The 62,191-nt window shown below is 45.2% G+C and overlaps 1 protein-coding gene across 2 annotated transcripts; it reads left to right on the top strand.

Moving 5' to 3' along the window:
• The first annotated feature begins 1,837 nt into the window (after nt 1–1,837).
• Nucleotides 1,838–54,653, top strand: DUOX2 (dual oxidase 2). Of its 2 annotated transcripts, XM_082198264.1 has the most exons (33): nt 1,838–1,932; nt 4,386–4,469; nt 5,846–6,010; nt 9,244–9,431; nt 10,733–10,931; nt 11,923–12,089; nt 14,132–14,195; nt 15,471–15,567; nt 17,641–17,731; nt 18,386–18,488; nt 20,430–20,587; nt 21,956–22,122; nt 24,511–24,629; nt 25,626–25,763; nt 27,063–27,179; nt 28,061–28,263; nt 29,201–29,386; nt 31,810–32,035; nt 32,887–32,980; nt 33,948–34,123; nt 34,923–34,992; nt 37,090–37,185; nt 40,662–40,840; nt 41,465–41,695; nt 43,528–43,627; nt 45,125–45,174; nt 45,768–45,895; nt 46,363–46,516; nt 47,273–47,505; nt 48,273–48,431; nt 49,217–49,372; nt 51,220–51,348; nt 54,133–54,653. In XM_082198264.1, the coding sequence occupies exons 1-33, from the start codon at nt 1,854–1,856 to the stop codon at nt 54,253–54,255; spliced, it is 4,629 nt and encodes a 1,542-aa protein (XP_082054390.1). In that variant the 5' UTR covers nt 1,838–1,853; the 3' UTR covers nt 54,256–54,653. The 2 variants fall into 2 exon arrangements, with proteins under 2 accessions (XP_082054390.1, XP_082054391.1); XM_082198265.1 differs by lacking the exons at nt 1,838–1,932; nt 4,386–4,469; nt 5,846–6,010 and adding an exon at nt 6,088–7,218.
• Nucleotides 54,654–62,191: the final 7,538 nt, after the last annotated feature.

The following is a 62,191-nucleotide window of genomic DNA, read 5'->3' as shown; positions in this document are numbered from 1 at the left end:
CTTCCCACCGGAGTGGTACCTATTTATCTACTTGCACTTTGACATGCTTTTGAACTGCTAGGTTGGCAGGAGCAGGGACCGAGCAACGGGAGCTCACCCCGTTGTGGGGATTCGAACCGCCGACTTTCTGATCTGCAAGCCCTAGGCTCTGTGGTTTAACCCACTTAGTAGCTACTCCAATATAGGCACTCTCATGCCCATATAATAATAAAGTGACGCACTGTCTCATTTCTCTGGCACACACCCTGCCTCATTTTGATAACTTCTTAAAGAGGACTTTTGAAAGTTGCACGAGCTCTCAAGCTGAAATAGCATTCAACCATGATACCACTCCAGCTGAAGTGTTCATGTAGCTCTTTGAATTTTTTTAAAATGGGGGACGAAAAGCAAATCTTGTAAATAACAAAACACAAAACTTGTGGTGTTCTGTTTTTGTAATAAAAACAAACCATACTGGCTACATCTCCTTTCTTCTATGGCAGCTCTATTCTAAAACTCTTGAATTGCTCTGCCTCCCCCAGCCCCCCTTTTTTTAACAGTCTGTGAAGAGAAGGATCAGACTACTTCTAGACATATCATCTCCCCCTCCCCCAAGTGGAACTCTAAAGCATTCTCAAAAACTTTGTGGGCACAAATTTATGATTGCAGATAATTGCACCCGCAAGAAGTGTTAGGCTCACCACACTGTGTGATGGCAGTCACATCTGCTCTCATTCGTATTCATGGTTAATTATAGGAGGAAACCTCCTGTGTATAATTATTTGTAGAGGCATACTTGCATTGGCTGCATTAGATATTGGCTTCGGATCCTTTCAAAAGAGATCTTAAATTTGCATCGTTTCTGCTGCATAGGAGGTATGGGAAAGATGCAAATTTTCCAGGTACGTTTAAGAGTATCCGCACTCTATCTTTGCTACTTTCTTCTAAAACTCATAGATGGTGCTCTTTTTAATAACACAATTAAAAATGGTTAGCACTTGAACATGTGTAATATGTACTGAGTGTGAAAAAATACATCAGACCATGTGCTTTGCATGAGTAAGAACCCAGGTTTAAGGTAACTAGCCCTTATGGTTGCAGGAAGTAAAAGTGGAATTGCATGGTTAGTGTTTGTCAAAGGGAGCAGTGGTCCAAGTCCAAGTGTGGGGCTTATCTTTCCACCCCCATAGCATTCGGCTTCCGTTGCCCATCTTGAATGACCCGTGCTTCCTTTCTTCCCAACAATTATTGCCAAAATATTCCAAATTCTTCAACAAGTACTGATGGTTCCACCCAAATAAATGTGCAAATTAGAAGTTTTATAGAATTTTTCTGAATTTAAACCAGCAAAAGGAATTGGTTTCCTTCTGATGGGCAGATTTTAGGTATTTGCAATGTATCTGCATTGCAGGAGACCAGTGCAAAAATCAGTCTGAAAAGAAAAGGGCTTAGTTGAAATGTCTAGATCTAAAATTAATATCTCTTTCTCTGGCATCGTTTGTTTCCAGAGGGAAGCACCGCTCACTTTGTGGGTGGGCAATACTACCAAGCCATCCCCTGATGAGGTTCCACCTGAGTCATTTTATATGTTTATATGTTGCATTTATATCCCACTTTTTTTTATAAGGAACTAAAGGTTTTCCCTCTCCTTGTTTAGTCCCCACAACAGCCCTGTGAGGTAGGTTAGCCTAGAGGCAGGGCTCCCAATGAGCTTCAGGGCTAAGTGGGAATTTGAACCCTGGTCTCCAAGGTCCTAGTCCAACGCTTTAACCGCTGCACCACAAAATGGAAATATGTGTTTTCAGGCTTCCCAGGACTGTAAGATGCAACTACTTTTTTTTTTGTGTCTTTCAGGGAAAAAGTCCCGCAAAGAAATGTGGACTGATCTCATGACGGGAACTAAAACTTTTATTTTGCTTTGGTTTGTCCTGGCAAGTTTATGGCACTCGACTGGTAAGTCTGTCCAACTTTTCCCTGTCCAGTTAACAATTGGTTTTCCTAAAATGGATTTCCTCTTAGAGCTGTTACTTGACTGATAAAAACTTTTTTTGTTTGAGGCAAGCCTACCCAGACGTGCAATTTTATTATGTCTATTTTGTTTCAGAAATTTGTCTCTATTGTGAGGCATTTCATGTCTACTTCTTTTTAATGTTTGATTTTATCTATATTTTCTTAAGTGTATTTCACATTGTTTTATGGAAACTGTTTAGGGTTTTTTGTTGATTTCACAGGGTATAACTCTTGTTAGAGTAACGCGGGTGGCGCTGTGGTCTAAACCACTGAGCCTAGGGCTTGCCGATCGGAAGGTCGGCGGTTCGAATCCCCATGACGGGGTGAGCTCCTGTTGCTGGGTCCCTGCTCCTGCCCACCTAGCAGTTTGAAAGCACATTAAAGTTCAAGTAGATAAATAGGTACCGCTCTGGAGGAAAGGTAAACAGTGTTTCCATGTGTTGCTCTGGTTTCGCCAGTAGTGGCTTAGTCATGCTGGCCACATGACTCAGAAAAACTGACTGTGGACAAATGCCTGCTCCCTCGGCCAGTAAAGCGAGATGAGCGCCAGAACCCCAGAGTCGTTCACGACAACTTAACTATCAGGGGTCTTTTAGCTTTACCTTTTTACTAACTCTTGTTAGGATGGTATTGTGAGTCTTGTGGTTCCATGTAGACTTTGCTGCAGACTAGATCCAAACGGCGATCTTGTTTTTGGTGCTTTCTCAAACAGACAGTGTGGCCAAGTCTTCCATTTTCTTGGTCATTAACAGGTGCCCATAGCTATCAAATGATTTCCATTCCACTGGAATATAAGATGTGCACTTAAGAGTCATGGCTTCCCCCAAAGAATCCTGGGAAATGGAGCATGTCAGGTATGCCCAAAGTTGTAAGGAGATCATTAACAAAGTACAGTTCCCAGAATTCTTGGGAAGTCATGATTCTAACCCCATGAGAAAAGCTTACAACATTTTGGGCTTTTCAGTTTAGAGAGGAATGGCAAGTTAGAAGTGGCATGATAGAAGTCTATAAAATTAAGCATGGTGAAGAGGGAGGCGATAGATAAGTTTTACTCCCTCTTTCATCATATGAGAATCCATGTGATATCCAGTGAAGCAGAATGCTGGAAGGCTCAGGAGAGGCAAAAGAAAGGACTTCTTCACATGGCATAATATAGTTAAGCTATGGCATTGACTCCCACAATTGGCAATGATGGTCACCAACTTGGGCAGCCTAGGCCAGTTCATGGAGGAGAAGGCTATGTTCTAGAATGCTTCTGAAAACCAGCTGCTGGAAACCACAGGAGGAGATGGTGCCATGTCCCATGGACATCTGGTTAGTCACTGTGAGAACCGGATGCTGACCACATGGACCACCAAACTAATTCAGCAGCCTATAGTAGCATAAAAGTAGTTTAAATGTATGGTGAGCTTAGTTAAGCCATACATATAGTTCCTCTTCTTTTTAAAAAAAAATATTTAGTTTTTCAGGTTTTAAAAATGTAGTTATCACACAACCAACATAAAAAGAGAATTCCAAAGAATCTCCTGGACTTCCCCCTTTGTGGGTCCTTATATTAACTTTTTCCTCCTGCATCTTGTCTATTAATCCAAATCTTTTAAATCTCCATCATACCCAAAATTCAACATTAGACTACAAGTGTCATTTCAATCCTACTAATAATTTTAATTGTTTACAATGTTTTGTAAGGTAACTTATATATTCTCCCCATTCCTTATTAAAATTTTGGTCTTCCTGATTTCTTATTCTATTTTTGCCAATTCGGCATAGTCCATCAACTTAATCTGCCATTCTTCTGTGGTAGGGACAATGTCTTCTTTCCATCTGTGGGCTAGTAACATCCGAGCAGCAGTGGTATAACATAAATAGCAGCAGTGGTGTACATAAATAGTATTTTCTGATCCGTTGGAATTTTGGCACCTAGAATTCCTTCGGTTTTTTTTAGAAAAGGTTATTTTGAACATATTTTTCAGTTCATTATATGTCATCTCCCAGAATTCTTGTACTATCTCACATGTCCACCACACATGATAAAAGTTGCCTTCTTTTTCCTTACATTTCCAGCATGTATTTGACCTGGTTTTGTACATTTCAGCTGGTTTACTAGGACTTAAATACCAATGATACATCATTTTCTTTCAATGTATAACATGCTGTAAACTTCAAATCCCAGTTCCATAGCTTCTCCCATGGTTATCATACATATCTTTGAACCAGAAGGGGCTGTTACCGAGTCCTGCCAGGTATGCCCACCATGAAGACACATTGCCAGTTCATCACATACGAAAATTTGAGCATCTTCCAACATGCCGACACCCTAATCGGCCCTGATTTTTCATGAAAAACCATCTCTGCTTCCAATAACTTCATTTCCTTCATGTGTGGTTTACTCTCAGGCGCCCAAAAGAATATCCACTGGGAAATTCAGCGTTACGACGGCTGGTACAACAACCTCATGTACCACAGGCACAACTCAGCAGGTGAGAGCGTCCCTGAGGTTTTCAGGCCTCCAATGCTGTTGCAAATGCCATTTCTGATGCCAAGCATTGGGTCCATGTGTACGGGGAATATTGGCAAATTCTGCGAAATGGTGTGCCAGTTCACACATCTTTCTGCAAATGAATGGAAAATCAGGCAGGCAATTGGCATTCAATTTTTCACCCCCCCCCCCGTCCTAAATTCACACTTGTTCCCCACCACACTTATTGATGATGTTTCCACCACACTCCTGTTGAAATAAATGGTGTGGAATAGCCACATGGCAATAACAGAATTAATCATATCATTAAATTTGGCTACAGCAAACAGCGAGTCAAACAGCGTTGTTTTGGGTGGACTGGAAACAGCCCTGCATGCAATGGGTTGAGGTGGGATATATAAGAGCCCAGGCGATCCCTGGGTTAGGGTTCACAATGCTGCCTTAAAGAGCAGGGAAGTTGTGTTCCTCCACCTTGTGCATTTCACAACTTTTTTCCTCCCAGCTGTTCACAGCAGCACATATGCGCATCAGACCTTGGGGAGCCTGCTTCCACAGCAGGCTCACCACTGCATCCAAGCATGTCTTAAAGGAGCAGAGGTCCTTAAAGGTCCAACCGCCCATCTCCTTCCTTGTTTCTCAGGACATACTTTGCACAGCACCTAAGACACACCCTAGGGACGCGGGTGGCTCTGTGTGTTAAACCACAGAGCCTAAGGCTTGCCGATTGATCAGAAGGTCGGCGGTTCAAATCCCACAACGGGGTGAGCTCCTGTTGCTCAGTCCCTGCTCCTGCCAACCTAGCAGTTCAAAAGCACATCAAAGTGCAAGTAGATAAATAGGTAAGGTAAATGGCGTTTCCATGCGCTGCTCTGGTTCGCCAGAAGCGGCTTAGTCATGCTGGCCACATGACCTCAATAGGGTGTGTTGAATTTTTCAGCTTTTAGCTTCCAAAAATGACGGGTGCTAAAAGGGTATAACATCACTTGGGGAATTCAAAAGATATTTTGGTCAAATTAATATAATTTAGTTATGCTTGGTAAGTAAAATGTCTGTAAATTCCATAGAAATAATTAGAAATGCTTTGCCCCAAGTACTTGCAGTTATATTATAATTATTTATTATTAATAATATTATTTAGCATTACTGACGTTTTCGTAAGGTAAAATTAAAATTCTTCAGTTTTCTGAAAGCACTGTATGAGCTTCTTCATCTAACGTAGACTTACCAAGCTAAATGTTCTCCAGTCACAAAGATAATTGCAGATTCCTCACCCTCAGAGACATATTTTTAAGACTCCTTCACTGAAGAAATTTACAAAAATTAAGTCTTGCCCACGGCTGGCTACCTCAAGCTGACATGCTGATTTCTCACCACTAGGATCGTGGTTGTCGCGGCTCCTTCCTGCGAGCTATGCGGACGGCGTGTACCAGGCCCCCCAGGAACCAAATGTCCCCAGTGCACGGAGACTCAGCCATGTGGTGGCACGAGGGGACTCTGGATCACCCTCTCAGAAGAACAGAACTGTGCTGGGCGTCTTCTTTGGTAAGCTGAGAACTCTTGAGTGATGGCCTCCATCAGCATCCATGCCACTGGGCTGCGTCTGAGGGAGGGGTGAGGCAGCAAGGCCCCCTCCATGTGTCCAATGACCCTTTGGCTCCTCCCTGATATCGTAGAATCCTAAAATTGTACAGTTGGAAGGGACTCTTCCAATCGAGTGCAACTCGCCCTACAATGGCCTTGGTCCTGTATACCTGAAGGAGCGTCTCCACCCCCATCGTTCAGAGGTCCAGCTCTGAGGGCCTTCTGGTGGTTCCCTCCCTGCGAGAAGTGAGGTTACAGGGAACCAGGCAGAGGGCCTTCTTGGTAGTGGCACCCGCCCTGTGGAACGCCCTCCCATCAGATGTCAAGGAAATAAGCAACTATCCTACTTTTAAAGGACATCTGAAGGCAGCCCTGTTTAGGGAAGTTTTTAATGTTTAATGCTGTGTTGTGTTTTTAATATTCGATTGGGAGCAGCCTAGAGTAGCTGGGAAACACAACTAGATGGGCAGGGTATAAATAATAAATTATTATTATATAATGCAGGAATACACAGCTGTCCCATACGGGGATCGAACCTGCAACCCTAACCCCTCCCAGTGTTGCTGCTTTCATGACCATTGATGATGTAGAGGCTTCCAAGAGCAGGTTCCTGAGTTTGTGTGTGTCTTCTTTCTTCCTCCTCCTCTTGTGTCATGTTTCTTAAGATTCTAAACAGCAATCATAAAACTCAAACTGCCGGGATGGTATAAGATGCAGCAAATAAACGTTTTGGCCCCTTCAGCAAATCTCCAGCAAACGTCTCACAAAGGAATCGGCATCATTACAGGGAACAGGACTGATTTATCTGGTTTGGCCCCTCTCCAACATAGAGCACCTGTCACAATCATGGGAAAAACAAAATGGATTCCTGATTTCACAACTGCCTGCAAATTCCTTTGCCTCCACTCTGGCAGTGTCTGCTCCAGACATTTACCAACCTGATGCCCTCTAGATGTTTTGGACTATAACTCCCATCCGCCCCATGCAGCATAGTGGCTGGAGCTGATGGGAGATGTAGTTCAAAGCACCTGGAAGGCATCTAGTTGGGAAAGGCTGGCCTACTCTGCTTTTCACAGCACTGACATTTTGGAGAAACGAGGCTCTTGAGATAGTCAAGGCCCACTTTCTACCACAAATCAGGTCTCAAATCAATGCCTGTAACTAATGGAGTAATGTGCCTAATTCTTTCAATTACGGGATTTGAGGAGGTTCTGGTCACAGAATTATAGTATTGGGGGTAAGGGATTTGCCAAGGTTTCCAGGCCTTGTGACAGCAACGCAGAGACTGTAATTCAAACCACAGTGTGCCCCTTTTTCTCTTCCTCTGGCTCAAACCCTTAGATCATAGGATTACCTCCAAGAGGATTACTAGGCTCTTGCATGACTGGTTTTATGTCTTATTTTAGCAATGGTCATGTTTGCCCCTCCTTGCGGATTTCTGCTCCAAACCTCAGAATTCTTTGGTCACTTAAACCTACTTCCCCCTGGGTTAGCTTTTGCCAGTGTGATCCGGGCATGTTTGGGAGCCTGGCTGTTGCTAGGCATTTCTGCTGAAGGCTGAGTAATGCTTGGAGCTTAATCCCTTGGAATATGTTCAAACAAGACTGTGGATTTCTCAGAAGCCATGATGAGAGAGTAGGACGAAGAGGAAATGGGTTCTTTGGCACTTCTGAGCCCCTTAGAAAGCATTCTTTCCGGCAAACCCCTAAGTTGTAGACTTCCAACTCCTCAGAGGGGTGTTGTTTCCTTCCTTTATGTAGTTCCTGTCATGCGCTGAAGAGAAACACCTATATATCTGGACTTTTGACATTTCTGACATATATATCACAGGACCCACCCTATTCTTTTGACTAATTTGTTTTAAACCAATTTTAATATTGTATTTTTAAATTGCTGTCACTTCACCTATTGTGAAAGGTGGATAAGAAACCTAGTTTGTAATAATAACATTAGTAATAATTAATAATAATTTAACATGTTCTTACCACATTTGAACACATTTCTTATAAGCATCTCTTTTGGTTTTCCTTTGTCAAATTTGTTATATTATTATTATTGTAGTGGTAGTGGTAGTAGTCGTTGTTGCTGCCGCCGGCAGTTATTTCCTTCATAATTGGCACTGGCTGAGAGCTCTTTCCAGGGTTTGTAGTACTTTCTGCCTGCTCCCATTTGGGGGAAATTGCCAAGCCTTAAAAACTGGGCTTAAAAGAGACTCAAAAAGTTTATGCACACATTATTCAACCTCACTGAAATTGATCCACAGAATAGTATCCCTTGTTACTATTGGATAGTCTATGGAATCATTGTCTGAGGAGAAGAGGCAATGAGATATGATGGCATGTGGCTGGATTACACTCTGTGAGCAGGGCTGGCTCAAGACTTTTTGCTGCCTGAGGCAAGAAGGACAAGATGATGATGATTTTATTATTATTTATACCTCACACATCTGGCTGGATTTCCACAGCCACTCTGGGTTGTTTACAGCACATAAAAAATTGTAAAACATTAGACATTAAATTTTTCCCAATACAGGGTTGACTCCAGGTGTCTTCTAGAAGTCAGATAGTTGTTTATTTCCTTGACATCTGATGGGAGGGCGTTCCACAAGGCGGGCGCCACTACCGAGAAGGCCCTCTGCCTGGTTCCCTTTAACCTCACTTCTTGCAGGGAGGGAACCGCCAAAAGGCCCTCGGCGCTGGACCTCAGTGTCCAGGCTGAATGATGGGGGTGGAGATGCTCCTTCAGATATACAGGACTGAGGCCGTTTAGGGCTTTAAAGGTCAGCACCAACACTTTGAATTGTGTTCGGAAACGTACTGGGAACCAACGTAGGTCTTTCAGGAACATACTTTCCATCCAAATATGCATCCTAAAATATATTTTGATACTTTTTGAGGTCAGTAGGGGAGAACTACATTGGCCCATTTGGGGAACTGCACACTCTGGTGGGTAACTGAAGTTCTGGTCTGCAGCTTAGTCTGAGAGGTGCAGATCAGGTCAGCGTGCATTGAAACCGGCAAATACTGAAGCTTCTCTAGATGCAACACTCTTAAGAGAAGTCGCAGCAGGTTTTTTGTGGAGTGTGGTTTCAGGCCCTGTGAGTTTGCGGAATTGAATTTCGTAGGTGTCATGGTTCACTAGATGTCCTGTTTCATCCACCCTCTGCTAGTTCTGTCCCTTTTGGTGTCTGCCAGGTTTCCATGTGCTCTCGGAGATTCTGGAAGCCGACAAGCCCGGCTGCCCTGCCGAGTTCCTAAACATACAGATCCCTGAAGGAGATCCTGTGTTTGACCCTGCTGGCTCAGGTGATGTTGTCCTGCCATTCCAGCGAATGCAGTGGGCTCCAGGTACAGGACAAAGCCCCAACAGGCCCCGGGAGCAGGTAAAATCCAGCTGGCTGCAAATCAGTGTTTATCCCTTTGCACGTGTTTGCATAGTACATTTCGCAGGGGAAAAGGGCAAATACAGGGCGTGTATCAGAGGATTCATATAGTGGCAGCATTGCTGGGAGAGCAGTCAGATTCAGTCTCTAAGGGTGGTGTCTAGATGCAGAATGGAATGCTCTGCAATGGTTTGCTCAGTTTTCTGCCCGGGACGTTTTAAAACTAAAACAGTGTGCCTTTGAAAAGGAAAATGTACTAAAATGAATAAACAGAATGGGCAAATTAGGGGATGGGTTTAAGGTGTCCGTCTTTGCAGAGAGCAGTCCTCTGTTTGAAAGGCTATCAGCAGTGAGGAAGGATGGGGGAGAAATTAAATTTAGTACCATTTAAAGGTGAACCTGCCTGCCTTTCCTAAACTACATGAGAACTGAAATTCCAGCCATCCTTCAAAATTTGCCCTCATCCGAATTTTGCAGCTCCCCAGCTAAATAATGTGTTCAGAAATCCTTGTATGGGGGCGATGGTTGATTGGCAACCATCTGTCTTGAGAGACAATGAAGGGCACCTCCAGGGGGTGAAGTCAAACCGCTGTGTTAGCAGCACCTCCCCGGGACACAAGGCTGAGCAGTGTGTGTGGAGATTCTGCGCTGCCCAGACGCAACCCCACCCCCTCTTGGTCTCACTGATGTAGTTCAAAGGAAAGCAAAGAGACACATGGGGGGGGGGTAAAGTGTGAATAAAAATGCATAGACTAGTGAGAACACCATGCACAAATGCATTATATCAGGGTAAGTTGCTCTCCAAAAATATGTATGTCAGGCAAAATTGCATGAAAACGCTTATATTAGGAGAAATTCACTCTAAATTGCTGGTGTGTGTTCACAAGGACCAACACAAATTGATATGGAAATTTGGAATACGGAACATAAGATTGGAGCCAGGGATCTTCTGCATGCAAAGCTGATGTCCACCACTGAGCTGTGACCTTTCCCCCGTTTGCTTAAATTACCTTATTTAAAATTTTATTAAGCAGTCCATCAAAAAAACATAGGTTGCATTTGATGATCTTTCATCCCCTTTTGACTCCATTGACTCATTGCCTATGGAATAACCTGGCAGTATATCTATAGTACAGTCATTCTGGCAAGAGTATGATAAGCTAAATCTTCTGTCCGTTCACCACCCTGCACAAAGCTGCTTTCTTCATTGCCTCTGCGGTACAGAATGCTTAATGGCCCCCCAAAATTTAGAAGGAACTAACCCACCTGCTTCCACCCCCTCTCCCCCACTCTTTCACCAGCTAAATGGGGTGACAGGATGGCTTGATGGGAGTGCCATCTATGGCTCATCCCATTCCTGGAGTGATTCTCTGAGAAGTTTCTCACGAGGGAAGCTGCTCTCCGGAGAAGATGGTTTCCCAAGGCAGACAAAGGCAAACAGCTTAATGTGGAAGGCTCTGGATCCGTCCACAGGACAAAGTGGACCACAGGGACTCTATGGTAAGGAAGGTTGGTGGCGCCTGGTGCTCCTTTGGGACTGGTAGGGTGGAAGGCCAGGAGGACAACAGTAGGGGGCGCCAGAGGCAATGAGAACAGATGGAGGTTGGTGGTCCAGAGCCCCGTTTGCTCTAATGAGTAATTTTGGATACAGTCTGAAGTTGAGAGCCTGTGAGAAAACAGAAATAGGGAGGGGAGAGGGTTCATCTCTTCAGGCCCTCAGCCACAGGATAAAAGAAAGTTCTGGCACCTCTCGGGTGGGAGCAGTTGCCATTATAAGAGAACAAGGGAGGCGTTCATGGTGAGTTCTGGCACCTCTTTTTCTAGAACAATAGCACTTATTATATTATTATTTGTACCCTGCCCATCTGACTGGTTTGCCCCAGCCACTCTGGGTGGCTTCCAGCATATATAAAAACACAATAAAACATTAAACATTAAAACCTCCCTATAAGGGTTCCAGAAGGTCAATAGCAAAGAGCCCCAGTGCACAGACAGGTAGAAAATGTTGCACAGCTCTTAGGGTCCTGTATCTTTTAAATGGGCATTGGCGAATCACTAGTTTGAAAGTGCCAGCATGGCAAATTCTGAAGGTCAAAACGGCACATCGCCTGCATAGGCAAATGTATATACCGTAAGTGATGTCTGATAGCACATTTGCTTGTTTTTTTAGGAACCAGTTTGAGAAGGGTCAATTAATAGCATACTAGTGGCAAGAGAGGGGCTTGATCTTTCCTCCTCCAAGTCCTCCCCTTCCCCCATTTGAAATATACGTCTGTGACAACAAATGATATATGATATAAACCATTTGAAAGAAGGCTGGGTCATAAAATGTCCGTGTCTGATGTTTGTTTGACATCATTCCTATATTTACTATGAGATGGTACGCTCCTCTCATGAGGTCATATCAGCAAATCTGTACCTGTTCTTAGGATCTGGAAGTTTAGAATTGGCTCTTTTCTCTCTCTACCCCCCACCCAATCCCTTCTTCTAGACTTTGGAAATGCCAAAGGTAATGCAGACCTGTTCCTGCAAGCAATGGGCATCGTCTGGTTCCGCTACCACAACGTCCTGGCAGCAAAGCTTGCCCAACAGCACCCTGATTGGTCTGATGAAGATGTGTTTCAGCACGTGCGCAAGCGGGTTATTGCCACTTACCAGGTGAGCGAGGCATGGAAGAAAGACTGTGTGTGGCCGGGGAGCGGGGGGAGGCATCCAGCAAACCTCTCTGGGCACATAAACCCCTGGACTGTGTTTTGTTTCCTCATTGTCTCTAAGCAAGGGACCATAGCTCAGTGGCAGAGCATGTGTTTAATAATAATAATAATAATAATAATAATAATAATAATAATAATTTTTTATTTATACCCTGCCCTTCCCAGTTCAAAAACCGGGCTCAGGGTGGCTAGCAACAAATTTAAAACACTTAATTGTAAAAGCAGCATAAAATACGGTATAAAAACATGAATAGCAATAAAATTCAAAGTTCAGAAACCAATTTAGGGGAAATCCATCTAATAAGCATTAGATAGTCACCAGGGCTAGCTGGCTGAATTAGTCCTACTTGGGCCAGTCAGGAGGCCAGGGGAGAATTAGCTGTGGGGTCTCAGAGCGGGTGATCTTCATAAAAAGGGGAGGGGGAGGGAAGAGAAGGGAAATAAAAGATGAGCTTTTTCAATCTTGCCCTAGAGAGAGAAGCCAATTACGGTAGACAAAACTGGGCTCAGCAGAGAACTAGAAAAAATTGGCGTATGGCAGCTTCCTAAGTAGAGAGATGTTGTGGGAAATGGTATAATATAATAGTTTATCATGGCAGCCTCCCAATCTCTAAGGAAAATACAAAAATGCAGGCAGTTGTGCTGGTCCATTTTATGATATATGGACCACCAGCTGCTAGTCATAGAATTGGAAGCTGGTCTCGGTCTCGGACATAATTCATGCTCATACGTCACAAGCAATAGCAAAACTTGGAAACCTTGTTATCACCTCATTCATTTGGCCAGAGCAAAGAGGGCCTCTCCATTACTTTGATGCTCTGGCAGATGAAGAAATGACTCCAGGTTTGGTGGTGGTGGTGGGGAGAAACAAAACTCTTAGAGCTGAGATCCCATACATTCTCCTCTCTCAACACCTCTGCCTATTAAGCTTTATGGAAGAGTCCACACCTCAGTGGTAGCTCTTATGATTTTCATGCGGAAGGTCTTTCTAGTCCATGACATCTCCAAGTTCCTGTTTTTTCTAAAGAAAGAATGATGCCAGACCATTGGTACAGCTAACTCAGTTTTGTTCACCCTGAACCCTACCTGGAGGTGCCTGGAATTGAACCCGATACCTTCTGCATGCAAAGCCTGACCCTTCCCGAAGATCTAGGACCCATATACCAGGAAAGATCTCTGCCTGCTATTGGAAGCCTATTTTAACATCAAGTGATCTAAATAAATAAGGCTTGAACAGACCAGGGCTGGGTAGATACCGTATTTTTCCGTGTATAAGACGACCCCCTATTTTTTTTAACCCAAAATTAAGAAATTAAGTTGTTTAGCTTTTTTGGAGGGTGGAGGAGGTCACTTCCGCCAATCACTCACCCAACTGCCCTCCACTGCCAATCGCTTGCCACTGCTGCTCGCACACCACGCCGCAGCCGCCAATTGTCTGCCCGCTCGCCGCCACCAACAGCCCACCCGCCCACTTGCCGTAGCTGCCAATCACCTGCCTGCCTCACCACAGCCGCCAATTGCCTGCCCCATTGCCACAGCCACAGCCAATCACCAGCAGGCCTTGCAGCAGCCACCAATCACCTGCCCAATTGCCACTGCCCATCTCCTGCTTGCTGCTGCCATTAATCGCATGTCCTCCCTATGCATCCACTATCCATGTATAAGACGACACCCAATTTTTGCCTATTTTTTAAAAGCAAAAAGCATCATCTTATACACGGGAAAATAAAGTAACCAGTCAGTGGATTGTGGTCCATTAGGGCAAATGGGGTACTGTCCCATCAATCTCACCCAATCCCCATCTTCTATTTACAACCAATCAGGGGGTGGCTCTTCCTGCCATTGGCTCTGGCTCCACCTGCTGTTGGTCTTCCTGTCTTCTGCCCTACCTCTCCCAATGGGCACCAGCTACTGCAGCAGGTAGTCTGACTGGGTGTGGAGCAACTTCCTGTGTATCACAGCTGCCTCTTCCTCCTTTTCCCCTAGAACATTGTGCTCTATGAATGGCTGCCAGCCTTCGTTGGGAATGGCCCCACTGAACCTTACACAGGTGAGAAGGAATCATGGCGTGTGCAAGTGGGTACCATTCAATGGGTGCCAGTGGACTGAGCTGATTTTGTTCTGCTGTTAGTGTGCGGGGTTTTGGGCATGCATATGCGTTTAAATAAATACAAATGCACTAGAGGTTTACCTGAGCCTCTCCCGTTATTTAAAACCACAATTCCTTTCATTTTTCACCTTTACTCAAACTTTGGCTGTTGTTTTGAACCACCACTTTCCCCTTGGAGACCTTGGTAGCAAAGAGCTGACAAGTCAAACCAAATCCAATCCAATCAATCAATCAATCAATAAGCAAGCATGTTAATAAACACCTTCTCTTTCTTTTTCATGTTACACATTTCCATTTTAAAATTAATAATACATCCCCTTTTGTGTGGGGTGCAGTTTAGAATAATAGGGTATGTACATTAATGAATAAATATCGTGGAAAGGAATTGTAATATCAGGAATAATAAAAGGTATAAGAAGGGCTTGCTTGCATGTACAAAATAGGTAAAAAGGTAAAGGACCCCTTAATGCTTAAGTCCAGTCAAAGGCTACTATAGGGTTGCGGCGCTCATCTTGCTTTCAGGTTGAGGGATGCACCATTTGTCCACAGACAGCTTTCCAGTCATGTGGCCAGCATGACTAAACTGCTTCTGGCACAATGAAACACTGTGACGGAAACCAGAGCACATGGAAATGCCGCTTATCTTCCCGCTACAGCGGTACCTATTTATCTACTTGCACTAGTGTGCTTTCGAACTGCTAGGTTGGCGGGAGCTGGGACAGAGCAACAGGAGCTCACCCTGTCACAGGGATTTGAACCGCTGATCGGCAAGCCCAAGAGGCTCAGTGGTTTAGGCCACAATAATCCAGTGACAAATAATATCTTTGTAATTAGCGAGAGAATCTGAAGCTACAATCCTATGCATTCTAACCTAGGACTTGGGAGTGCATCTCACTGAACTTACTGGGGCTTTACTTCTGAGAAGACTGAGAGTGGTTAGAAGACCACCTCACAGAGCTACAGTTCTTAGAGGGGAAGTCATGAGTATTTAAAGTGGTAGAACAGTGTCTTAAATCTATAGTGCAGGCGGGGCCTGAATTGTATTTGGGGATTCTGCATACCTTTGCACTATAAACTATAGATTTCATTAACCAAACATGCACACTTTGTCCAAAAAGTGTGTCTGCACTTGACTGATCATCCATGCAGCAATGGGGCCTCATCCTGCTGTAGTTGCCAGAGTATTGTTATTCAGAGCCGTCATCTCTGTTTCAGGTTACAAGCAACATGTGGATGCTAGGATCTCACCTGAATTTGTTGTGACTACAGCGCTCTTTCTGGGCACCATGGTCCCTCCTGGCGTGTACATGAGGTAGGAATCTGCCTTACCTCTAGCCTTCTTATGGACTGGCTGATACATCAGTTGGACGAGCAGACCTCTGAGGCTTGGACCATGCATGTCAATTGGAGAATGGTAGCCTTGCCAGAAGACACATCTCACATGTGCAAGGTCCTAAGTTCAGTTCCTGACCACCTCCATCTCAAAGGATCTAGCAGCAGGTGGTGGGAGAAATTATATAGGGTCACCACTAATTTGAGTAGACTCTGGAGAACCACTGCCAATCATAACAGACAGCTCTGATCCAGATAGACTCGGTATAAGGCAGCTTTATATCTGCAAGGCCCTCTCATGTCCCAACCACCTGCCTTATCTCTGACAGTGGAGGGACATTGTAAGCCCTCTGATATTGATGTCAGTGCATGTATAGGTTTGCATGAGAGGATGGGGTCCTTGAGATATTCTGTTGCCAGGTCATGTGGGGCCTTGAAATGTAAATAAATAAATAAATATAATAGTACTGTACCTTTTAATACCAAAAATGAGCTACCAGAGCTCATATATTTATAAAAATGTCATGGGTGCCAGCAAAAGTATTGGCATGGGCAGGGGGTAAAATAGGAGACAACTGTCACTGAAAAAAGCCCCGAATTCTATATACAAATGGGTAGTCAATGCAGATGGAATGATGCCGGAGTTACGCGCTCCAATTAGTACCATATTTTTCGCTCTATAGGGCGCACCTGACCATAGGGTGCACCTAGTTTTCAGAGGGGGGAAAAAATATGACCCCACCCCCCAGCTCTGGGAGCAGCGGACAGGCTGCACGCAGCCTGTGCACTTCTCCCAGACCTTCTCCCTGCTATTGCGGAAGGTGGGGGAATTCCCCCATCTCCCGCAAAAGCCCAGAGGAGGGAGAAGGGACTGACTTGGCCAGTCAGTCCCTTCTCCCTCCTTGGAGAAAAGCCCCCAAGAGTGGTGCGCTCTTTAAAGGCTGCACGGCTCCTGCGGGCTTTTCTAGGAGGTGGGGGAATTCCCCCACCTCGTAGAAAAGCCCGCAAAAGCCGCGCAGCCTTTGAAGATTGCACCACTCTTGGGGGCTTTTCAACTGAGCCTGTGGGGCTGGCGGTGGGGGGAAGCGCTGCTTTCTCCCACCACCAGCCTCCAAACCAGGTAGGGGAGTAGCGTGAAGCCTTCCCGCTGCCCCCCAAGGCTGTGGGGCTGGCCGGTGGGGGGAAGAGCTGCTTTCCCCCACCGCCAGCCTCAAAGACCAGACTCTCCTGGCTTCAGCGAAAGCAACGTGAAGCCTCCGGAGCGCAGGCTTCAGAGGCTTCACGTTGCTATCGCTGAAGCCAAGGAGCCTGCATTCACTCCATTGGACGCACACACATTTCCCCTTCATTTTTGGAGGGGAAAAAGTGTGTCCTATAGAGCGAAAAATACGGTATTTACTGGATGGCAATCTGCCTTGCTACGTTCTGAAGAGACTGCAGTTGCTGAACGCTCTTTGAAAGGAGCAAGAGTGACCCTGGACAGCCCTGGTTCAAACCTCTCACTACTGTTGTCTCTTGACCTACTCACACCGTGGTAATAAGGAGAGGATTTGCTGTCCTGCCTGACAGAGTTGTTATAGGCAATACTTACGCACGAAACCCTTTTAGCTCTTAAGAAGCAATGCAATGCAATGAGCATGTGCTTATTAAAAAGTTCCCCCATCCGTCTGCTTTTGTTGGTGCAGTAAGGTAATCTTAGACTCAACTTAATGGTCTTACAGAGGGCTCACTTTAGATGTTGACGTGTTAAGGCTGTTGTGTTCTCTTCCTCACTCTGTTCAATGGAGCCCTTATTGGTTTTCCCTCTTCCCCTTCTGGCTTCCCTAGGGCCCCTCCAAATATATTTTGTTGTGCATTCATAATGTTTTGAGCTCATCGTGCTATTGGGTGAGTTGCATGTGACGCTACTTTCAGTACGGTTTGCACTGATGCACTATAGCTGTGTCAATAACATGTTGCACAACATACCTGGAGGGGCTCTTATTTTCATGGGTTTGGATAGCATTCCTTTCCTGCTTAGAGCATTGTTTCACTTCTTTTGCTTTTCTTTCAGGAACTCAAGTTGTCACTTCCGAGAAGTAATTAACAGAGATGGCACCCGCTCCCCGGTACTCCGGTTGTGCAACAGTTATTGGAGCAGAGAGGTAGGGGGCTTGCAGCTAAGCCTAAATTTCTAACCAAAGGCACATGTTACACCACTTAAACAGAAAATGAATAGAGTAAATTGGTTTCTGTTGTTGGTACAGATACGTCATTGGTCACTGGTAGAGCACATGCTCTGCATGCAGAAAGTTCCAGGTTTAATTCCTGGCACCTCCAAGTTGAGGTGAGACTCCTGTCTAAAACCTTGGAGTGTCACTGCCAACCGGTAATGAAGGGATGGAGAACCTGTGGCCCTCCTGCAGTTAATAGACTACAACTCCCATCATTCCTGACAACTGTCCATGTTGGCTAGGGTTGATGGGAGTCCAACAGCATTCACAGGACCACAATTCCCTCATCTCTGGTGTAGACAACACTGAACTAGGTGGACCAACAGTCTGCCTTGGTGCCTGGCAGCTTCCTAGATCACGGGTTAAGTAGGTGACCTCGGCAAGGCATGTAGCAACTCTAGACCCAAATAATGTTTTCAGCAAGGTTGTGTTGGTCTCTTTTAGCTGTGGGCCAGGCTACTGATCTAAAGATCTGGACTGGTGGCTTCCCTGCCATGCTGCTAATCCTAGCTCAGAACTGGCAATGGGTGTAGCTTTGTGGTGTGTTAATGCTGTACACTGAGTCTTTTTATCTATCCTGTTCAGAATCCCAATATCAAAACGGGTAAAGATGTGTCTGACCTGCTGCTGGGGATGGCTTCTCAAATTGCTGAGGAGGAAGACAACATAGTGGTTGAAGATCTCCAAGGTAGATTTTTCCTTCTTCCTTTTTTCCTGCCAGTTTTTAATCCTTCTTCCTCTCCTCTCTCTCTCTCTCTCTCTCTCTCTCTCTCTCTGATTTAATTGCAAAAGAATTTGATCGCATCTACAAACCAAGAAAGGCAATAAAAAAATAAGGAATCCTTTGCCCAGAATCAGTCTAGGACGAGTTACTTTGTGGGCTCAGCAAACGTGGGTTGTCTTCCTAGTGCTGTCCAGATGCTGCCAGGGCTCATTTATTCCAACTTTTTTTAAAAAAGAAAATATAAAGAATGGAAGACCAGGACAATCCATACTGGTGTAGATCACCATTCCTTTGCACTCCTGTCCATTCCTCCCTTACATTTACAGCCCAGGTTTTGCCTCTCTCTGCTTCCTTGTTGCACTGAAATGCAAGCAATGCATGTAATCAATTCTCTCTACATCCTTAGGCTGAAACTGGAGAGTGTGGGGACTTGGTATTGCGCTGAACTGCGAGGGATTTGCAAAACAGTGTGTTGCAAATCTCTCTGAGGCTCAGTGAAAGTGAAGGGATTTTCCACACGCAAACTTCTCTGAAAACATATGCAGCTTTGACTTCTCCCTCCTTACTTAGGCGCCAAGTGTGTGGGGCTGTGGGTGCTCCAGCCCCCACAACATTCCCCATGAAGGAACAGGGCACCCACATTTTTTTTGCACTGGGGCCGTTTGGGCCCGACGTCATCATGCCCAGTGGCAGAGCCTATGCGCTTGCCAAGTGCACCCCGAGGAAGCCCAGCCAGGCCAGGCATGCTGCCCAGCTGATGAGAGGGGTGGCCAACTCCAGGGGTGATGGGCCTCTTCAGGTCTTCCAGAAGCTGCAATGGGCCCCATTGAGCCTTCCTGTGGCTGCAGTGGGCCCCATCGGGCCCTCCAGAGGCCACAACAGGCTCCGTTGAACCCTGTTAGGCCTTCTGGAGGCTGCAACAGGCCTCTACCCACATGATCTCACATGTGCGCCACGCACGTGCCGTCACAGGCCCTCTCCAGGCACCCACAAAGTGGGGCAGGACCGGGTGCCTGTGCCTCCTTAAATTGGGTTAGTTTGGAAAACCACAGGACTGACCTCACTGCAAGTCACAGAAGGGAGGTGGGAATCCTTCTTCCTTGCAGTGAGCCTTAGGTTGCTTTGCAAAATTTTGAGACATTTCACCCTTTTTGCAAAGTTTTAGTACAACAGGGAAGTGGGGTGGAGGAACAGTTTAACTCTTTCTGCTGTTGTTCTTCTCAATGTCCCCTCAGATCAGGTGCCCCTTACTATCAGATAGGGATGGGAGAGGAATTTGATTCAATTAAAATGTAAAGTTGAATTTACCTAATTCTCACATTGCAGAACAAAAAACCAGCTGGAACCTGGCCAGGTCCATTAATTCACCATGAACTTAGGTCCATTAGTTTCAGTGGGCCTATTGGGCCTATTATGAGTAAGGATGGCAGAGAAACTTGATTCAGTTCACATTTTGATGTATTTTTAATCTTTGTTGGAAGCCACCCAGAGTGGCTGGGGAAACCCAGCCAGATGGGCGGGGTACAAATAAATAATAATAATTATTATTATTTTAAAGCCAAGCGAACTTGATTTGCCCTTTTTTTTTAAAAAAAAAGCAAACTAAAATTTAGCCATCCTCTAAAATTTGCTCTGCTCTGAGTTTTGCAATGGAGAGGAAACTCAACAGTAACCATGGAACCACTTTCACATTTCCACTTACAGCTTAAAGCTGAACAGGGATGCCTTAGCAATAACACTAAGGAGTCCTAATGTGGAAGCAGGCCGGGTCCTTCCGGGATCCATCTAGAACAGATGCCCATCTGAGCGCTCAGAGGTGCCTTGCCAAGGCCGCCATTCTGCTCTCTGCAGGGATTCTTCTGTGTTGCAGTGCCCTGATGGTCCTGTGTTGCGCTTGTTCTCCAGATTACTGGTATGGGACCCTGAAGTACTCCCGCATGGACTTCGTAGCCAACTGGATTCATCGTGGGCGGGACCTTGGATTAACTACCTATAATAAAGCAAGGGAGTTTTTCAACCACTCCATTGCTACTAAATGGCAGGACATCCACCCAAATGAAACGGTACTCTGTCAGAGGTCTTGCAGGGGGTGGGGGCATAGATAAGCCAGGCATTAAACAGGGTGCATTTTGTCTCCTGTAAGCAGGACCATCCGTGGAGATGGAGCATTTTCCCAAGTGCCTATAAGAGCAATCCTACATTTCTGTGCTGCATCCCATAGAAAATCAGACATTACCTGAGAAAATCCAGGCAGCTGAAACATTGCAGGAGAGGCAAAGCCTCACATTTTGCAGCCCTTCAACCTAGTAGAAGAGGAGCACCTGTTTTGCACACATCAGCTCCTGGGTTCAATCCTTGACATGATATATTTTAAGAAACATGTATCAGATGAGAGGAAAGTTGCCTCCTTGAGTCCCTGGGGATCTGTTGCTAGTCAGAGCAGACATTGCTAGATATAAATCATCTGACCTACTGTAAGTCAGCTTCCATGGTCCTTTTGTCACATCACCACTCCACAGCTTTCAGGCCTGCCCATTGCCCTCTTTAAGACAGCCTTCCCTAGTCTCCAGTCCCCAGGTGCTGTTGAACTACAATTCCTATCCCTGACCATTAGCTCTGCTGTAGCCCAGCATCTGAGGGCCCAAAGTTAAGAAAGGCAGCATTAAGGTCTTTGGGAGATCTGCAAGCTCAAAAAAGCCACAGAGCACTTTCTCTCCTGCTGCTGCTCTGGAGAAAAATGTTTTGAAGGCTTTTGTTCTTTTACTGTATGATCAGAGTGAAACGGCTTTGGTTGACAGATTCAAAGCAGCCTCTCTCTTTCTGTGTATATGCCATTTGTTGTTTAGTTGTTTAGTCATGTCCGCCTCTTCGTGACCCCATGGACCAGAGCACACCAGGCACTCCTGTCTTCCACTGCCTCCCACAGTTTGGTCAGACTCATGCTGGTAGCTTCAAGAACACTGTCCAACCACCTTGTCCTCTGTCGCCCCCTTCTCCTTGTGCCCTCCATCTTTCCCAACATCAGGGTCTTTTCCAGGGAGTCTTCTCTTCTCATGAGGTGGCCAAAGTATTGGAGCCTCAGCTTTAGGATCTGTCCTTCCAGTGAGCACTCAGGGCTGATTTCCTTAAGAATGGATATGTTTGATCTTCTTGCAGTCCATGGGACTCTCAAGAGTCTCCTCCAGCACCATATGCCATATGCATATACACATATACATATGTGTATATGCCATACATATACACAATTGCTTCCACCAAAGGATCCTGGGGACTGTAATTTAGCCTTCATAAAGTCCCCAGGATTCTTTGAGGGAAGTCATGTGCTTTAAATGTGCGGTGTCGATGCAGTCTGCCCGTCTAACTAACCAAGCAGCCTGGAAAGCCTCCCACTCGTCTTGACGCAGCAACCTAACCTTGCGGCTTGTTCCCAGCTTGGCAGAGAACTTGCAGAGATGTACAGCAATGACACAGACCGCCTGGAACTGCTGCTTGGGGGCCTGTTGGAAGCTGATAGAAAGCTCTTCCGCAGCATCATTCAGGACCAGTTTCTTCGCTTACGGGATGGAGACCGGTTCTGGTTTGAAAACACCAAGAATGGGTAACAGCTAACCAACTTTTTGAAAACATTCATAAGCATGAGGTGCATGAACAATGGGAAGGCCAGCTTGCAGAAAGAGGGAGGAAATTTCTTGCCATTGCCACCAAGTACCAGAAACTCTAGACAGATTCACACTACAATTTTACATTATATTTGTGACTCCTGGGAGCTGTAGCTTCCTCCTCACAGAGCTACAGTGTGCAGCACCTTTATAACAAACCACAGTTTCCCAGGCTCTCCGGGGGAAGTCATGTGCATTTAATATTCTTTAACCATATCATGGTAAGGGACGCGGGTGGCGCTGTGGGTAAAACCTCAGCGCCTAGGACTTGCCGATCGCATGGTCGGTTCAGATCCCTGCAGCGGGGTGCGCTCCCGTCGTTCGGTCCCAGCGCCTGCCAACCTAGCAGTTCGAAAGCACCCCCGGGTGCAAGTAGATAAATAGGGGCCGCTTACCAGCGGGAAGGTAAATGGTGTTCCGTGTGCTGCGCTGGCTCGTCAGATGCAGCTTGTCACGCTGGCCACGTGACCCAGAAGTGTCTGCAGACAGCGCTGGCTCCCGGCCTATAGAGTGAGATGAGCACACAACCCTAGAGTCTGGCAAGACTGGCCCATACAGGCAGGGGTACCTTTACCTTTACCTTTACCTTTAACCATATCATGTGTATCCATACTCTGTGACAGAGGTTGGAAAGATGTGACCACCCCCCAGGTGTCATTGGACTTGAACTCTCACCATCCTCTGCCAGCAAGACCAAAAGTCTGGGATGATGGGAGTTGTAGTCCAGCAATCTGGAGGACCACAGTTTCTCTCCCCACCCTGCTCTATAATGTCTCAAATACAGCCCCACCAGGAGTGCCACAGATTCCCCATCCCTGGCTTTCAGATTGAGTACAGCCACTTCTCTGTCCTCCTTTCCCTCCTATTCTTGCCTCATTCTGCAAATTCACTTGCCTTCTGTCTGGGCCAAACCTGCACCCCCCACACAGGATGAGTGCAAACAAAATGTGTTGCTGTTCCTCCTCCTCCTTGCTCCTCCAGCAGCAGCAGGGCCAGGAGGCTCCAGGGATTGGCAGTGGGCCTCTTAGTAGGATATGAGCCTTTGGAAATGCTTGAAAATGCCAAGCCCCGAAGCTGTACCTGTCTAAGTCAGGGATGGGGAACTTTGTTCAGCCTGAGGGCCACATTGCCTCACGGGCAACCTTCTGGGGGCCATGTACCAGTGGTGGGCGGGGCCAGATGCAAAAGTGGGTGGAGCTTTATACCCACCATGCAGAGGTCAGAGGTTTCTGTGCCCGCAGACACACTTTGATGTATCCAGGCAAATGAGGCATTATCACAGTTCAAAGACACAGATCAGCCAGGCAAAAGCACTCCTGGAGGGTGTGGCTTTTGGAAGTGGGTGTGGTCTGTGGAGACAGACAGGGCTGTAGGACCAATATTGGTCCTCCGGCACTGAGGTTCCCAACCCTGGTCTAAAGGAATGGGCAGTCCTAGAAGTTGTTGTTAAACAATGATAAATAATCTCAGTGCAGAGGGGGCAGTGGGGCAAGCTACTCTAAAAGGAAGGGGGAAAAAGACACTGGGGCTGTAGATATGAGAGTGTTGGAAGTTCAGTGCTAATTGCTGTTTGGGAAGAATCACATTTTCACAGCAGCAGCAAATTGCAGGCTGAGTGATGGGAAAACGTATTTCTCTTGAAAGTGAGGCACTAGCTTGTGGAAAGATTGAACACTCCTGACTATGTAACTGCACCGTCCCTGTGCAATATCTTTTTTTAAAAAAGAAGCCAACATAGATAAGTCAATTTTCTTAAAAGTCATATATACCCAGGTGGTGCACATTGTATGATAAATTCTCCATCTCCTGTGCTGGTACAAGGAGATGTTCAATGGAGCATGGCAAGATTGTGTGCATGTTGCAAATCTGTACAAGCTCAACATTTTGAATATTAGATGTAAAATGCAGACACCTGAACATTTAACCCTCGAAAGCTGCCCAAGGTTCTAGACCTTATGGGTACAAAGGCACACTTGAAAATGCAGAGCAGTGCTGACTGAAATCTCCAAAGCCATAAGATTCCTTAATAGGATCTCCACTGGTTCAGGCCAGGGCTTCCATGCCCTGCATAATATTGTGATGCCCCCTACATATTGCAGAGCTTCACAAAAATTCTATGCATGCACAAACATGTTTAATTTACACAGTGTACATACATTGCATATCTGTTGGCACAGAATTTGGATCTGAAGCTTGGGGCCATAGGGAAGGGGGAAATGGGTCACCAGTTAAAAGGGATCATGTGTCAAGTGGGCTTCTGCCCAAGACCCCACAGACGGCAACAGGCTGGCGCTTCACTTAACCCTTTTGCTGACTCCCTTTCTCAGGTTATTCTCCTCTGACGAGATTAAAGAAATTAAAAATACCACATTCCACGACATCCTGGAAGCGGTCACCGATGCAGAGTCAAAAGACATCCAGGCAGAAGTGTTTTTCTTGCATGATGGTGGGTTTTCTGTTCTGGGCTGTTGACCAGTCAGTAGAGCAACCCCACAGGATCTGTTCCATAACCCTTGTCCACTTCTCCAAATAGACCAAGACCAGAAATCACGGTTTGGTGTTGCTTCTTCAGATAATTTGGAATTAAAACTAACTTCAGTTTGTCACGGTTTGGAAACAAAACAGCAAACTGTGTTGAAATGGAAAGTGAATATTTCTATGTATTCTGTTCCCTGCAGCTGTGTTAGAGAAGGGGAGATGGGAGCATATAAGCTCAAGGGTTTTTTATTTATTTTAAAAATTACATTAAGCTATGGTTGTTAGGGTTATGTCTGGATGCAGCCAGAGTTTTTAACCAGACTAAATATGATTGAACATGATCCAGATTGAAAATTATCCGCTCCCATTCAAAAGGCTTGAAGCAATTGAAATATATCAAAATTTCATTTGAAAAAAGGAATAATGTTCCAGGAGGAGATTTTGGATGGAAGCCATGGTAGGGTGGGGGTTTTGGGGGGTTTTTTTTGCACCTTGTGATATTTACAATGGGAACATTTTTATGACATTCCTTCCATCTTGCTGCAAGAGCGGCTTTATTTATTTTGATGTTAGGTGCCACAATCTCTTCAGTCCATTGTTGCAGTATGGAGTAATTTCCAGAATTTCAACACACGATCCCCTCAGTTTACCCACACCTGTAAACCCAGATCACCTGAGATGCTTTCTGTCTGCTAGAGAGATAGAGAAGCAGTGAAAATGCCATTGCCAAAGCGAGTTCCATCTCTTTTGGCCAGAGAACTTGGAGCAATTTGGCACTTGGCCTGGATGGGAGTTGACATAAGATCAAGGCGTTGCTGGAGTTGGGTGGGTCTGCGTACAAATTGCAACTACGGGGGAGGGAAATACTTGCTGCATTTATGCAATCTTCAGGAACTCTTGGGTGGCTGAGGGCACAAGTGATCAGTTTGGTCTAATGCCCCGGCAACTTTGTCTGTCTTCCCAGGTGCGCCATGTTCTCAGCCCCAGCAAGTGACTTCACAACAGCTGCCTGTCTGTGTCAAGCTCACCGTACTGGATTACTTTGCAGGGAGTGTACCTGGATTTGTGATCACCATCATTGCTCTCTGTTGCTTCCCTCTGGGTTTGTTTCAGACCAGGTTTTGCTTACTTTACATCCCAAGGAGGGGTTGGATTGGGGCCATGTCCTTAGGGGTGCTGCATTGCTATCAAAGGTTTCTGCAAAGTATGACCATGTTTATATGATGAGCCTTCCATGAGTCATTGGTACTGAGTCTAAGCAGTGGGCGACCCCAAACACTGCTGTTGGTTCTGCAGCTTCCAGATGATGCAGCTGTTAACCTGTACTATTTTGAGGAGAGACATGTGTTCTTGCTGAAACTGATGCCACACCTTTTGCGTTGCTCCTTCCAAGCACAAGTCCCCACTTTAAAGCACTCCCCCCCCCTCTTTTGCTCTGGAGCGTTCCCCATGAAAACCCACTCTTTGAAGCTGAATTGGAGCAAACAGCCATTGGGGTTTTCATTCAGTTCATTAGGCCTTAAAAGGCAAATTTACCAAATTCACAATTTCCAAAACAATATTTGAACTGAGGCATCCTCTGAAATTCACACTTCTCCAAATTTTACTGTGTGGTTTTTCCAACCAAGTAACATGTGCAAACATGAACCTGCTAGGATGAAAAGTGCATATAATAAATGCAAATATTGCTGAACATAACCTATAGAAGTTCCTTATATTGGGGAAAATTGCTTTGCAAAAATGTAGGCTATTAGGAAAAGCTGCCTCTCAAAATGTGTATATTTGGAGAAATTCACACTAAAATGCTGATGAATATTCACGAGAGCTTTTTCTTTAAAAATATAAATAAATTGCAAACTTGGAGAACCAATTTTAAGATTGGAAAACTGAGAGAAACTGAAATTGACATATTCACCTATCTCTAGGACCAGGCTTCCTCAAACTCAGCCCTCCAGATGTTTTTGGCCTACAACTCCCATGATCCCTAGCTAGCAGGACCAGTGGTCAGGAATGATGGGAACTGTAGTCCCAAAACATCTGGAGGGCTGAGTTTGAGGAAGCCTGTCTAGGACCAACCACCACTTTAAAAAAAACAACCCATGGTTTGTTTATTTATTATTTATTTCATAAAATGTATGGTTTGATCAGGAATGGGGAATATGTGTCTCCAGATGTTACTGGACCGCAACTCTCATCCTCCCTGCTGTGTCTGCGGCTGATGAGAGTTGCAGCCCAAAATTGGAGAAGGTTGCTTCAGGAGTTGTCAGTGGGTCCCCTGCAGGGTGTGGGCTGTGGCAGGTGCCCAACAAAGCCAACCCCCAGCACAGTCATTAGTGGCAAGCAACCCTAGCAGCTAGGGCTTAGCTTCGCATCAAGGCCTGTCCCATTGGTGTCTCTGCAGTGAGTCTGTTTGTCGCCTGGATCGTTGCTGCCTTTCGGAGGAGAGCGTTCAAGAAGCTGCAGAAGAAGAAGCAAAGCCCCTCGGTGCAGGCAGAAATATCTGCAGATTCTATCCACGGTGAGGCATTTCCCAAAGCATCTGGAACCAAATGCTCCTGCAGATGCAGGAGTAGTGGGGAAAGTCTCCTTGAATATCTTTTGTTCTTTGTTCAGCAAACAATATTATTACTTCCTCTCTACATCTGTGCTAGGGGTATATGGTGTTGTACTTCTGGTGAAGGACATGCCAGGCTCCTTCTGGGGTAGTTTGTCCACCTGTGGTCCCCCACCTTTGGTCTCCTGCACTTAACCCTCACCTGTGGCTCCTGTCAGCATGTGACAGAGGCCACACCCTGGGAATGACTTTGACTGGCCAGCTAAACCAGGTGAGGGGAGCTGATGGATCTCCACCAATGTGAGTTAGGGACTTTCTCTGCATACGAAGACAGGCTCTGGAGGATTGAGTGGATAAAACCAATAATTCAGGGGTCAGCAAACTTTTTCAGCAGGGGGCCAGTCCACTGTCCCTCAGACCTTGTGGGGGGCCAGACTATATTTTGGGGGGGAAAGGAATGAATTCCTGTGCCTCACAATAACCCAGAGATGCATTTTAAATAAAAGCACACATTCTACTCATGTAAAAACATGCTGATTGACTGTCCGCGGGTCGGATTTAGAAGGCGATTGGGCCAGATCCGGCCTCCGAGCCTTAGTTTGCCTGCCCATGCAATAGTTGGTCCAACGGTCAAGAAGGCAGTTTCCGCACCTGCTTCAGAGGGAAGTGAGGGGCAGATGGAGCTTGCCAACCTGGGAAGGTGGCCCATCTAGAAGAAGGAAATGCTAAAATTATTATTAAAATTACTGTGCATTTTTGGTTGTATCTGTTTTAATTTATCCCACTTACCTCCTTGGGTCCTGCACCTAAGGAAATATATCAATAAATCTTTTCATTTTTCCTAGCATTTGAATGGCAAGACCCCAAGACAGATAGCTCTCTAGTCTACCTTCAGCTGCAGGAAGACAAGGGGATCAGAGTTCTGGACAGCAAGTTGGCCGTGCTGCGGAGCATCTTTCTGAAAAGCCAACAAAAGGTGGAGACCGTCCTTTCCAACAACAAGGGCAACAAAACCTTGCTGTTGAAGATCCCCAAAGAATATGACCTGGTATGCAACTTGTACGGTGTCTGTCTGCTTGTTTACTCATTAATTAACTATATTGAAAACATTAGACGTGTTCACATGCTGCTATCTGTACCCATGGACAAGTGTTGTACAGCTCAAATGTTGTGTACACAGACTGTACGCTCCTTGGACGTTGTATGTGAATAACTTTAAGAGTGTGCACAGGCCCAGATTAAGACATGCTGAAGCCCTGAGCCAGGTGTGGGGAACCTTTGGCCCTCCAGATAGTGCTGAATTGCCACTTCCATCAGGCCCAACAAGCATGCCAATGGCCCCAGGGATTATGGGAGTTGTAGTTCCGCAGCATCTGGAGGGTCAAAGGTTCCCAGCACCTGCTCTAAGCTGTGTCAGTTTTAAGAGGCCCTATTCAATTGCATTACCAAAAATATGCATCATTCTAACAGAAATGGAATAGAAATAATTAAAATTTATATTTGCCTTTGTATACTGATACATAGATGAGGATGCAACTAAAAAACTAAGACATTTGTCGTCCAGTAAGCATATCTGCATTTGAAATGCTTTCAAACAGAAATGCCTTCTGATTTCTTACTTAGCATATATGAAAACTGTTGACATACAGAAAGACAATTATGCTAAACTTTAAATATAGTTTAAAGATGTATTTACAGGTCCTTTGAAATATTTAAGCTTCAGCTTCAATCCAGCACTGATTGTACAGCTCAGATATTAGTGTAAAAACATTGAACACTCATTGAATGTCATGTCTGTTGAAATCCTGACTTCCTATCAGCCAAAATCCCTTATTAAGCCTCAGTTTAAAACAAATCAATTAACAGCAGCTGAAGCAACATTGTCCATCCATTGTTTTTAGTTGCTATGTAGAAAGATTAAAAAAGGAGATATTCCTGAGAAAGGATTTCCACGATCAGAACTTCTCCATCTCATTTATTCATAGGTGTTGCAGTTTGATGGAGAGGCAGAGCGAAAGGAGTTTCTTAATCGTCTGAAGGTCTATCTTGAAAGAAACGGACTCTCTCTCCACATATCCGACATGAAGGAACAGCAGCTGCTGAAGAAGGCTGTTACCAAGGAGCAGAGAAAGGACATCCTAGATATTTTCTTCAGGCATATATTTGCCCAGGTACTCTCATAACACTAGCACTTGGGGACATCCAAGAAGTTGACCGTTGAAAGATTCAGGACAGACAAAAGAGCACTGACTTCTGCTGGCGTACCAGGTTAATTGAATCTGGTGCCCTGGGTTGTATTCAACTAAATCCTATTCAGAGTAAACCCACTAAAAGGAATGAACCTAAGTTAGCCACTGCCATTAACTGCAATAGGTCTACTCAGAATAGGACTAGCATTGAATACCACCCACAGTGTTCACAAACCTGGCAGCAAGGCCCTCTGAACACAATGGGACTTGTTTCAAAGAAAGCCATGCATCAAATAACCACATGCAAACTTTGTTTTTTGGCCCTTCTTCCCTACTAAGATATAAATAGCTGCAAATGTAAACATCTGTCTCTGAGAGCATGTAGAGGGCAAACAAGATAAGCTGACAGCACATACATAGTGATGATGTTATTGTGTATAATCAAGGTAATTTGCCATGTGTACGTGAAAAAGAGCCTCAATGTTGCACTGTGTTGCTCAGGCAAATGTTTCCAACTCTTTCCTTAAATAGCCCTTCTCAGGGATAGATCTGTGCATGTGCTTACCTATTTGACAAAAACTTTTCAGTGTAGGACAGCCACTTTCAGAGTCCCACAGGGGATGTGTTCCCATATCATGACTTCCTCCTCTTCCTCCTTGAAAAATGCTCATCCCACCAAGAGGAGTGCATGTCAGTGACGCTGTTGGTGGTATTCAATGCTAGTCCTACTTAGAGTAGATTCACTGAAATTAATGAAGGACTCGTGTTCACTCACTTCAATGGGTCTATTCTGTTTAGGGCTAGCACTGGGTACAATCCTATGCAAATTTGGCGTAATTTTTTTTTTTAAGCCCCCCTCAAAAATGCAGAGCCTGATGAGCATGGCAAGAAAGAGCATGGTAGTTTCTTTCATTTCATTACATTCATATATTTTTTAATCCCACAATTCCTCCAAGGAGTTCAGAATTATGTACATCCTCCATTTTTATCCTCACAGATATACCTTGGGTGCTCAGTGAGAGTTGGAGACAGTGGCAGGCCTCAGATCTCCCCAGTGAAATTCAAACCTGCTGTCCTTTGTCTATTCCCAGCATTTTAACCCCACCTCCAAATACTGCCCCTCAAATATTGCAGTCAGCAGAAGGGTGGGGGAAAGACGGCTAAGGCCAGCACTTCTTTTTCACATAGATAATTTTTATTAAATTTTCTGTTCTACAATTTTAAATACTCATTTTACATCCTTAAGATATCAATGACTTCCCTTCTTCCCTTTCCATGGTTCATTTTACACATCTTATATCTCTATGAGCCAGTGTGGTGTAGTGGTTAAGAGCTGTAGACTCGTAATCTGGGGAACCGGGTTCGTATCTCCGCTCCTCCACCTGCAGCTGCTGGCTGACTTTGGGCTAGTCACATTTCTTTGAAGTCTCTCAGCCCCACTCACCTCACAGAGTGTTTTTTGTGGGGGAGGAAGGGAAAGGAGAATGTTAGCCGCTTTGAGACTCCTTCGGGTAGTGATAAAGCAGGATATCAAATCCAAACTCCTCTTCTTCTTCTTCTTCTTCTTCTTCTTCTTCTTCTGCATATTTTACAAAAACTATACCATTCAGTATTCCATTATTGTGTCCATCAAAACTTATTTACACTGTTGAATTTATCTTAATGCTGCCAACGTTTTAAGCTGCACACAATTATTTTCCATATATTCAATAAACGCTTTCCAATATTTTTTAAACGTAGGTTCTTCTTGTTCTTTTATTCTATAATGTTAAGTCTGCAAGTTGTGCATATTCTGTCAACTTTAGTTGCCATTCTTCTTTGGTTGGGACCTCGCTTGTTTTTCCTTTCAGGGCTAACAAAACACAGGCCGCAGTAGTAGCATACATAAATAACCTTTTTTGACACCTGGGTATTTGAGTTTGAATTACCTCCAACAGGAAGGACTCTGGGTTTTTTGGAAAGTACTTTTAAACATTTTTTTCAATTCATTATGGATCATTTCCCAATACTCTTTTACCCTTTTACAAGTCCACCACATGTGAAAGAATGTTCCCTTGCACTTCTTGCCAGAAACCTTTGCCCAAGCATGGCATGAATAAGTCATTGCTCATTCTTCCTTACAGCAGCTTGTCCCCCAACGTGGAACTGTGTCCTTTTAATTGTTGGGGATTTCCTGCATTCTTTTTTGTTAAACATCAAATAGAGGCACTTACATAATGCTTAGATGAGCCGATCAATGTTCTGAACTATGGAGATAGAAATCAAAGCTTGGTTGATAAGTTATTTTAAACTAATATTTGCAGAGCAGAGAGAAAGGTGTCCCGGGTTTGTTGCAGTTCTGTTATTCCTGGGAAGCCTGAGAAGTGTTATTCCAGGAACCTCACCATGTGTCTTGTCCTTTCCAGGTTCTAGACATTGACAGATTAGATGCTGGGGAGCTCAGCTTGGAAACTTCCCAGAAAGCCAAGGAAGCGTTGAAGTGTGAGCTGAGCAGGGAGGAGTTTGCAGATGCGCTGGGGCTCAAGCCCCAGTCTGTGTTTGTGGACTCCATGTTCTCACTCGCTGACAAAGACGGCAATGGATATCTCTCCTTCCGGGAGTTCCTAGACATCTTCGTGGTCTTTATGAAAGGTGAAATTGGATATCAGCGAAAAAGTATGGGAGGGAATGGAGCCTAATCAGGGCATTCAGAATTCCACACGGGAAAACATCCCAGGTGTTCATCATGTGTACATCAAGGAACATCTCTAGTAGGAGAGACCAGCGGCCAGATGGTCAATGGGGAATCATGTTGGTTCAGCAGGAAGTGAGTCCTGCTCAGCCAACCTGAGAAGCTACTGATCAGGATAATTATGGGAAGGCCATTCCCAATAAAGGTGGGAGAGAAATTTGATTCAGTTCACATTCAACAACCAGTTCCAAACAGTATGCCAACCAAAACATAGCTGTTTCTTCAAAATTCACACCTACCCAAAATTTGCAGTTTGGTCCTTCAACCAAATAATGTGTGGAAAAACCAACAGGGTAAAAGTGTGCCTAGAAATGCATATTTTAGTGAAAATAAGATACAAAAATGCATTGTATCAGAGGAAATTGCTTTCTAGGAATGTATACATTAGGTGAAATTGCATTTCAAAATTGTATTCTGCACTAAAGTGCAGATAGATTTTTATGAGGATTTTAAATAAAATTGGCAACTGATGTTGGGATGTGAAGAACTGAATCTAAAGAGTGAAAACAAGGAAAATGAGAGATCTGCGTCATCCTCATGTGTCAGGCTGCAACAATAGTCTCTCCCACATCCTCTCACCCACCAGTTTCCTGGAACACAAATCCCCTCCCTTCAGTTATCAGTTCCTCTGAAGTTATTGTGGGGCTGGAGAATTGGGCTCTCATAAAAAATCCTTATCAAATGGGCTTTATGATAAGCATTTTTATGGTAAGTATTTTTGATGTTACTCATCTTACTCTTCCTCCACCAGGATCTCCCCAAGAGAAGTCAAAACTGATGTTCACCATGTATGATATAGATGGAAATGGCTTTCTTTCAAAGGAAGAATTCTTCAGGATGTTGAGGTACTGGATAGTGCCGGGGAAGGAAGTCTTTTTCAGCTAGAGGGCCACATTTTATTCTCCCAAGGGCCACATATCAGTGGTGAGCAGGGCAGACAGGTCAAGAAATGTAAACAGTAATGTAAACAGGCCAGTTTCTCTTTACCCTCCATCCAGCCAAGCAAGGTGTGTTATCCGAATGCAAGGACACATTCCTTCTAGGCAAAAGCCCTACAGGGTGAGGAACAAGGCCAGTGACAGAGAGTGGATTCTCTAACCCCAGTTTTGAAATTGAAATTCACACGAGGCAACAGTTTCTCCCTAGTGGATTCTGATACAGTGGTGCCTCGCAAGACGAAATTAATTCGTTCCGCGAGTTTTTTTCGTCTAGCGAATTTTTCGTCTTGCGAAGCACGGTGTCGGAAAAGTTTTGGAAAAGCTTCAAAAATCACCAAAAACCTCAAAAAAGGCTACCACACCGCGTTCTATGAGTTGCTCCTCAAAGTCAAGTCGCAACTGTATTAACGGTGTTAAGAAAAAGGAAACAAACTTGCAAAAAACGCAAGATGTTTTCGTCTTGCGAAGCAAGCCCATAGGGAAATTCGTCTTGCGAAGCAGCTCAAAAAACGCAAAACCCTTTCGTCTAGTGAGTTTTCCGTCTTGTGAGGCATTCGTCTTGCGGGGCACCACTGTATTCTTTTTTTAAAAAAAATTAATCAATTCCCAGTACACATACGACATCTAATATCATAAACTCTTGCAATTGAGAACAGAATGCATAATGTAAGGAAAGTTAAGCAGTTAGAGGTTAGGGTGGACATCTGACTGCAAAGGTCTTAGTGAAGACTCTGGACCCCTTTTCTGAACATAATTTGGCTCAGTACATTTCGCATGTACCCTTGCCACTTTGCCCACAGCCCTTTGATTCATGGCAGCTTTTGCAACAGGCTCCTTGTTTGCTGACCGCATTGTGTCTTCTGTTGCCTCTTAGGTCTTTCATTGAGATCTACAACAACTGCCTCTCGCGAGATCAGACTGAGAAGGTCATAGAGTCCTTGTTCAAGGAGTCAGGGTTCGAAGACAAAGAGGAGCTCACCTGGGAAGATTTTAACTACATGCTGCGGGACCACGACCAAGAGTTCCGCTTCACTCACCTCTGTGTTAAAGGTAATGGAAAAGGGAGAGCCCAGGCCTGAGCTGGGGGGGGGGCATGGAAAGGCAAAATTAAGCAGCTGACTTGTTAGGTAAATTGGAATTTCCAACCCTCACAATACTGGGGGAGCGTGGTTGGACTTGCAATGGAGAATCGGCCTTCCTTCTACTCCACCGATGGGGAATCTTTTTGACTCCACATCTCTTCCTGAAGCCAACTTTGACAGGTGGGCAGGACAAACCACCTTCCAATCCCATGGCATCAATCATAACGCCCTTGTGTGGGATTGCCAAGCGCCCAACAGCCAGGTAGGTGGCTGTCTGCAGGGCCGTAGCTAGGGAGTGGTGAGGTGGGCCCCCTCCAGGGGCGTAGGCAAGGGGGGCACAAAATCGGCTTTAAAATATCTCCATAAATATAAATATTGATTATTGCCTTATAATAAAAGGTTTTAAATAGAGGGTGAATTAAATGGGGGGAGGGGTTTGGAGGAGAGGCGGAAAGAAGAGCTTATTTGTCAGTGGCTGAGGGGGCACACTCTGGACAGTTCTGCCAGGGGCGTAAGATCACCAAGCCATGGCTCTGGCTGCCTGGCACTTGGGTTAAGCATCTCTTTCCATCACCAATTTCCTGCTAGAAATGCCTCTGTGTATGTCTTCATCCATCTATATTTACAATGCCATTGTCAGAAACAGACTATATGGACCTTTGGTCTGAGACGCAACCCTAAGAAGCTAGTGAGCTCTTTCTCTTCCCCTTATTCTGCAAAATCCTTCGTATGAACAGACATGACTTTCCTTATTCTGTCTCTCAAAGGAATTCCTGACAGATTCAGACAAAATGTGAGCAATCGAGCCTCCGTCATCGACAAGGATAGAAGCAACAAGTAAGCTCTCTGCTCAGCCACTGATTCTCTGTGAGCTGGGCTCATCTGAAGCGCGTCCGGCACTCGCTCCACAGATACACAGCATACATTTAAAGCACATTTCCTCCTCTAAAGTATCCCAGGGACAATTACCACCACCCTCAACAAACTACAGTTACAAGGATTCTGTTTTGGTGTGTGTGTGTCAGGGATGTGCCTTAAATGTGTTTTAAAAGTATGATGTGTATTCCGTTTCTCTGCTAAGCTTTTCACTGTGGTTATAGTTCCGTTAATCAGCCCATTCCTTACAGTTAAGTGAAAGAGTAAATTCACCTACTGGTTTTGAAAGAAATTCCCACACATTGCTGCTTGACAGTGAAACTTAGCGTTGTTTATAGGGTCACATATTTATTCTTGTTCATGAAACATAGCTCCGGAGGGTCTTTTAACCATTTCCTCACTCTCCATTTTCCAGCTGAAATCCTTGCCCTGCCAAAACAAAAATACCCTGCCACTTCCCCTGGTTTTTAAATGGTTGCTATGTAAGGTGTTTAAATTGGTTTGGAGGAGGAATGAAAGGTTGTGAGATTGACTTGTTTCTGCATATTTAAGGTAGTGCAGAGAGATAGGAGGAAGAGCCAAGTTAAGGTTCTTTAAATGCCACTGAGTGAATTTCCACTGTGTGTTTCCTGGAGAGAGAGTGCTGAGGCCATTATGCCCTCTGGGCTATCACTGTGCCAAAGATACAGTGGTGCCTCGCAAGACGAAAAGAATCCGTTCTGTGATTCTCTTCGTCTAGCGGTTTTTTCGTCTTGCGAAGCAAGCCCATTGACGGATTAGCGGATTAGCGCTATTAGCGGCTTTTAGCAGCTTTTAGCGGCTTTTAGCGGCTTTTAGCGGCTTATCAGCTTATCGGATCAGCTGATAAGCGGCTTAGCGGCTTAGAAAAGGGGGGGGGAGGAAAAAAACCCCGCAGGAACTCGCAAGACATTTTCGTCTTGCGAAGCAAGCCCATAGGAGATTCGTTTTGCGAAGCACCTCCAAAACGGAAAACTCTTTCGTCTAGCGCGTTTTCCATCTTGCGAGGCATTCGTCTTGCGGGGCACCACTGTATGTCTAACTGCAACCTGCTCATTCCTCTGAACAGTGTGCCCCACCCCCAGTATTATTGCATGGGCTATGCAGCAGTTAACCAGAGATCTTTGTTTCCAAAGAGTAAACGACGCTAGGCCTAAGGGCACTTCCAGACACAATGCCAATGAAAGTGTCGGGTGCTGTAAAAGTGTGTCACCCAGCATGTGATGTTATTGTCACTCCTTTAAAAAGGGTGTCACCCAGCAAGCGATGTTATTGTGGTGCTAGCAGCAGCCAGCCCAGACTACCAGTCACGTAGAAAAACAACCTGATCCATAGGTCACGCATGCAAAATGACTTGGCTCCACTCGCTAGCATCTCCTTGCTGAACCCCTGGAGAGCTGCTGGCGGTCAGTGTCGAACCAACATGGTCTGGCTTGGTATAAGGCAGCCGTCCTATGTCTCTATTTGTTTTATTATACTTACACATAAAATTGCATGCTGAGGAATCAAGGGAAAAAATATGCTCAAGAGTGGAAAAAATGGCATAAAACTCGCTCACATGACAGGGTAAATAAAATCATTTTAAGGCAGCATATAGAACAAAACACAGATGACCCCTGTCTAATAATTGATTCCCCAGTGTAGGTGCTGCTATGTTAAACACAACCTTATGGCTGCAAAACAGATGTCATAAGAAACATCCCTAGAAACACCCTAAGAGGAATGCCTGTTCTGTTTTCCATGCAACTAGATTTTCAGCATTTTCCGATTATCAAACCCACTTTCTCTAGAAGAGCTACAGCTGTTATTCAGAAAACAAAATGCTAACGAAGATGAGTTGTTTCTTCTGCCAGAAATGTGGCAGAACAAATAAGCTGGGTGTGGGAAATATTTAGGGAGGCTGGTGTTATTCACTTGCAGTGGGCAAACTTTTTCCTTCTAAGCAACCATAAAATCAAAGGGCCTGGGTCAGCTTTCTTGGTTCCAAGTCGTGTAATAGATAAGACTGTTCTCTGAAAGGCTATTATCTGCTTCCTTAAGCATCACCCTAAATCGGGAACAGCCCCTGATTCTGGAAGGAGATGCAACCTCTGGGGGAATGCCAGGGCAAAACCTGAGGAGGAGGCCAGGAAAAAAGTAAGTGTCTGATTGTATTTCTTAATAGCCTTCCAACGTGACATCTATTTAGATTAGAATTTATCATGGTGATCCCAAAACAGGCATTTTCTGCTGCTGTAACTGCATTATGGAACTCCCTTCCCTCTGCCATATGTGAAGCAGAAACCATCAGTTACATCAGATCTCATGTAGAGTCATATTTTTGTCCAGGGCCCTATTTTTGTTTCTCTCCACTTTCTGAATTCCTGCTCTCCATATGCCTTTGAAGTGCTGTTTTATTCTGGATTTTTGTTTTAATAACATTGAGTTGTAGCCAAGTTGTACTCTGAGTAGGCCCAAGGGCACAAATTGACCTAAATTGGTCATATCCATCAATTTCAATGGGTCTAATCTGACTAGGAGTAGTATTGCATGTAGCCCATTCATTTCAATAGATCTATTCCTTAGAAATTGAAAAGTAAAGGTAAAGGTAAAGGACCCCTGACAGTTAAGTCCAGTCGCGAATGACTCTGGGGTTGCGGCGCTCATCTCGCTCTATAGGCCGAGGGAGCCGACATTTGTCCGCAGTTTTTCCGGGTCATGTGGCCAGCATGACTAAGCCACTTCTGGAGAAGCCAGAGCAGGGCATGGAAACGCCGTTTACCTTCCCACTGGAGCTGTACCTATTTATCTACTTGCACTTTGACGTGCTTTCGAACTGCTAGGTTGGCAGGAGCAGGGACCGAGCAACGGGAGCTCACCCCGTCGCGGGTATTTGAACCGCCGACCTTCCGATCGGCAAGCCCTAGGCTCAGTGGTTTAGACCACAGCGCCACCCGCATCCTTAGAACTTAGTTGGGTTTATTTACTTATTTTATCAACATTTCTATACCACCTGTGTGTAAAAAAAAATAAAATCCAAGCAGTTTACAAAAAGAATAAAATTATCAGTGAAAGCAGTTGAAAACAACAATTTAAAACATAATTTTTTAAAGTCCATGATTAAGCTAAAAACCAGATTAAAGCGCATGTCATCATTCTCCGTATCTGGATAGGCTTCCCTGAATAAAAATGTTTTTTACAGGCACTGAAAAGAGTACGCTGTAGGTGCATGCCTGATCAAATGGGAATCTCTTGGGTCAAATGGGCACCTATTGGGTCAGGTGATCTTACAGCTTCAGCCCATTGTTTATTTTTGTTGTTGCTGTACACCACTTACATATATTTTTAATCATTAAGCAGTTTATAAAGGCTTGTAGTTAATTAATTTAAAACAGTGCTACCCTGAGAGCCAGTATAAAGTAATGGTTACTGTTGGGCAGGAAGAGCCAGATTTAAATCTCCACCAAACATGTTTTATTACCTTGAGTGATGGCACTTCCAGACTGTTGCTGCTTTTGAATGGAATCAATTGCATGCCGGCAAATTCAAGTCAGGCAGTGAGAAAAGCAGGTGGAAAATGCACCGGAAGAGGTGGAATAACACTTGTTTGGCGCAACATCCCATCACCCCCCCCTTGCAATCAAATTGGAGCGAAGGCTCAACAAATAGCCAGCATTGCCCTAACCTTTCCCTCAACCCTTTTGCAGACAGTTTGGGGTGAATGCTTCACAAACAGCTGGTTGCTGTCCTTTCCTCATAACAAGTCGGGGTGAAATGGAAGTGTTAAAGAGAGAGAGAACCATGTTTACTGCTCTCAGCTCCTTGGGGGGAATTGTTAAATTAGAAGGCAATGCAGAAGCACCATTCTTAAAGGAGGGTGGACATCCTTCCATGCCAATTCTCTGCTTTGTCTGAGGTTTGGCAAGGGATGCTGCTAGAAGTGCCAAAAGTCAAATAATGGCTGTTGCCATTGGCACGTATCCATTTTGCATGCTATCCCAGACGCCCCAAAGTTAAGATTAGGACTGCAGCCCTGTACACATTTACCTGGAAGTGAACCCCATTGTACTCCACTGGGCTTACTTCTGAGTAGACGTAGGCTTCTTCTATGGGACCTTATGACACACTTTTATGTTTTTATACGTGGGAGAGGAAACTTATAAAACATACATGCAGATGGCATCATTTCTTCTGAAGTTGCTACTTCATTCTGCTATAGTACATAAGGGAAATAAAACAGTCCCTGGGGCAGGGGTGGCAGATGTAAACATTCAGATAGCATCACAGCTGATTTGCATTTTATGATTGTTCTCTGAAATGCCCAGCCTTTGTGTGCCTATAGCGTCATAATATTTCCATATTCCTGGAAATGGCTTCCACCTTATCACCTCTCCTGTGATCCAGCGCTTTGATGAGAATTGTTGTCCATTTCTGACGGACTCTCCCTTAGGCAAACACACAATGCTCATTTTATACACTGTTGAGTTTTGTTGATATCAATGACTTGTTTGCCTTGTGGCCAGCTTTTAGGCCACAGAGCAAAATCAATCCCTGGAAGGTATCCAAATATATCATTGTCTCGTCTGTGACAAAGCCTTGGGACTAACCTCAGAGGAAAGTAGTTAATGGACTTTATATCGTTGTGGTCTGAGGGCCAATGTACGTGTTGCATCAATGCTCAGGTTGGCTTTGTGTACTTAATTAAAGGACTGCAACTCCCCACATGAGCCAACCTGTACCTGGTGCTTGCCATCTGAGGTGGCAACATGAGAATGGGCCTTTTCGGTGGTGCTTTGACATTTTGCTGTGTTCCTAACACAACAACAAAGTCCTGTGACTCACCCTACCGTGACCAAAATTAGTTTATATATTTCAGCTGTGCTCAAGAACTATTTCTGCAATGTAATTGAGTTGGCAAATAAACATTTAATAATGGGGCATAATCAGTTTCTGGATTTGCTCCTTCTTGCAAATATCTTACACTGAGATTTCTGTACAGTACATTATTCTGGCACTACAGTCAAATGCACTGGCAAATAATTAGCGTAGATTTTATTGCTGAGGAATGCTGTGTGCATGACTAGCTGTTCTGGGATTCCTAGTTAGGTTAGGTTGTCCTGATATCTTAAATCAGTGCCTTCTAAACAACACATTAGTAAATATGTTTTCAGTTCCTCAGAAGGAGGTTTACATTTTCTTATGATACATTCTGAAGGTGTATTAAAGTTAGGCAATTCATTTTTACTGAGGTCAGTGGTCCATGTATGTAAATAATGTCTGCTATACCTAAAACCATCATCTGCTCTGTAGATCTTCTTTCAGCTTTTGGTTATATACATAAACTTCATAATCTTTGACAAGCTCCAAGATACTTTAAGAACAAACTTATTGCCCATGAATATATCAGCTTGCCTGGTTCTTTTTCTGAGGACCGACTTTGTGTCCTCCTGCCATCTCAAGTGTGATGGTGAGCCAAATGAGATGGGTTTTCTGGTGTTGGTGGTCAAAGATGATGGGTGTTGTGCCCCAACATCTGGAGGGCACTGGCCCCAGGATGGGTGGGGCTCTCCTAGTCAATTCATATCTTGGCAGCCTCGCAAACCCTCATATGGCCTTTCACTCCCTTGTTGCAGGCTGTCCTTTCCCCAGCCATATCTCTACACGGAGGCACGGAGGGAGAAGTACCAGAGGAGCAAAATTCACCAGAAAGTCCAGCAGTTCAAGCGCTTCATTGAGAATTACCGTCGCCACATCATCTGCGTGGTGATATTCTCAGCCATCACGGTTGGGGTCTTTGTGGAGAGGGCATACTGTGAGTTACCAGCCTATTTAGCTCCACCAAGCCAACTGCTGCGCCCAGGACCTAGTGTGGCCAGCCAGGGCCGGAACTCCACATCCTCATTCATTGAGGAAGGAGAAATGTCTGTCTCCAGAGGAGGCAGTGAGTGGCAGCCCCAGCTAAGGATGCCACCATGTACGTATCTGCTTGCAGCACAAACTAACGCCAGACTCAAAAAAAGCGAGACCCAAGACTGCTGCAAGTAGAGCTCGTTAATTGCTAATGAGGGAAGTTTGTTGCTAAACTTCCCGGTCCTGCTTTTTAGTGGCTGCTTTGGAGACCCAGACCTATAGGGTCACAACTTTAGTTGCAGTGCTGTTGCTGTAAAATGAAGCTGAATAGCTCCACTATAACCCAGACCCCACCCCACTGAGCACGCAGTAAGAAGCAGGAGGGAAGTTCTTTCAGGGTGTGAGCATATATAGTAACAAAACATGTTATTTAGAATGGCTTTGCATTGCCTTGCTTTTCCCCAGGAAGTAGTAAAGGGCTTGTAAAGCATGCCAGCATGTTTATAACCCCAGCCTGCTGAGAGGGGAGAATGGGAGCATGTGAGGTCCTTGTTCCTGCAGCAAACCATTTCTCCTCTGTCTCTAGATTATGGATTTGCATCGCCACCCACAGGAATTGCGGATACCACCTTTGTAGGCATCCTCATCTCTCGGGGTGCAGGAGCCAGCATCTCCTTCATGTACTCATTTATCCTGCTCACCATGTGTCGAAACCTCATCACTTTTCTGCGGGAGACCTTTTTCAATCGCTACATCCCTTTTGATTCTGCCGTGGACTTCCACCGTTGGATTGCAACCGGAGCCCTGATCTTTTCAGGTAGATTCTGAGAGGTCCGGCACACGTCTTCAAATGCCTACGCACGTCTTGCTTGGGTCGGCAAGGCACCTTGTAAAATAAAATTTCCAGGGATAATAAATTATAACGATTAAATATTGATATGAGGAAAGTGCGTATCTACGGGACCACCTCTCTCAGTATGCCCTGCAGAGGACCCTAAGGTCCATAAATAGCAACACCCTAGAGGTCCCGGGCCCTAAGGAAGTCATAATAGCCTCAACCAGAGCCAGGGCCTTTTCAACACTGGCTCCGACCTGGTGGAATGCTCTGTCTCATGAGACCAGGGCCCTGCAGGATCTGATTTCTTTCCGCAGGGCCTGTAAGACAGAGTTGTTCCGCCTGGCCTTTGGCTTGGAATCAACTTGATCCCCTTCCCCTCTTACTTTTTCCTTTCTCCTTCTGTGATGGAGCTCCTATTTGGGGACTTCCCTGGCTTTTTTCTGGCCCATGTAGGACCAGTCTGGATAGTTGGCCTTGGTGAAGACTTGACTTTTCATCCCCAAAAAGTTTTTGATTTGAGTTTCTACTGAAATGAGGCTGTATTTTAATCTTGTTTTTAAATTGTATTTTAATCAATTGTTTTATACCTGGTGTTAGCCGCCCTGAGCCTGGTTGTGGCTGGAGAGGGCGGGGTATAAATAAAATTTATTATCATCATCATCATCCACCTAAGGGCAAATTGTTGCCATGATAAAATACAATTAAAAGTGCAAGAGTTAAGATCACCATCAAATACAGGAGCTGAAGACCACCAGCTGAATCACATAGACTGACAAACGACACCTTAAAAGACCTAAGAGAAGTCCACTTACCTCCTTTGGTGGGTGGCTTTGCGGTCAGGCCTCAGGCCTCCCCGGTGATCTGGTCAGGGGGCAGAGACTGGCATTCTGCTTGCTGGTGCTTGGCCACACCGATGGAGCTGGGTGGGGCTGCGCTTGGGGAGCGGGTTGAGCTGGGCGGCTCTGCGGGGAATTTAAAGCACAGTGCAGCAGGGAATCACCCTCTCTTGCCCCTCACCGGATCACTGTGGGTCATGGGGACTTGGCACGCAACGGAAAAGTATTTGCTGAGTACCAATAGGAGAGCGATGTAGGTGCCAAGTGAGGAACCTGGGAAGCTGCTTTATAGTAAGTCAGTGTTGTCTACTCTGGCTGGCAGCAGCTATCTCATGATCAATGCTGTTTTGTAACAACAAAACAAATGCTTGCAAAGTGGGACTTTCCCCACATTTCATTTCTACTACAGCCCCTTCCACCTGCCAGAAAAGCCACTTCTGAGGGTTGCGGGTTCCAAACGGCATGCAGTTTATGTAGGGATGGGTGAATTTGTTAATTTCCGTTTCTTAAGTTTCTCATTTTTCCCGTCTAAAATTCAGTTTTTCACATTTCCACGGCCATCTGTAATCTCATTTTTTTTTAAAAAAAAAATATCCTGAAAATTCTTCATTTAGCTCTTCATTTATTTCTCCTAATGAACACATCTTGCCTGCAGTTTTGATCAATGCACACATTTTTGCAAGGAACTTGCATTAATAGAATGCATTTTATGTTATTTTCACGGTTATTTTTTATGCATGTTTCCCCCTAATATATTCATTTAATTCATAGACATTGTTTGGAGGGAAAACTGCACAATGAAAGTCAGAGAAGTGCAACTTTCAAAGAGTTAGCTGTGTTTCAGTTCAAGGACTGTGAATTTGCTTTAAAAAAAGGGGGGGGGGAGAAAGAATGCAAACAGCCCGGAACAGATTTGAAATTGCTTTTATAGTTGTTGCTGTGGTTGCATTCTCTCACTGCTTTTGCCCCCTGCAGTTCTGCATACTCTGGGCCATATTGTGAATGTCTACATCTTCTCAGTCACCCCTCTCAGCGTCCTGTCCTGCCTCTTCTCCAACACCTTTACAAACGATGGGTAAGTTGGGAGTGCCTTCTCCCCCTTCATACATACCGTATTTTTCGCTCTGTAAGATGCACCCAGCCATAAGACACACCTAGGTTTTAGAGGAGGAAAACAAGAAACAAGAAAGCAACGCAAAGCCTCTTGAGCGAAGAGGCAGGAGCGCTCCCGCTGCACACAAGAGGCTTTGCGTGGCTATCCCTGAAGCCAGGAGAGCAAGAGGGATCACTGCGCACCGATCCCTCTTGCTCTTCTGGCTTCAGCGATAGCTGCACAGCCTGCATTTGCTCCATAAGACGCACACACATTTCCCCTTACTTTTTAGGAGGGGAAAAGTGCCTCTTATAGAGCGAAAAATACGTTAATAAATGAAGAACACAGAGGAGAGCTGGGCAACCCAGATGGCTGGAGAAAGAACAGAAGCCATGATCTTTAAGCATTTTGTGCAGTTAGAGCTTTTTCTTACCACTGTTTTAGCATGGGAAGCCCAATACTTCTTTGGTGGATTTTGAAATATTGAACCAGTCTTGTGAATACTCCAAAAATCCTGTCTAGGCAACATTCTAAACCATGGGTAAGCAAACTAAGGCCTGGGGGCCAGATCCAGCCCAATCACCTTCTAAATCTGGCCCTTGGACAGTCTGGGAATCAGCATGTTTTTACATGAGTAGAATGTGTGCTTTTATTCAAAATGCATCTCTGGGTTATTTGTGGGGCAAAGGAATTCATTCATCCCCCCCAAAAAAAATATAGTCCAGCCTCACAGAAGGTCTGAGGGACAGTGGACCGGCCCCTTGCTGAAAAAAGTTTGCTGACCCCTGTAACAGAGGCATTGAAACCAGCTGCATTGAATCGCAGTCTGCACATGCCCTATTTTAACAAGATTTCTTCAACTTGGGCCCAAAGGAGAGGTCAAGATTCCTTGCTTTAAAATAATAGTACAGTGGTACCTTGGGTTGCATACGCTTCAGGTTACAGACTCCGCTAACCCAGAAATAGTACCTCGGGTTAAGAACTTTGCTTCAGGATGAGAACAGAAATCGCGCAGCGGTGCGGCGTGGCGGAAGCAGGAGGCCCGATTAGCTAAAGTGGTGCTTCAGGTTAAGAACAGACCTCCGGAACGAATTAAGTACTTAACCAGAGGTACCACTGTAATGATGACTCATACATGACTTCTTTCAAGATCAGAGAGTGACAGTGGTATTCATCCTTTCCTCTGTATCCCCAGTCTGTATCACTGCACCTTCAAAACTTTTATGTTTTTCCTCTGTATAGTAAGCAATGACTTTGGGGGGAAACCGCACAGTGCAAAGGCAAGGGTTCGCCTTCTCTCCTGCAGTTCCCCTCTTTTCAATGCCATCATGTGGAGCTGCTTATTTCCAAACACAGCAGTTAAGACAAATAAATAACACTTAGGCTGCAATCCTAATTGTCAATACCACTTTCGTTCCAGTCTGTGTTGCTTGTGCTTATCAAAGCTTTACATTGTGCCATCATTTCTTTTCTTTCCAGGTCACAGTTTCCTCGCAAATATTACTGGTGGTTTTTTGAGACTGTCCCAGGTAAGGGCAGGTGGAGGTGTGGGCGCTTGGAGGGTGGGTGGGTTGCAGCAGCAGGACCATAGCTGTCAACCGTCCCTTATTTGGCGGGAAACTCCCTTATCCCAGTGCCGTGTCCCGCTGCTGTCCCTTATTGATGATGTCCCTTAAATTTCCCGGGTTTCAAAGGAAGCAGCTCCTCTCCCTCCCTCCCTGCTGGCCAGGGAGGAGGGAGGCTCCAACTGTGTTGCTTGGCTGCATTGCTCACCCAATAAGGAGTCTAAGAACGACTGGGGGGTGGAGCTTGCATGCCTTGTGCCAATCAAATCGGCCACAGTGGTTTTCCTTGCTGCATCCCCTTTGCTGGGTTGCTGCGCTGTGGGAACCACCACTTGAGGCTACATTTGGCTGCTGGCTGGGCTTTCTGCCTTTGGCTCAGAGGGCCTCAGAAGAACATACTTGTGCCTTGAAAATCCCTTATTTTGGCTGCTGATCCCTTATTTTTGAGGCTGCTAGTCCCTTATTTCCAAATCTGTAAGTTGACAGCTATGAGCAGGACCACACATGGCGGCTGTCTATTTTAACACGTGTTCCTATTTTTTTCCTTTCTCTCTCAGGCATGACTGGGGTGCTTCTTCTAGTTGTCCTCGCCATTATGTATGTCTTTGCAACTCACTATTTCCGGCGAATCAGCTTCCAGGGGTTCTGGATCACTCACCATCTCTATGTGCTTCTCTATATCCTGGTAATTTACTCTGGAGCCCTGCCTCTACCCTAGTGCCATTGTAACAAAAGGCACACCCACACACCATCCATTTAAAGCACGCACAAAGCTGCAGTTCCCAGCACCCTTAATAAACTACAGTTCCCAGGATTCTTTGGAAGGAACTGTGTGCTTTAAATGCATTGCGTGGATGCGACCAAATGTAAACAAGACACAATGTGTCAGGATTTGGGGGAGATTGGCATTTGCAGTTTCTGCAATGAGGAAGCCCACATTCTCCATCCTGCTGTAATGGATATATCAGTGTTCTGGCTCTGCATGAGGCAGGTTTGGATGTTCATGGAGGCTTCTGGGTAGGAATATATAGCTCTTTGCTTGTGCAAGATCCTTTGGTGCTCTGCCTGCCCACTTGAGCACAGGAAGAAGAGGTTTTTCTTTTCTTCTCAATGCAATATAACTGAAGTGTTGGGTTGTGATGTGTCCTCCAGGTTATCATCCACGGCAGCTATGCTCTGATCCAGCAGCCCCGCTTCCACATTTATTTCATTGTCCCAGCCCTTATCTATGGGGCAGACAAACTCATCAGCCTGAGCCGGAAGAAGGTGGAAATTGCTGTTGTGAAGGCTGAACTTCTTCCATCAGGTACAACTTAGAAGTCTTCTGGTGCTGGTCCTCTCTATGTTTAAAATACGGTGGAAGGAACTTCCTGTCCTTGATCTATCACTAGTAACATCTAAGACAAGTGAGGAACAATTTCCAGCCCAGGGACCACATTCTGGGCAACCTTCCAAGAGTCACAGGCCAGTGGTGGGTGGGGCCAGATGCAGAAGTGGGTGGAACAAGTAATGTAAAGTAGGGTGTGTTCTTCCACAGACCCCTCACAGTCCTTCATCGGGACAAGCAAGAAGCCCTGTCAGAGTTTACAGACACATTCCAGCCAGAAACACTCCTGATTTGAAGCAGGGCCAATGAGGGGGTGTGGCCTGGAGAGGGGCGTGGCCTGGCGGAACTTCTGAGGACTAGAGAGCTGCACCCCTGATCTAAGATGACCCAACCCTCCATCTCTGGTGCTAGGCTGCCATATTTGTCAGTGACAGGAGCTGTTCCTCAAGGCAGCAGAGCTGTCTTGAAGAGAGCTTTCTCAGGGGAGGGACAGGGAGGAAGGAAATGCTCCTTCTGGGCAGGAACAACTTTGACAACAGGAGCAGCTTAGGGCTCTTACTGGGCCCAGACAGGGGCAGCTCAACCTGCTTAGCTGGGATTTGAGTGGACGGTATTGGGACTGGATATCTTTAGCTGAGATTCCAGATGACTAGATGACCCTTGGAGTCGCTTCCAATGCTATGATTCGTGCCTTAATGACAAACATGCTCAGGCCTCTCCTTTTTCTTGGCTCAGGAGTCACTCGCCTCCAGTTCCAGAGGCCCCAGGACTTTGACTACAGGTCTGGGCAATGGGTACGGATTGCCTGCTTATCTCTGGGGACCACTGAGTACCACCCCTTCACGTTGACCTCTGCCCCCCATGAGGACACATTGAGCCTGCACATTCGAGCAGCTGGGCCTTGGACAACTCGGCTGCGGGAGCTTTACTCCCCGGAAAGCATAGCAGAAATTGGCAAATATCCCAAGGTAAGGCTATAATGTCTTCGTTCTCTCCACCTCACCCACCCTAGCATAGATTTAAAGAACCGTGGTACAGAAATGTCTTCAATAGATACTTAAAAGCACTTGTGCTTTCTGGTTCCAGCCACAGAATTGCTTCCTCTGCTACCAATTCAGAAAACTAAACAGGGAAGAGGAATCTGTGGCCCACCAGACGTTGCTAGATGTTGCTGTAGCTAGACTACAGCTCCCATCATCCTTGACCATTGGCCACCATGACTGGAGCTGATGGGAGTTGGAGTTCAGCGATACCTAGAGAGCCACAGGTTCCCCATTCCCGGCAAAAAGCCATCCCTCCAATACCTACCCCAAACTATTAGTTGTAGGCAGAAGTCAGCTCTTTCTTGTTAACTAGACTTAGTGGGAGTCATCCTACTTTGTCATCTGAGCAAAGGATCAAGCCGTGCTGCCCTCAGGCTCCCTCTTCCTCATGTCTCATGAAATGCTTATTCTGTTCCCCTCTCTTTCTGCAACCGCTGCCTTAAGAGACCAGTCTGCACCTATGCTGTTTTTTCTCTCTTGACCATGCCACTCTTTGAATGCTAAGGCAGGGCAGGGCAGCAGGCAGAGACGCCAGGGAGGAAAAGGAAATGATCCAGCGGGCACCCTTCTGGGAGTGTGGCGTCAGCAGGGTCTCAATAGTGCCAAGCTCTGGTGCCAGCCTGGGAGCAAGTGAAGTTTTGTTTTCATCTCTCTCTCTCTCTCTCTCTCTCTCTCTCTCTCTCTCTCTCCAGCTCTACCTGGATGGACCTTTTGGAGAGGGGCACCAGGAATGGAACAAGTTTGAAGTGTCTGTGCTGGTGGGAGGAGGCATCGGGGTGACGCCCTTTGCTTCCATCCTCAAAGATCTCGTTTTCAAGTCATCAGTTGGGTCCAGGATCTTGTGCAAGAAGGTGAGGTTGAAGGAATGGAGAAATGGCTGGGTTCTTGTCCTTGCTAGCCACTGAGTCAGTGTTAAGAACATATGCCACCATCCTGTTCCCATGGAGATTTTGTGAACTATATAAGTAACAGAAAATGAGCAATCATATTTCTTTCATAGTTTTCCCTGACTTTACAGTCTCTCCTTTGGAAGTCTTAAACCAACCTCCCCCAAGCTGGTGCTGGCCAGATATTGTAGGACCCCATTTCCCAGTAGCTCCAACCAGCATGACCAATGGTCAGAGATGATGGGAGTTGTAGTCCAGCAACATCTGGAGGACACCACATTTGCTACCCCAGCCATAGAAGCTTCAGCATGCTTTCCCCTAACACGGGGATGCTTAATATTCCCACGATGAAGAACTTGTGATGTATAATCACTTGGAATTAGACCTTGAAAACTGCAGGAGTTGCAACTCTACTAAGCTTAGCTTGGTATGCACAAGCAATCACTGGGCTTGGATGAGAAGACCCAAAAGGATCACAGCAAGTGATGGTGAAATGATAATGGACATGGAGGTCAAAGCATGAAGTTCTGACATGGGCCAGTGTGGCTTCCTGGTGCAATTTAGAAGACCAAAGGAGGTCAATGACAGGCCTCTAGATTCAGCCCATGGAGTTGAAAGGATGAGAGGGGTCCAGGTGAGCGGAGAGGTTTTGATGCAAGAGCTTGGAAGGAGGAGCCCATATAGTAGGCGCAGGTGTAATTTTAAGGGATTTCTGATAACGGCCTTGTTCACTTTCCTCTTGTTCCCAGATCTATTTCATTTGGGTGACGCGGACCCAGCGGCAGTTTGAGTGGATGGCCGACATCATCCGAGAGGTGGAGGAGAACGATCAGTGCGATCTGGTCTCCGTGCACATCTACATCACACAGCTGGCGGAGAAGTTTGACCTGCGCACCACCATGCTGGTGAGCCCCACATGCCAAAACTGCAGAGCAGCCAGACACATATGTGCAGAAAACCTGAATTGACGTTGGTTCTGATTCCGCTTTAAAGAGCAGGTTTTCGCAGGGAAAGCTCAGGGCAAAATAGAAAAAAATGCTTGGACACAGTGTGTTAAAGTGGAGACATCTGCCTGGAAGGAGCAAGGCAAAAGGTTAAGTCTAGATAAGCCCTAAGTTTTTTACATATGAAGATAAAAGCAAAAGCACAACACCAGTGACCTTCCCAGTTGCTCCTGTTGTTTCTTCTTCCAGACGAGAAAAATGGTGCTGCGCACAATTGACAAACACTAGAGCTGGTGTAGCATAGTGTATATGAAGACTGGCTACAATTCAGGAAATCCCTGGTTTGAATTTCTCCTTTGGCATGAATGCTATCTCAGCCTCAGTCCCCGCATTTGCAAGAAAGGGAGCAGAATAATAATAATGCCTACCTTAAAAGGCAGTTGTAAGGCTTGCAGTTGTGTGCAAAGTGCTTTGAACATGTGGAAGTGATGTTCTCTACAGTGTTAAGTATTATTAATTAGTAGGACCTTCTTTTATGTATAAAATTCAATATTACTTTATTTATGTTTAATAACTTTAGACATATTACCTGAGCTGTTCTGGTTGGTTGGTCCCACCAACCACATGCATATTTTTTAAAAAAATGATTAGTTTATGCATGAATTTATATACCACTTTTCACTTCCACATAGTTTCCCCCCCTGAAGCAGTTCACAAGGATAATAAAATAGTGAGAAGAAAATAAACTTAAAACCCATAATTAACACTAAAAATAGCAGTGTCATCAGCCTCCGAGCATGAAGAAGTATGGAAAGGAAAGTGTGTCTAAACAAAACAGTTTTAATGATCTTTCTGAAAATGGGAAAGGAGGGGATTAAAGAAGCCTTCTGGAAAAGGGAGTTTCCAAACCTAGGTGCAACCACCAAGAAGGCCCTGTCCTGCATTTCCACCAAGCCCACGTGAGACATTGGTGGGATTGTGCAGCAGAGCCTCCCCAAAGCTCTTAACAGGCAGGCAGAGTTGTGCCGAAGCTGGTGGTCCTTCAGATATTCTAGACACAAATCTTCCCACCTTGGATCAAATCTATGTTTCCAGGTGCTATAAGAAAGCTGCAGAGATAGTGCAGGATAGTGCACATCCCGGAAATGATCTCTTTCAGGTTCTGCCTTCTGGAAGAAGGTACAGGCTTATAAAGACTAGGACTAGCCTCCTGAGAAACAGTTTCTATCCAAATGCGATTTTGGTTTTTAATGCAGTGTAAGGAGTCGCTATGGGAGTGTATTGTATTTTAAAAATGGGGTATCACAGTTTTTAGGGTGCTAACCAGGCTTGGGATAGCAGGCTTGTTGGTTTGGATTGTCTTATGTAGATCCCCCCCCCCAATTTCATTCTGTATGGGACAATGACAATAAAGATTATCGTATTGTATATTAAATTAAACTAGTATACCTGTAGATCTCCACATCATGTTCCTGGCTACATGCAGTGGCGTAGCGTGGGGGGTGCAGGGGGGGCCGGCCGCACCGGGCGCAACATCTGGGGGTTAGGGTTAGGGGGCGCAAATCCACTGGTTAGGGGGTGCAAATCCACGGGTTAGGGGGCGCAAATTACTTGCCTTGCCCCGGGTGCTGACAACCCACGCTATGCCACTGGCTACATGCCTGGACCAGAACATTGCTTGTTCTAAGAAGACCTGCTTCTGCATTGGGGGATCTAGAATGACAAGGTGGTGATAATGGTGGCTGTGAGCAGTGGGTTCCTTCCCCCAACACAAGCCATACTCTGACCGTCACCGTCTCTCTCTCTAGTACATCTGCGAGCGGCACTTCCAGAAGGTCCTCAACCAGAGCTTGTTCACCGGCCTGCGCTCTGTCACCCACTTTGGTCGACCACCATTTGTCCCTTTCTTCTGCTCACTGCAAGAGGTCCACCCTGAGGTCAGTACTGGCAATGGGCAGAGGGCTCCTGTGGGCAGTTGTGGGATTCAGTTTTGTGCATTGCATATGAACAGGCTTCACGCGACAGGGGATCTTATGCTAGCCAAGCGTGCTTGCTAAATGGAACACAGGAAGCTGCCGCCTCCGAGCTCAGGTGTTTGCTCACTGAGATGTTTTCCCCATCATCTGCTCCCTGAGATTATTTTAAATTGGGATCCTAGGGAATGAACCGGGGGCTTTTCTGCAAGCAAAGCAGGCCAGCAGCCACAGAGCTATGGCCCCTTCCTGAAAGGATGAGGAGAGCTACCACAACAAGCTTCCTAAAGAGTAATTAGCAGTGCTGCCTGTGATGTTTCATCACTTAGCATCCCTCTGGTGTAGGGGAGAGAATTTGATCCAGCCACTGGGTCGGATTCCTATCTCTCCTGCTGTTGGGACAAAAAGCAACAATGCATTTAGACAAGTTACCTGTACCAGGGACGGCTGACGATAGACAGAAAGGGAACCTATTTTTACTCCTGTTGGTTCCTTCTTGTTGGCGTATAGATCACTTCCTTCCATGCTTTGACTTCTTCCTTCTTCTCCAGCCCGTCTTCCTTCCTTTGTCCTAGTGTTAGGACCCCTTTCCTTTAACCTCATGACTCCAAAGTGGGTGCCTGTGAGCTTGTGCTCTGACGTTTGCCTGAAGTTAACTTTGTTTTATTCTTTCAAGGCCCCCCTAGGGAATTCAGTTGTGCTGTTGATCCAGCCACAACTTTCTTTGCCCCTAACCTGACCTCATGTACATGGATGTAAGCAGGCAGCAATTTCCATCCTTTCCTACATATGTCACAATCAGCATTTCCCCCTTCCACTACACTCCCGCTTCTGCTAAAACCTGCTATTCTTTTCGCTATCCGCTATGCCTGAAACTAACTCAGGGAATTACGTAATTAATAAATAAATAAATGAAAAGATAACTAGATGGGTGAGACACCATTGAACTTGTGCCAGGATTTTTTGATTTTTTTTGAACAGCACTCTCAGGTTGGATTGACCTTTATCACATAAAAAGTATGCCATGAGTTAGTTCCTTTCCTCATTGCAGTGCTCCATTTGTATGTCGTGTAAAGAAAGAAAGATCAGCTGATGCAATGGAGGTTTTATAGCACGATGTATGTCACACAGTAGCAATCGTCAGTTGAAAAGTCGGTCATGTGAAATCTATAAATCAGCTGCCTGCCTAGATGGCAAACATTGTGGGTCCTCCCTTGTGTGTGTCTATCCCTGATTGAGGAAGGGATTTGCTCTTAAGGCACAGAAGCAGGGCCAGGACAACCAGGCAGTGTGTGTGTGTGTGTGTGTGGAGTTGCAGCCCTTACTCTGCAATTGTAGTGGACGCACATCAAGCGGGTGGTTGGGTATTTATAGAAATCTGCATTTAGGAAAGCCTTCCTCTACACATGCTTCAGAATGAGATGGTAGAAACTTGAGGTGGTAGAATAACTAAAAAAAAAGTCATGGAAATAGAATAGGAGGGATCCCTCTGGACTTTCATTTCATTCCACATTTGTGATTATTTGTGCTCATGATGCTATTGGGACCACCACACACAATCCCATTTCCAATTTTTGCGCCTGCAGAAGTTTTGGGGCCGTCACACTGCTTCACTTCCAATCAGTGCATATCCTGTAACTTCCTGCAAAGATTTGGTAACTTTTTATACCACAAATGTTCCGGAGCATATCCTTTGTTATGGCCTTTTTGGACAGCAGTAATGGGATATGGTTGGGGAAGGATCGCAGGAGAAACTAAAGCAGAATAAATCACCCACTGATGCACTGTTGTATCAAGAACGTGCTGCAGGATACATCCGGAATAAAACACTCGTCTGGAGAGGGGCCCTAGGGTTTAAAAATGTCCTCTCTGCCGTTCAAATGTTGGGAGAGCTGTAGCTCAGTGGTAGAGCTCATGTTTTATATGCAAAAGGAGCAAGGTTCAATCCTCCGGTATCTGCAGTTAAAACTTGAAAGGATCAGGCAACAGATGACAAGGAAAGACATTCACATTGGCGGCTGGCCTGCAGTATGTGCAGAGAATGCCAGGCTACGTATTGAAATAATCCGACTTCTTATAAGGCGGCTTCCTATGATTTCTTTTGTTTTAGAACATGGGGGAGCATTTCAAACTGGCGTGCCCCACGTGTGACCTCAAATGATCCAGCTCATGTCTGCAGTTTCTTCTGCTACTCCTCCTCTTTCTCCTTCTAGAGCAGGCCTCTGCCATGGATGTATTTAGGCATCACCTGGAGCTTAGAGCCTGACCCAAGAAAGCAGGACTTGGCGCTCTCTTTTTTGCTGTTCACTTATTTTGAGAGATCCATTTATTTAAAGAATGCCTATTGAGATCAAGCAGGTGCCTTCCCTGTATTCTTTTTGGCACCTGCTGAAAGCATTCTGGTCTAGACAAACCTACCAAGATGCTTAGAAAGTTGATGTGAATTTTAACCTGTTTTACTATTTCAACTTTTTGTATGTTTTTAACTACTGCTGTCAGATTTTCTTGTTTTAGCTTTAAGTCTTTTGAATATTCTTATTCTTATTACAATCAAGTGGTGTATAAATTTCATGAAATAAATACATAAAATGCTTTTCTAATGACCCGCTAGAGTGGAAAGGTTTAAGAAGGAGCCCGAAGCTGCTGGTCCCTCGGCTGTTTCTGTTTCCTTTCTCTCCTCTCTTCTGCTCCTGCCCAATGTGTTGGGTAATGCCTGGTGACCAAGTTCTTTTGGTTTGTTGTTTCCAGGTGAGGAAGATTGGTGTGTTCAGCTGTGGCCCTCCAGGCATGACCAAGAATGTGGAGAAAGCATGTCAGAAGATCAACAAGCGCGATCAAGCCTATTTTGTCCATCACTATGAGAACTTTTAGCCCTTTAGAAGACTCTGCTGGGCTTCTGGGGGGTGAATGCCCATCTCCCCAACCAGCTATCTTATTTCCAGTGTGCATTGTTGGACAGTGGTTTACATTGGATTCTTACTTTTAGCACCATAAGGACAGCTGTACTTTTTATCCCTGCGTAGAATTTTAATGCCTCTGATGCCTGAGAAGTTACTGCTTCATGGACTGGAAACATAGCTCTAGCACTCACTTGTTTGTGTGTAGATGGAAAGTGATGTGACATCCTATTCATGGAGCATTAGTGCAATGGTAAACCAGTGTGAAATTGGTTTAAGGGTCGAATTTATCTTAATGCTCCCAACGTTTTTAAGTGTACATAATTTCCCCCCGTATATTCAATAAACATTTTCTAATCTTCTCTAAACGTATGTTCTTCTTGTTCTGTTATTCTATATGTTAAGTCTGCAAGCTGCATATAATTCCATCAGCTTCAGTTGCCATTCTTCTTTAGTTGGGACCTCGTTCGTTTTCCATTTTGGGGGCTAACAAAATATGGGCCACAGCAGTGGCATCCATAAATAACCTTTTATGGTGGATGTAATAATGGAATACTGAATGGTTTCGTTTATGTAAAATATGCAGGGATTTATGATATGCAGAATGAACCATGGAAAGAGAAGAAGGGAAGTCATTGATATTTTAACAATGTTTAAATGAGTATTCAAAATTGCATAACAGAAAATCATATATATATATTAATAAAATCACACACAAACACACACACACACAGAGAGAGAGAGAGAGAGAGAGAGAGAGAGAGAGAGAGAGAGAGTTAGTTAAGGGTCTAGGCTTTCTGCAAAGAACCCTAGATATTGTAACTTTGTCAGGATGTTAGATGACTTGTTTAGGAAAACTCTTCACAGGGATGGGGAATCTGTGTTGTTGTTGGACTCCAACTCCTATCAGCCCCAACAACCAGGATTTTCCATTCCCTTCGTACAACTACAGTTCCTAAGGTGAGAACTGAAATGGTTACATAGCTTTGACCAGCTTAGGTGTCTGAACATCACCTAACTTCTTTGTTATGGCTTGTGTTTGTTTGCCTTTGTTGTGTTTAGCTGATAGCTTTCACCTTTAGAAGGAGACTTATGGTGGATAACTTAGTCCATAACTACTACAGAAACAGTTTAGCTCTGAGGACCAGATGCTGGAGTCAAACAGCCAGTGATGTAGTGGAGTGAACTTGGGGGAGCACAACTTTGCTACAGTTCTTTTTTCTTTTTTCTTTCTGCAGAAAGTTCAACGTTATGATCAGGAATACAGTGGTACCTTGGTTTACAACCATAATCCATTCTGGAGATCCGGTTGAAACCAAAACAGGTTGTAACCCAAGGCACGCTTTCACCAATGGGGCCTCCCAAAAAGGGGGGGAGCTTGTAATCCCCCCAAAATGAGTTGTAATCCAAAAAAAGGATTTGACATGGTTATAATCCAAAACGGTTGTAATCCAAAATGGTTGCAAACCAAGGTACTACTGTAGTGTCTGCCAGTGTTGTAAAGTGGAAGGGTTATAATTAGAGATGCATGAATCTGCCAGTTTTGGTTTTTCTCATTCTCCCCCCCCCCCCAGTCTTAAATTCAGTTCACATTTCTGCACCCGTTTGCAATTTCTTTTTAAAGTCCTCGTGAAAATTTCTCCCAACGCACACACTTTTGTCTGCAATTTTGCCTGATTATACGTATTTCTGCAAGCAATTTCCCCTAATGTACTGCATTTTCATAACTTATTTTCACTAATTGTGCATTTCTATGTACACTTCCCCCTGATACAGCTTTTATACCCATTTTTTGTTTGGAAAACTGCATCACAAAATTCAAGGAAGTGCAAATTTCGAAGGATAGCTGTATTTAGGTTCACATATTGCTTAGGTAAGCGCTAATTCCATAGGTCCACATTAAAAGTCAAATGGAACTGAGTTTCTACCCCATCCCTAGTTAGAATATAGAGCATGCCATATTCATTAATCAACCTGACATTAGCCTTTCCTATTAAAATACACAAATGTTCTTCACATTAAACAAATACTGGGGGGAAACACGGTTGTCCTACTTTCTGTTATATGAACAATTCATAAAGAGCCTCAACAGCATGTGAAATGCCAGGCTGTGTCCTCTACATAGTACCTTATGTTTGTAGTTCTATTTCCATCCTTCCTTCATTGAACTCAGGGTGGCACACATGGGAATGACTGGGTGCAGCTCCAATAAGCTTCCAGTGACTTTACAAAATAAACCCAACCTGGATAAAATAAACACAACCTGCACGCCTAGAACTCCTTGCCATTCAGACAAGTGTGATGGGCAGAATATGGTCCTGAGAACACACCATCCCTCAAAGAGGACAACCAACAGCATGTTCTGTACCTGACCTACAATTCCTCCTTAAAACTCAAGTTTGCATCCTCTTGAAACTCCAGTTTGCATGAGAGCTTGTGGACACAGCTTTGGGAGTTCAGATCCAGCCTTTGCAATGATTCTTCCATTGAGGAACCTCTGTGGCCCATCCTTTATTTCAATGAGCAAGAGCAGGCTTCCTCAACCTCAGCCCTCCAGATGTTTTGAGACTACAGTTCCCAGCATCCGTGACCACTGGTCCTGCTAGCTAGGGATCATGGGAGTTGTAAGCCAAAAACATCTGGAGGGCCGAGTTTGAGGAAGCCTGAGCAAGAGCAATGCCAAGCAAGACTCGCTCCAAAATGCTGCTCTTCTCCAACTTGCCCTTAGCTGGCCTCTTCCTTGGTAAGGCCATCTGCAGAGCTGTTTCCATTGATGGATTCTTGCTGGGAGCAGCTGCTATCCTTGCCAGCTCATGGGACGGCTGTTGAGTGGTGTATTCTTCCTCTTGGGCTGAAGCCACATTCGTAAGCCCTGGGGCTCTCTGCTGTAAGGAAGGGTTATAATTTTCTAGACCAAAGGGCAGCTGGGCAAGTTTAGTCAGGATTCACTGAACGCTTAGTTCAGAGCAGCTCAGGGTTTAGTGACTATTTCCACAGAGATGAGCATCCTAATCCCCTCAAATCCATGGGGCTTAGATGGTTGAGGTGAGGGTGCTGGGTGCCTTTACCAATGTGGCTTAAAACGTTTTGCCCTAATTGTTTTGTTCTGTTCCAACTGGTTGGCCATGCAAGCAAAAAGATCATGTTGTCAGACGCTTCCTCTGCATGGCAAATGCCTCTCTTCCACTCTCTCGGCCTGTAGCTTCGGGGGTCTGCAATATGAGTTTACAGGGCCGGCCCTGCCAATAAGGCAGAGTGAAGCCACTGCCTCAGGTCGCATCCATACCATACTTTAAAAGCACATGTCTTCCCCCCAAGAATCCTGGGAACTGTCATTTGCCCCTCACAGAGCTCCAGTTCCCAGCACACTTAACAAAGCTCCGGTTACCTGGATTAAATGTATGGTGTGGATGGTGACCAAAATCTGAGCAATTTGTGTTAGGATTTGCGTTAGGATTTATGGAAGAGGCGTATGCAGATTCTGCACATTCTTCAACTGGAAAATGAGTCCACTGTGAATAGCTGCTCAATTTGTTCTGGTTTGCAAAGTGTTTTGAAGAGGTGGGTTATATAACATCTGACACTTGTCCAAGTTTTTCTTGCCAGGCACTGGGCAAGGGAATGGGCCCCTCACTGGACATCACAGTGACATCAGGGCACCTTTTGAAAGAAAACGTTTTTGGCTGCTGAGCAAAAGCTTTGGGAGCTCCTTTCAAAGAGCTGTTTCATATGGCACCTGAAAGCAGCTTTGCAGGCCAAGGTTGGCAGTGCCTCCAAACACCCTTTCAGCAGAGCCAGATTTTTTTTAACCTGCGCCACACCTGGATGAAAAGGTTGGTAGAGGCGCAGAGACAGCTTGTAACTGTACTCAGTGTAACGTAAGAATAACCCTTTGGCCTATTATTGTGAGGTAATCTCAGTTTGTCTGATTAACACGAAAAACACATTTATCGGTGTCACTGTACACTTTATGACACCTCCCTTAATGAGAAAAGAACAGACTACTCACTTGTTGACTTGTGTGTTAAAAAGGCTACGCTGGGCTACCCATGCTCCACATTTCTGGTTTGTAGCCTAACAAAATTTGAAAACCTGTGTCAGTGAGCCTCAGTTTCTGCCTTAGGCACCTTTAGAAATACCCTCACTTTGGATTTTCAGGTGTCTTTTGAAGATCCTTTTCTGCCCTCAGGCCTACCCAGTAGCTATTCATTTTAGTGATTGTTTTGTCCTGTTTTTAAAAGGTTTATGACGTTGCTGTGAGGCGTTGTGAGCGGATGCCATATAACTACTTTTATGAATGACCAAGGCTTTGTCACCATTATAAATATAATTATAGTTGGCACTGATTGGCTCACCCTGACACTCTTTAATACAAAACATGAGATAAGGCATCTGCTTTGCATACAAATGGTCCCAGTTTCGATCCCTGGCATTTCCCTGAAACGCTGGAGAGCTTCCTCCAGTCAGTCCAGACCAGTAGCCTTTGACTTTCTCAGACCCAGGACCCACCTTCAACCCAAGCAGGCATATGGGAGCCCTCGTACCTACGGGACCTTCTCTCCTGGTATGCCCCACGGAGAGCCTCAAGGTCCATAAATAGCAACACCCTAGAGGTCCCGGGCCCTAAGGAAGTTACATTAGCTTCAACCAGAGCCAGGGCCTTTTCAACACTGGCCCCGGCCTGGTGGAACGCTCTGCCTCATGAGACCAGGGCCCTGCAGGATCTGATTTCTTTCTGCAGGGCCTGTAAGACAGAGTTGTTCCACCTGGCCTTTGGCTTGGAGCCAATTTGATTCCCTCCCTCTCTTTCTTTTTTCCTTTCCTTCGCCTCCAGCGATGAGGCTACATTTTAATATTTTAATGTTTCAGTATTTTAATTGTATTTTAATCTTGTTTTTAAGTTGTATTCATTCAACTTGTTTTTATTATTGCTTGTTAGCCACCCTGAGCCCGGCCTTGGCTGGGGAGGGTGGGGTATAAATAAAAATTATTATTATTATTATTATTTCTTAATCTTTTACCATATATTGAAATGATGTTAAATGCTCCTGGTGCAACCCACCTCAGGTTAGACCACCAGTGGTCTAGACCAAGGTGGCCCAACTTTTCATACCAAGTGGGCCACAAGAGTTCTTCGACACAGAACCCGCGAGCCACACAATGCCTTGTGGGGGGGAGCAAGGCCCAAATTTGAAACCCTCACGCTGCGTTCCCAAAGCTGGGCAAGTGAGGCACTGGGCGAAAGGGGGTGGGCAGCAGCCTGTGTGCATCTTTTCCCCACCCCGACCACATGATCATGCCTTTCCTGCATTGCTTTTGGGCCCAGATCAGGGTCAGGTTGGTCCCACATCATCCTGCATTAGTTCAGAGCCACTCTGAAGTAAGTGCTGGATCAGGCCCACAATTGGATTGTAGGGTACCCAACCCAATCACAGCACCCCTCACCACTGATTATTGGCTTCTGTGTGTGTGTGCATGATCAAACAAAGACTAGGACTGCTTAGTTAAACATTTTAGCTTCTTCCTTCCCAGAAGAGGGTTCAAAATCAACACTGGGAGTCAAGGTTGTGTGTGTGTGTGTGTGTGTGTACGTGTGTCAACACTGAATCATATACACAGTACATGAATTTTCTATTGGAGATCATACCTGCGTACGGAAAATATTTTATGAAACAGCCCTAAATGTCATGATGAAGATTTTTGAATAAACATTCACAAACTTTTTATTGATAATAATCAGCTAAATTGTTTGAGGATCTATACAACTTTGTAACATGCAGAAAACAACAGTCTCAGAGAAACCAAAGACTGGAACTGAGGGAAGTTGGGGGGTGGGGGCGGGGTGGGGGTTGGGGGGAGGAAAAAAGGGGGGGAACAAGGATGATATGTTTTTGGATAATATGTCTCGTTTTAATTTTGAATAAAAAAACTATAAAAAAATGTCATGGTGAAGATTATTCACTCTCACACATACACACAATCACAAGAAAGCTACAAAAGCGTCACACACCTTTAAGTTGCCAAGAAAGTTAAATAAGAAAACAAGTATGAGTGAATTTAGAACAGTGATCCATTGAGTATTAAAGCTATCAAAGATCAAAGCAGAAAAGGGTAGAAGAAAACAATTAAACTAGGAAAATGAAAAATACAAAAAGGTTCAGAAATCATGCAAAACTCAGAGTACAGTCGTACCTTGGAAGTCAAACAGCTTAGTTCCCAAACGTTTTGGCTCCCGAATGTCGCAAACCCAGAAGTGACTGTTCCAGTTTGCGGTCTATTTTTGGAAGCCGAACTTCTGACGGGGCTTCCACAGCTTCCGATTGGCTTCAGGAACTTCCTGCAGAAGCCGCGCTTTGGTTTTCAAATGTTTTGGAAGTCAAATGGACTTCTGGAATGGATTCTGTTCGACTTCCAAGGTACAAGTGTACTTGAGTTCCCTAGGCTCCTTTGGGAGAAAGGGTAGGATACGAATGTAATAAATAAATGTGAGGAAGACCATAATAATATATTCTCATAAGATAGAAAAATATATGTAGCCTATTTATTATTCCAAGATTAAGATCCATTCATTTTGATGAGTCTACTCTCAGTAACAGTTAGCTGAATACAACCCCATACATTCAAAGTATGACTCCTGAAGAATCCTGGGGACAGTAGTTTATTAAGGGTGCCGAGAATTGTGGCTCTATGAAGGGCAAACTGTAGTTCCCATGACTTTTTGGGTGGGTGGGGAAATACAGTGGTACCTCAGGTTACAGACGCTTCAGGTTACAGACTCCACTAACCCAGAAATAGTACATTGGGTTAAGAACTTTGCTTCAGGATGAGAACAGTAATCGTGCTCTGGTGGTGCGGCGGCAGCAGCGGGAGGCCCCATTAGCTAAAGTGGTGCTTCAGGTTAAGGCCAGTTTCAGGTTAAGAATGGATCTCCAGAATGAATTAAGTTCTTAACCCGAGGTACCACTGTATGCTCTAACTGTATGGTGTGTATGGAAACCCAGCCAGGTGGGAGGGGGTATAAATAAATTATTATTATTATTATTATTATTATTATTATTATTATTATTATTGCTGAGGGTTGGCGTAGAAGCTGCCATATGAGTATAGTTGGGCTTGTGTTCCTGACACACTCCATTTCCTCTAACTGTCTTGCCAACACCTAGCTCTGATGACCCTCTACCACTTATAGCAGGGGTCAACAAATTTTTTTAGTAGCGGGCTTGTCCACTGTCCCTCAGACCTTGTGGCAGGTCAGAGAAGCGGCACCGAGGGAGGGGGGAGCTGGAAGAAGAGGTGAGGGGGGCAAGTAGTCCTCCTCTCCAGCCCAGCCGCTGCACTTACCTTCCCAGGGGCTGGCGCTGCCGCTGCTGCCATCACCATTGCTGCTACTGCTTCTCATGGGTAGCCAGAGCGAGCTCATCCTCTCTGCTCTCTGGCCCACAGGAGCACCAGGGCGGTGACAGCAATGGGAGGAAGAGGTTGCGCCGCGAAGCTGGAACCCACCGCAAAGCCAAGATTCCCAGCGATGGCGATGGGAGGAAGAGGCCGAGCAGCGGCGGCTCTGCCAATCAAAAGCTGTGCCTTGTTTACCTCAGTGCTACGCGGGGGCATCTCTGTCAATCAAACGCCACTGAAGTAAACCAGGCGTTTGAGTGGCAGAGCCACCACCGCTCAGCCTCTTCCTACCGCCGCCATCGCCAGGAGTCTCAGTTTCGCGGCAGGTTCTGGCTTTGTGACGTGGGCCAGATTTATGAGCCTGGGGGGGCTGCATTCGGCCCCCGGGCCTTAGTTTGCCGACCCCTGACTTTTAGGGTTTGCTAGCAAATGTACCGTATTTTTTGCTCTATAAGACTCACTTGTCCCCTCATAAAAAGTAAGGGGAAATGTGTATGCGTCTTATGGAGCGAAGG

Source organism: Podarcis vaucheri (assembly GCF_965113315.1).
Source record: "Podarcis vaucheri genome assembly, chromosome: 14".
NCBI lineage: Eukaryota > Metazoa > Chordata > Lepidosauria > Squamata > Lacertidae > Podarcis > Podarcis vaucheri.
This window is presented reverse-complemented; position numbering and strand designations above follow the sequence as displayed.

What these genes read in the sequence shown, in the direction of transcription:
- DUOX2 (XM_082198264.1), top strand. Translation starts at nt 1,854, where the DNA reads ATGTGGACTGATCTCATGACGGGAACTAAAACTTTTATTTTGCTTTGG. An exon ending in TGGACCACAGGGACTCTATG is followed by an intron (nt 10,932 to 11,922) that starts GTAAGGAAGGTT and finishes CCCTTCTTCTAG; the next exon opens with ACTTTGGAAATGCCAAAGGT. An exon ending in TGCAAGAGGTCCACCCTGAG is followed by an intron (nt 51,349 to 54,132) that starts GTCAGTACTGGC and finishes TGTTGTTTCCAG; the next exon opens with GTGAGGAAGATTGGTGTGTT.